Source organism: Lithobates pipiens, unplaced genomic scaffold (assembly GCF_037356315.1).
Source record: "Lithobates pipiens isolate NorthernLeopardFrog02 unplaced genomic scaffold, aLitPip1_a1.2 Scaffold_3, whole genome shotgun sequence".
Taxonomy (NCBI): domain Eukaryota; kingdom Metazoa; phylum Chordata; class Amphibia; order Anura; family Ranidae; genus Lithobates; species Lithobates pipiens.
In genome coordinates, this window is record NW_027507790.1 from 238,537,736 (window position 1) to 238,609,824 (window position 72,089).

The 72,089-nt window shown below is 41.3% G+C and overlaps 1 protein-coding gene and 2 long non-coding RNA genes across 27 annotated transcripts in view; 1 reads left to right on the forward strand and 2 right to left on the reverse strand.

Annotated features, from left to right (window-relative positions):
* Window positions 1-3,406: 3,406 nt before the first annotated feature.
* LOC143941037 (uncharacterized) lies at window positions 3,407-16,736 on the reverse strand. Its single transcript, XR_013263971.1, has 2 exons — window positions 16,513-16,736; window positions 3,407-3,680 (listed from the first exon to the last, which is right to left on the reverse strand). It is a non-coding gene; the product is annotated as an uncharacterized LOC143941037 (long non-coding RNA).
* A 2,663-nt stretch (window positions 16,737-19,399) lies between these two features.
* On the forward strand, window positions 19,400-50,023 carry LOC143941038 (uncharacterized). The gene is made up of 2 exons (XR_013263972.1): window positions 19,400-19,482; window positions 49,781-50,023. It is a non-coding gene; the product is annotated as an uncharacterized LOC143941038 (long non-coding RNA).
* A 14,075-nt stretch (window positions 50,024-64,098) lies between these two features.
* NEDD4L (NEDD4 like E3 ubiquitin protein ligase) overlaps window positions 64,099-72,089 on the reverse strand; it is a 585,723-nt gene continuing 577,732 nt past the window's right edge. For all 25 annotated transcript variants that reach the window (XM_077462942.1, XM_077462949.1, XM_077462944.1 and 22 more), the window contains one exon: window positions 64,099-72,089. This exon is cut by the window's right edge and continues 2,479 nt beyond it. The gene's annotated coding sequence lies outside the window, so the exon portion shown is untranslated.

Genomic DNA, 72,089 nt, shown 5'->3' on the forward strand with positions numbered 1-72,089 from the left:
TGTTGTTCTACATAAAGATGGTCTAGGGTATAAGAAGATTGCCAAGACCTTGAAACTGAGCTGCAGCATGGTGGCCAAGACCATACAACGGTTTAACAGGACAGCATCCACTCAGAACAGGCCTCGCCATGGTCGACCAAAGAAGTTGAGTGCACGTGCTCAGCGTCATACCCAGAGGTTGTTTTTGGGAAATAGACATATGATAGCTGCCAGCATTTCTGCAGAGATTGAAGGGGTGGGGGGGTCAGCCTGTCAGTGCTCAGACCATATACCGCACACTGCATCAAATTGGTCTGCATGGCTGTCGTCCTAGAAGCAAGCCACTTCTAAAGATGATGCACGAGAAAGCCTGCAAACAGTTTGCTGAAGACAAGCAGACTAAGGACATGGATTACTGGAACCATGTCCTGTGGTCTGATGAGACCAAGATAAACGTATTTGGTTAAGATGGTGTCAAGTGTGTGTGGCGGCTACCAGGGGAGGAGTACAAAGACAAGTGTGCCTTACCTACAGTCAAGCGTGGTGGTGGGTGTGTCATGGTCTTGGTCTGGGGCTGCATGAATGCTGCCAGCACTGGGGAGCTACAGTTCACTGAGGGAACCATGAATGCCTACATGTACTGTAACATACTGAAGCCAAGCATGATCCCCTCCGTTCGGAGACTGGGCCGCAGGGCAGTATTCCAATATGATAACGACCCCAAACTCACCTCCAAGACAACCACTGCCTTGCTAAAGAAGCTGAGAGTAAAGTTGATGGACTGGCCAAGCATGTCTCCAGACCTAAACCCTATTGAGCATCTGTGGGGCATCATCAAACAGAAGGTGGAGGAGCGCAAGGTCTCTAACATCCACCAGCTCTGTGATGTCGTCATGGAGGAGTAGAAGAGGACTCCAGTGGCAACCTGTAAAGCTCTGGTGAACGCCATGCCCAAGAGGGTTAAGGCAGTGCTGGAAAATAATGGTGGCCACACAAAATATTGACACTTTTGGCCCAATCTGGACATTTTCACTTAGGGGTGTACTCACTTTTGTTGTCAGCAGTTTAGACATTAATGGCTGTGTGTTGAGTTATTTTGAGGGGACAGTAAATGTACACTGTTATACAAGCTGTACACTCACTACTTTACATTGTAGCAAAGTGTCATTTCTTCAGTGTTGTTATTTGAAAAGATAGAAGAAAATATTTACAAAAATGTGAGGGGTGTACTCATTTTTGTGAGATACTATATATATATATATATATATATATATATATATATACAGTGGGGATCAAAGTTTGGGCACCCCAGGTAAAAATGTGTATTAAAGTGCATAACGAAGCCAAGGAAATATGGAAAAATCTCCAAATGGCATCAAATTACAGATTAGACATTCTTATAATATTTCAAAAAAAGTTAGATTTTATTTCCATCATATACACCTTCAAAATTACAGAAAACCAAAAAATGGCGTCTGAAAAAGTTTGGGCACCCTGCAGAATTTATAACATGCACTGCCCCTTTGCAAAGCTGAGATCTGCCAGTGTCATGGATTGTTCTCAATCATCGTCTGGGAAGACCAGGTGATGTCAATCTCAAAGGTTTTAAATGACCAGACTCATCTGACCTTGCCCCAACAATCAGCACCATGGGTTCTTCTAAGCAGTTGCCTAGAAAACTGAAACTGAAAATAGTTGATGCTCACAAAGCTGGAGAAGGCTATAAGAAGATAGCAAAGCGTTTTCAGATGTCAAAATCCTCTGTTCGGAATGTAATTAAGAAATGACAGTCATCAGGAACAGTGAAAGTTAAAGCAAGATCTGGAAGACCAAGAAAAATATCAGACAGAACAGCTCGCAGGATTGTGAGAAAAGTAATTCAAAACCCACGTTTGACTGCACGATCCCTCCAGAAAGATCTGGCAGACACTGGAGTTGTGGTACACTATTCCACTATAAAGAGATACTTGTACAAATATGGTCTTCATGGAAGAGTCATCAGAAGAAAACCTCTTCTACGTCCTCACCACAAAAATCAGTGTTTGAACTTTGCAAATGAACATATAGATAAGCCTGAGGCATTTTGGAAACAAATTCTGTGGACCGATGAGGTTAAAATATAACTTTTTGACCGGAATGAGCAAAGGTACGTTTGGAGAAGAAAGGGTACAGAATTTAATGAAAAGAACCTCTGTCCAACTGTTAAGCATGGGGGTGGATCAATCATGCTTTGGGGTTGTATTGCAGCCAGTGGCACAGGTAACATTTCACGAGTAGAAGGAAAAATGGATTCAATAAAATTTCAGCAAATGTTGGATGGTAACTTGATGCCATCTGTGAAAAAGCTGAAGTTAAAGAGAGGATGGCTTCTACAAATGGATAATGATCCTAAACACACCTCAAAATCCATGGGGGATTACATCAAGAGGCAAAAACTGAAGGTTTTGCCATGGCCTTCACAATCTCCTGACCTCAACATTATTGAAAATCTATGGATACTTGGATAGACCTTAAAAGAGCAGTGCGTGACAGACAGCCCAGAAATCTCAAAGAACTGGAACACTTTTGTAAGGAAGAATGGGCAAAGATACCTCAAACAAGAATTGAAAGACTCTTGGCTGGCTACAAAAAGCATTTACAAGCTGTGATACTTGCCAAAGGGGGCAGTACAAGATATTAACTCTGCAGGGTGCCCAAACTTTTGCAGATGCCATTTTTTTGTTTTCTGTAATTTTGAAAGTGTAAATGATGGAAATAAAATCTAACTTTTTTTGACATATTATAAGAATGTCTAATCTGTAATTTGATGCCATTTGGAGATTTTTCCATCTTTCCTTGGTTTCGTTATGCACATTAATACACATTTTTACCTGGGGTGCCCAAACTTTCGATCTCCACTGTATATATATATATATATATATATATATATATATATATAGAGAGAGAGAGAGAGAGAGAGAGAGAGAGAGAGAGAGATATTCTGTATTTTTATTTATTCAGCCAACAGGTGGAGCTGTAGACTCATTTCCACATGTTTGCCAATGTGCTGTTAAAGAGGAATTTTACCTTACAGGGTTACAATATTAAGATTGTCTATAAGTTTGATTTTACCAGCTAAGCCAGTATAATAGTAAACCTACGCCAAAGGCATAATCCTGCCTATGATCTATATCAGGGGTTTCAAACTGGTGGCCCTCCAGCTGTTTCCGAAACTACAAGTCCCATCATGCCTCTGCCTGAGGGAGTCATGCTTGTAACTGTTCGCCTTGCAATGCTTCATGGGAGTTGTAGTTTTGCAACAGCTGGAGGGCCACCAGTTTGATATCCCTGATCTATATGAATGACCTACAGACAATCAGACACGTCTACAATTTATAGGTGTACATGTTTTCAGTGCAGGGCTGACACTTTAATATAATTAGCAAACTTGGGAGATAACTTTTTAATTAAATTCATAACAGAGATTAATAGCATTGTACAACACAATATAATAATATATGTTTTTAATTAAAGAGTATATTGGTATCATAAGTTAGGCCTAACAGTAGCTAATTAGTGTGATAATGGCGTTTGATAGCCATGACACAAACACCATTGTCACACTCCACAGCTGCTGCAGCAAGATGTGTCCTTTGGAGGTCTCAGGTGCACAGGCAGCGATATCCACTGATCCATCAAGAAGATTCATCCACGGCTTTAGCCTGCAATAAAAAAAAAAAGAGAAAACATATTAGAGTTATGCTGGGGTACATGTAAAGCCTGTAATTACCCATAGCAAGCAATTATATTACTCTATGCATTTCCATCTATTGGTCTGTCTATCTAGATCAAGGGTCTCCAAACTTTCTAAACAAAGGACCAATTTACCATCCTTCAGACTTTGCTGAAGGCAGACTGCCTCCAATAGGAGTAGAACATTTCTCAGGCTTGCTAGTCAGTGGGAGTAAAAAAATGAAATGCCACCTGTGGCCAACAGGATAAGAAATAGTGCCCCATCATTGGTATTACTGGAAGGAATATTACCCCATCATTGGTATTAATGCCCCATCATTGGTATTACTGGAAGGAATATTACCCCATCATTGGTATTAGTAGGAGGAATAGTGCCCCGTCATTGGTATTACGAAGAGGAATAGAACCCCATCATGGGTATTGGTGGGATGAATAGTGTCCCATCATTGGTATTAGTGGGAGAAATAGTACCCCTCATTGGAATTAGTGGAAGGAATGATGCCCCATCATTGGTATTAGTGGGAGGAAAGGTGCCCCGTCATTGGTATTAGTGGGAGGAATAGTGCCATATCATTGGTATTAGTGGGAGAAATAGTGCCCCAGTATAGGTAGTAGTGGGAGGAACAGTGCCCCATCATTGGCATTGGTATGAGGAATAGTGCTCTGTTGTTGGTATTAGTGAGACTAGAACCCTGCCATTGTTATTAGTGGAAGGAATAGTGCCCCGTTATTGATATTTGTTGGGGGAATAGAACCCTGTCATTGACATCAGTGGAAGGAATAGTGCCCCATCATTGGTATTAGTGGGAGGAATAGAACCCTGTCATTGGCATTAGTGGAAAGAATAGTGCTCCATCATTGGTATTAGTGGGAGGAATATTTCTCTATCATTGGTATTGGTGGGAGGAATAGTGTCCCATCATTGGTATTAGTGGGAGGAATAGTGCCCCATCATTGGTATTAGTGGGAGGAATAGTGCCCCATCATTGGTATTAGTGCAAGCAATATAACCCTGTCATTGGCATTAGTGGGAGGAATAGTGCCCCATCATTAGTATAAGTGGGAGGAATATTGCCCTATCATTGTATTAGCGGGAGGAATAGAGATCCATTGTTGGTATTAGTGGGAACAGAACCCTGCCATTGTTATTAATGAAAGGAATAGTGCCCCATCATTGGTATTAGTGGGGGGAATATTGCTCAATCATTGCTGTCAGTAGAAGGAATAATTCCCTATTGTCGGTGTCCGTGGGAGGAATAGTGCCATATTGTTGGTCTCAGTAGAAGGGATAATGCCCCATCACTGGTGTCACTTGGAGGAATTATGCTCCACGGTTGGCCTCGGTAGAAGGTATGGTGCCTCATCGATGGTGTCAGTGAAAGGAATAGAGCCTCATATTGGTTGGAGGAACAGTGCCCCAAGGGCCAGATAAAGGCAAGCAAATAACCATACCTGGCCTGAGGGCTCCAACATGGAGACCACTGATCTAGTCCATTAGCTATTAATCAATATACACCCCCAATAATTGAAGTTATATATGTAAAGATGATGTGTAATGTCATCACAGTGTGCACAGTGTGCATGCAGTAATGCTAAATATTCCATGTCCTAGGCTTACAGCCCAACTGCACTTGCAAACATTTAAGGTTTGTTTTCTCTATATAGCAGCCAAAACCTGTGTAGAAAAACTGTGTCACATTGTGTGTTAATGCATTATGTCACGTGTTGACCTGCATTGCATTAAGGTAACTTGTTGAAATCAATGGGCTTTCAAGGCACCAAAACTTACCAAAAATCAGACGTGTTACAAAATTTCCAATGCAATGCACCACAATGCACTATGGTGTGTTGTGGTGATCAGCAATCCATGTGTGTTGCATTAGTGTGTTGGGGTGCCATTCAAAACACATGGTGCGTCAAGACCTCTAATGCCCAAGAGTGTAAATGGGCCTTAAGATTCTGCAATGCTTTTGTTTGGAATGTGTTTGATGACTGCAAGTATAATTGTGCTGCAGGGTTTGTAGTTGTGGTCATTAAAAACATGTGATTGAGTTGCGTTTTAAGCACCTCTTAACCATTCGCCCCAAAGACGCAAAGGCAGCAGATGAGGGTGCTCACATGCCATGTCACTTCGCAGAATTCAACCCAGAACAAAAAATGAAGTTTGGATGGCAAAGCTTTCTAAGCCACTGACCTGGAACAAGTATGTACATTAGAAGTTTTTTTGTGCTTATTTCAGGTTAGTGACAAAAAGTACAGAAGCAAGAGACAGCCAGGCAACTAACATTGTTAGAAGAAGAACAGTGATGGAAGATTCCATATTTCTTTCCCTACAGAGCTCCGACTGGGGGATGGAGAAGCAGCACAAGGCACCATCAGATGTTCTGCTGTACAAGGAACATGCTGATATGAGGAGAGAGAGCAGAGTGACAGAGAGATGAGCTCACCACTGTGCCGCTTCTCCCTTCACTGTCCAGTCACAGGCTGGGGAGGGACAAGACCTGTAAATGTTACTGAACTGCATAAAAAAAAAGGAGGTCTCCTCCCTTGTCAGGCAGGGCTGTGTTGTGTGGCAGAGTTGTGTAAATCTCAGTACTGAAAGGATGGAAAAACAAGGACTGGAGTTGAGAAACAGTGGACTAGATCTCAACATTTTGGAGCTCAAACAGGATAAAATACTGATGCAATCCTGAGCTGATACTGATCAAAAACTAACATGAAACGCTGAACAACTGAGTTTTCTCTTCGCAGGGAGACCCGAGCTTCAATTCGCAGCGCACATGTTAGAACCCAGCCCAAAGAGATGGTTTGGCCCCACAGAGCCCCAATTTCAACATCATGGTGTCTGTCTGGGATTACCCGAAGGAGACAGAAGGATTTGAGGCAGCCTACATACACAGAAGATCTGTGGTTAGTTCTCCAAGATGTTTGGAACAACCTACCTGACGAGTTCCTTCAAAAACTGTGAACAAGTGTACCTAGAAGAAATGATACTGTTTTGAAGGCAAAGGGTGGTCACACCAAATATTAATTTGATATGGTTTACTCTTCTGTAATGGCTATTAAAGGTATTCATCCTCACCTGTGAGCTGTTTGCTTGTAATTAGTGTGTGTGTATAAAAGGTCAATGAGTTTCTGGACTCCTGACAGACCCTTGCATATTTCATCCAGTGCTGCACTGATGTTTCACGGGGAATGCAAAATAATAGTCAAAGGATCTGTGAGAAAAGATAGTTGAACTGTATAAAACAGGAAGGGGATATAAAAAGATATCCAAGGAATTGAGAATGCCAATCAGCAGTGTTCAAACTCTAATCAAGAAGTGGAAAATGAGGGGTTCTGTTGAAACCAAACCACGGTCAGGTAGACCAACTAAAATTTCAGCCACAACTGCCAGGAAAATTTTTGAAATGCAAAGAATAACAGAACACTTCTCCTTTTGGCCAATCTCAATATTCATTCGCTATTCTAACACACCTGGGTGGGCTCCGAGCGCAATGCTCTGCGTCCGGACCCACCTTATTTTGAAGTCTATTAGAGCCTCTGGCTCTAGTCAGGTGCTTAAAAAAATGGAAATGGGAGGAGGCGCCTGTGCGCCCTTAATGGACGGGCAGCCCCTTGCAGTGTTAGTGTTCTGCCACACATAGCGGTTTGCTTTTAGGCCAAAAAGTTCAATTTTGGTCTCCTCTGCCCAGAGCACCTTCTTCAGTATATTTGCTGTGTCCCCCACATGACTTCTCACAAACTGCAAACAGGACTTCTTATGGCTTTCTTTCAACAATGTCTTTCTTCTTGCCACTCTTCCATAAAGGCCCCATTTGTGGAGTGCACGACTAATAGTTGTCCTGTGGACAGATTCTCCCACCTGAGCTGTGGATCTCTGCAGCTCCTCCAGATTTACCATGGAGCCCCTTTGCTGCTTCGCTGATTAATGCTCTCCTTGCCTGGCCGGTCAGTTTAGGTGAACACCCATGTCTTGGTAGGTTTGCAGTTGTGCCATTCTCTTTCCATTTTCGGATGATGGACTGAACAGTGCTCTACGAGATGTTCAAAGCTTGGGATTTTTTTCATAATCTAACCATGCTATAAACTTTTCCACCACTTTCTTCGGTGATCTGTCTGGTGTGTTCTTTGGCCTTCATGATTTTGTTTGTTCACTAAAGCTACTTTCACACTGAGGCACTACAGCGCTAAAAACAGCACCTGTAAAGAGCCTAATGGCTTTCACACTGGAGCGGTATGCTTGCAGGATGGTAAAAAAAAGTCCTGCAAGCCGCATTTTTGCAGTGCTATAGGAGTGGTGTATACACCGCTCCTTAAGCGCCCCCGCCCATTGAAAACAATGGGGCAGCGCTGCAAACCCGCCACTGCAGTGGTGCTTTGCGGGCGGTTTTAACCTTTTTCTGCCCGCTAGCGGGGGCTAAAACCGCCCTGCTAGTGACTGAATAGCGCCGCCAATACCGCCAACGCCCGCCCACCCCAGTCTGAAAGTAGTCTAATGCCGCGTACACACGACCGGACTTTTCGAGGGACTAGGTCTGACGGTCTTTCCGACTGACTTTGGCGGATTTCCGACAGACTTTCCAAATGAACGGACTTGGCCACACACAATCACATCAAAGTCCGATGGATTTGAACGTGATGACGTACGACTGGACTAGAATAAGGAAGTTCATAGCCAGTAGCCAATAGCTGCCCTAGCATCGTTTTTTGTCCGTCGGACTAGCACACACACGAACGGATTTCTCAGTCCGGTGGAGTTCCAGTGGAAAAATTTAAAACATGTTCTATTTCTAAAGTCCGCCAGATTTTTGGCAAGTAAAGGTCCGTTGGAGCCCACACAAGATCGAATTGTCCGACGGACTCGTTCTGTCGGACCTTTGCTGTCAAAGTCCGGTCGTGTGTGCGCGGCATTAGGCTTATCATACGTGGTCGAATTTTGAAAGAATTTTCTATTGAAAATCAGAAAATTTGTCTGTTTTGTGATCCGAGGGTGCCATCATTGATTTTGAAACTTGGCCAATCAAGCCTTCAATTTCACCGCCTGTTGCTACAAAAAAGAATTTTTAGTGGCTGGGAATCTTCTTTTCTTTCCATGAATTTTCTTTTCTTGCACATGCGCATTTCTTTTTCATTTACATTTCTCGTACGATTCTCCCATTATTGATTAGAAAATTGTTTGTTTTTCAAAAAATGTCCAACATTTCCGATTACCCACGTGAAAATCGGCTGTTGCTACAGCCCACTAATGGTGCGAAATATGAATGAAAATTCTTAGATAATATTTTCGAAAGAAAATTCTTTTGAAATTCGACCCATGTATGGCCTGCCTAAGGTTTTCTAAAGCCCCATATACACGGTCAGAAATTCCAATGGAAAAAGTCAGATCGGATTATGTTGTCGGAAAATCCGATCATGTGTGGGCTCTATGAGTTTGAGAGCTGGATCTAAAATTTTCCGACAACAAAATCCAATCGGACTTTTTCCGATCCTGTGTAGAGAATTCGCATGCACAAAGTGCCTTGCATGCTCAGAAAAAATTTGGAGATGAAAGCTATTGGCTACTGGCCTCTACGTAGTCCCGTTGTACGCTTTGTATGTCACCTCATTCCGAACTTTGTGCGACTGTGTGTATGCTACACAAGTTTCGGCTAAAATTCGTCAGAAAAAATCTGATGGATTTTGTGGTCGGAATGTCTGACCGTGTATATGGGGCATTAGAAACCTTTAAAGCCCTGTACACACGGTTGTACTTTCTGATGGAAAATGTGCGATCGCATCGTGTTGTCGGAAAATGCGATCGTGAGTGGGCTCCATCTGGCTTTTTCCGTCGGAATTTCTGACACACAAAATCAAATTGCGTAAATTGGATCGCGTGTAGACAATTCCGATGGACAAAGTGCCACGCATACTCAGACTAAATTACGTAACAAAAGCTATTGGCTACTGCCCTCTTTATAGTCCCGTCTTACGTGATTTACGTCACCGTGTTCTGAACGATCGGATTTTCCAACAACATTGGACTGTGTGTATGCAAGAGAAGTTTGGGCCAAAATCCATCTGAAAAAATCCAACGGATTTTGTCGTCGGAATGTCTGACCGTGTGTACAGGGCATAAGGGCTTCACAGAACAGCTGTATTAATACTGAGATTAAATAACACACAGGGGGACTCTATTTACTAATTAGGTGTCTTCTAAAGGTAATTTGTTCCATTCAATTTTAGTTAGGGGTATCAGAGTAAAGGGGGCTGAATATAAATACACAGCAAATTTTTCACATATTTATTTGTGTAAAATATTTCCTTCCAATTCACAATTATGTGCCACTTTGTGTTGGTCTACCACATAAAATACATTTACATTTTTGGTTGTAACATGACAAAATGTGGAAAATTTCAAGGGGTGTGAATACTTTTTCAAGGCACTAATCCCCAAAGGAGCTGCTGGTTAGATTTGGGTTTACTGTTACCTTCTGTTTTCTTCGTTGCACGTCTAGGGGTGTCCTGTGGTAAGTGGCACAGTAACTTGAGAGACAGACAACAGATCAACTTGAATGGATTTTATTTACAAAACTTAGATAATGAACAGTCTCTTAAATTGGCATCAGAGGGTTGGAAAGGAAATTCAGGTACTCTAAAGCCCCATACACACTATCAGATTATCTGCTGAGTTTTTCCTTCAGATTTACCAAAACCATGTAGTAGAAGGGCCTGCCTGATTCCATACACATTGAAACTCCTAAGGTTTGTCCTCATATTATATGGTTTTGGTAAATCTGAAGGAAAAACTCAGCAGTTAATCTGATAGTGTGTATGGGGCTTTAGTGTCAAAGTCAAAATGTTAAAGAACTTGCTTACTTTGATTGCATCCAGAGAATAGCCATTAGCAACTGGATGATCACTCAAGTTGGACAGTCCCTCTCTCACAAGGCCTAGCAGCAACAAGGTGCTTACTCAGGAACAAGTCTCTGCCACAGACGTTGTTGTAGAACGTACAAGATAATGTCTCTGCCACAGACGTTGTTGTAGAACACTTGTAGGATACCTGGCTCTTTCAGCCTGCTTGGCGATATCCACAAGACCGGATTCTCTTGGTTACTTCAGCCCTTCCAGGCTCTTACTAAGAAACCAACCCGTATTTGGTCTTCTTCTGAAGAGTCCTCCCCTGGAATGCTTGAAGTTACTGGATCTCTCCCAAACCGGAGACGGCACCCAACCACCTCAGAATCCTTCTCTAGTTTCCTTGCCTCGGGCTAGCCAGCCCCGAGACACCAAAATCGGGTGGATCCGCACCCCAGGCCATAGCCTTCCAGGAGGACCAGGACCATGAAGTCAGTACATCATTCTGGACCGGAACCCCGAACCACATGACGTCCACATCTTAAATATCCTCTCCCAGAAAGCACAGCGAGAGCGCCACTCCCACTGAGTGGGCTCCGAGAGAGTAAGCACCCAACCAGACCATAGTTCCATGCCTGCCAGAAGAGACAGCGCCCCCTGTGGCCAGGCTGAACATCTCACAGTCCAGTCAGACTGATACTGAAGTCTAAATTTAGACAATTATACCCAAACCAAATTGCAGTTCAGGCATAACTTAAACTTTGAAAAACGCATAGCGCGTGCTCTTCAGGAGCCGCCGCTATATATACATATATATATATATACACTAAACCAAAACTATTTTTTTAATATTAATAGTTATTGTTATTGTTAGTTAAATTGTGGTATAAACAATTACAGATTCTCTCCAACTCACATGATAAAATTGTGGCAAGAAGCTCATGAAAAATAAATGCTATGACAATGGTAATCCCCATGTGATGCATTTCTGAATGGCTTGTCAGATACAGAAACAAGGTTTCAGCTTTGATGAAGACACAACAAGCCTGGTATCCCAGCAGGTACAGGCTGTTACTGACAGAAAGCGCAGATGTCAACAGCAGCTCTGTGATTGGCAGCTCTGCTCTGCCGCAGAGGAGCAAACTGCGAGCGCTATGTAAAGAAAATAAGAGTCTTTCTATCTAACGCCCTACATCAGGCATAAGAGTTTAAAGAATTGCAGACTGGATAAAATATATAGCTGTATTTGCCTAATCCATGGCACATCCATTAGTAATTGTGTGTTTTAAAGTGTATTTAAACGCAAGCATTAAAGCTTAAAGTATTTGCAAAAGTAATTTTAAATCTGCAACATTCATTCAAATAATACCTGATGATCCTGCCATGAAGACCCTTGTGCAGGCATTTCCTGTTATAGGGTGACAACACTCTGCCCCATCTCTCAACTCTGTTCCTCCATTTGTCATCCTGTCATACGCTCTCCCAATGGAGACTACAAATGGTTGATTCCATAAACATTACACAAGCCTGGTCCACTGTTTATAATACAGAGTGCTTTAGGGTTTACGTCTACTTTAATAAATGCAAATCATTTGCCGAATATGCCTCAAATGTTTAAGTCTGATTTAAAGAATAAAACTTAATTATGAAGAAAATGCTCTTAAAGACACGTAAAACTGTTTAGCTTGTGCATGCAATTTATTAATATATATATATATATATATATATATATATATATATAGAGAGAGAGAGAGAGAGAGAGAGATAGAGAGATATATTAGAGCCAATCACCAGGCAAACATTGTTTTAGGTAACTATTTGAGACATTTAGCGTATATTTATATATTTTTAGGACAATAACAAAATTCTGACTTTTTGTGCAATATGGGGACTTGACCACAATATTTTGAAAATATAATATATATTACTTTATTCTTAACTCAGCTTAAAACCACAAATTGGCATATGCTATTCATAAAAACTCCCCATATACAAGATACATCCAGTATATCATAACCGTTCACATATTAAAAAACTACCAAGTCTCCATATCACCCTGAATATTCCGTGAATATTCCTGGCTCCTGACGAGCAGGCGCTATGTTTTTTTCAAAAGTTAATTTGCCTGAAACCACAGTTGGGTTTCAGGACTATTTCTCAAAATTTCTGGTTTCAGTACCAGTCCAGCTGGGTTGCACTGGGTTCTCCTCGACCGCAGGTGTCACTGTCACCGCCGGCAAGAGTAGAAACGCAGTTTAGCTGGGTGTATTAAATGCCACTGTTCTCTCGGGAACCAGCCCAGTGGGAGTGTTCTCCTGCTGTGCATTCTGGGAGGTGGTATTTAAGGTACCGACATCCCGTGGTTCAGGGTTCCATCTTTGATTTTCTGTCTGTTCAGTTCTGGTGGTCCTCCTGACCCAGCCCCATGGCCCTCCTGGCCTGGGGTGAGGAACCATGCATTCCGAGTCTCGGGGCCTATTGATCCGAGGGTGGTCCGGTGCCATCTCATCTGAAGGGAGAGGCCCAGCAACTGAGGAACCGCAGGGGAGGACTCTTCAGGAGAAGGCCGTGCGCCAGGCTGGCTTCTCTGAAGGAGCCTGGAGGTTTAGTTGAAGGTTTAGTTGAAGGACGCAACCTGGATCCACACTCGGATCGGCTGAGAGAACCTGGTATCGTATGTTAGCAATTTAAATGTATCCACGTCCCTCAGTAATGCTCAAGTGTACATCACAAGTCTGTGGCAGAGACTTTGTCAAACACCCTACTGGCTGCTAGGCCTAGTGAGAGGAGGGCTATCCGGGGGTTGTAAAATCCAGTTGTGAAACGCTATTTATTCTCTGGATTTTCTATAAGGACTGCCTTTAATTTCTGCAGTCTAAAGTACCTGAACTTACTCCTAACCCTCTACCCTTTATTGAAAGACTCTGTTTCTGGTCCAAATAAATAACCCAAAAGAAGATTCAGTTTCAGTTTCCACTTTCTTTGGGCCATCTACCATGGGAAACCCTAGACGGAGAAACAAGCAAGGAGGTAACGGTAAGCCCAATAAAACCAGCAGCTCCTTCGGGGGTCAGTGCTACATATAGCAACCCAATTTCTTCCTTTTTTATTTTTGAAGACTTTTGCATGAGTGATTTATTATATTTATCCCTTATATTGTCCTAAACAGGGCTGATTTACTAAAACTGGAGAGTGTAAAATCTGGTGCAGCTCTGTATAGAAACCAATCAACTTCCAGCTTCTTTTTTGTCAAAGGTTAATTGAACAATCTGAAGCTGATTGGCTACCATGCGCAGCTGTACCAGATTTTTCATTCTCCACTTTAATGAATCTGCATTTATCTGAATTTTCAGTGATAGGGAAATCCATAAAATGTAAGTAGTCACCAGAAAAGGAATGGAGGGGAATCATTTGTTCTGGTGACAACTGTCTAAGATGGCATTACCCTCATGGTAGGATTTCCTCTTACTTCCTTTTGTGCCTAAGGCTGGGTTCACACCGCTGCGGGGGGAGAACCGGATGTGATTCGCACAGCAAATCACATCCGATCTCCGTAGCGCTGCGAGTTCAGCCATACAGATAGTATGGCTGAACTCGCAGCGGTCCCGCAGCAAACTCGCACGGGACCCTTTTTTGGGTCCGCAACGGAATCGGATCGCATGGGGGTTCACACCATGCGATCCGATTCCTGTGCGAGTCGGCAGATCGCACTGCGATATGCCGACGGATCTGGGGGTGTCATTAACATAACATTGACACCCCCAGCCGTCCGCATAGGGCAGTGTGAACTGCCGGCGGGAGGTGTGCGATGCGGGAAAACGCCGCGGATTCGCGGCGTTCCCGCATCGCAGCAATGTGAACCTAGCCTTAAGGACAATTCCCAATTGGACTCAAATGGTAAAAAAAAAGACAGGGATTTTGCTTCCTTATCCTAGCCACAATGAAAATAGAATGACGACACATGAAAAACGTTAAGAAAATTGTAGTTTGCTGCTGTTATGGATTATGCTATTGTCCATAAGGGATGGACAGTATAAAGTTACAAATGTTCATTATAAGGCTTGATCAACATACAGGCACAATGCGCCCACCATTGGGCTTTGTTGTCTGCACCGACTTCATTAATCATTATACTGCGACCAGTGATCGGGAACAGTGATCTCTGTTATGTCCCAGGAAGCCCACCCCCCCTACAGTTAGAACACACCCAGGGAACACAGTTAACCTCTTGATCCCCCCTAGTGTTAACCCCTTCCCTGCCAGTGTAATTTTTACATTGCTCAGTGTATTTTTATAGAACTGATCAATGTAATAATGTCACTGGTCCCCAAAAAGTGTAGTTTGGGGACAGATTTGTCTGCCACAATGTCGCAGTCCTGCTAAAAATCACAGATCCAGTAAAAACAATAAAAAAAAGTCTCTAAATCTATCCTATAGTTTGTAGACATGATAACTTTTGAGCAAACCAATTAATATATGCCTATTGCGATTTTTTTTTTTTTTAACCAAAAATATGTAGAAGTGTATATATTGGCCTAAACTGATGAATACATTTGTTTTTGTTTTTTATATGTTTTTTTTTGGATATGTATTATAGCAAAAAGTTAAAAATAATTGAGTTTTTTTCAAAATTGTTGCGCTTTGGTTTTTTTTTATAGCGCAAAAAATTTCAACCGCAGAGGTGATCAAATATCACCAAAAGATATCTCTATTTGTGGGGAAAAAAGGACATCAATTTTGTTTGGGTACAGCTTTTCACGACCGTGCAATTTTCAGTTAAAGTGACGCAGTGCCAAAAAATGGCATGGTCATTAAGGAGGCAAATCCTTCTGCTCCTTAAAACATGCATACCTGGGTTGGCTGAGAATATGCAGTTATAAATAAAGAGGCAGATGGGAGAGTCACTGGTGGAAATCTCTGGTGGCAACTTATTAAGGGTAAAACAATAGTGGTCATTCCTTTGTGGTCTGTTGGTGGGCAGTTCCAGGAATCATTTGAGGGCACGACCTTGTAACTCCAGTTAGCGGCTCGCATCTTGCGATGTGGTTAACCCTTAGAAAAGCCTTGCCAAAGACTGCATATAAGCTGTAATGTACCAAAACCCTTAACAGGACCCCACCTCCAAAGTGCATATAATTATCCCACATGACTGGAACTGAAGTGACTTTTATAGACTGTATATTACGGAACAAGGATCATATATAAGAAACTTATAATGCAGCCTTTTTCAACCCTTTGAGCATGGAGAAACCCTTGAAATACATTTCTGGTCTCAAGGAACCCCTTCTAATAATTATTATCTATAACTCACTGTACATTAGTGTGATGATAAGAGGGAAGAAAGGCTTCTTGCATTTGTGGTCATTGGGAAGACACCCCCTCTTACAGACAGCTAAAATATGGTATGGGTTGAGAAAGGCTGTTATAATGTATTAAATACAAGCCAGACATTTGTGTCCATCAGGCTAAAAGCTTAAAACGGTATTGATCATGTTCTGGTTTCCAAAGTGAACCCCATACTTAATGGCAGTACAAAATACAGATTTAAGATTATTATTAGAAGATCATGTTAAATTCATTTGAAAAATAATACATTTACATGTGCTGTAACTCAAAAGGTAATTCTATGATGTTCACTCCCCATCAAGTTTACAAATAGGTGAATAGGGAAACACACATAGGGGATAGTAAGACTTGGTAGAGAGCACCAATTCTCTATGGAAAGATGGACCAGTTGACCGCAATGTGCCTCCAACCGCACCACACAGTCCACACTTTGGTAAGGATAGAATGCAGTAGAAAAAATGGGTTTAAGATTTGAGAGCTTAGTTAAAGAGTGTAGTGTAGCACAAACATTACACAAGCACAGCAGTAAGCAAAAAGTAAGCAGGGCACAGAAAAGGCATAGCAATTAATAGAATGGAAGCTACCATGGCAAACATAGTCCTAGGTAAGACTTACCAAGAAGGTCTGAAACACAGGCAATATGCAAGGGTCCAAACTGGGATAATGACATCACAGCTTGAAGAAACTGACATTTAGGCATAGGGAATCCAGAGAACAAGAACTCAGTCTGATGGCTGCCAGAGAAAACCACACAAAGGCAGAAGCAACCTAAAATCAGACACTGAGGCAGGTGGTACCTAGACCAGAACCCAGCAAACCCATAGATAGGGAATGTAATTGGGTATGCCCATACTGGCTGCTACCAGTGCACACACATTTATACCCCCAGGAACTGCTGGAATGTGAGACAGGTGGGAATGGGGCGGAGCAGGTCAGAGATACAGATAGGGCTGACAGACAGGAGGCAAACAGTCAGCAGAAGGAAAACCAGGGGAGGCACAGACAAATAAGAAGTGCAGTATATAGGAAACACCTGAAGAGCCATAGACAACATGATTGAATCCAGATGGATCTGTAAGATCCTTAAACATCAATGAATCATTCAATAGCAAGACATTTGATCTTTGGGAATTCTACCTGCCTATGTCTCCTACAAAATTGTCAATTATTTCTTTCTGCAGGATTTTCCTCCAGTTTTTCAAATATGTCTATGCTTGCCTTGTCATGTGAAATGTCCTAATAGCTAAAGGACAGTGCACCAGGTTCCACAGCATTCAGCACATGTGATGTCTTTTCTTGGGAAAGTAGATTCCTAACTTGGAACACCAAACCGTGCAAAAAAGTTGGTGTTCCAAAAATATTAAATAGGTGGACTGTGCAAAAATGACACATTAAGGACAAACTACTATTCCTTACCACAAAATTAGAGGAATCAGATTATGGGACACATAGGGAACATATCCCCACACTGACTCTGTATTTCTGCACAGTTTGCAGCCATTGCATAAATGAAACCCAAGAACGAGTTGAAGGTTTAGCATCAGCTGAGAGAGGATTACATGCAGGCCTACCCCATATTGGGACCAACATGGAAATAAGACCAACCTAACTTTGTAAAGTACGAGTACAGGAATTGTTTGTTTAAACATGATACATAACAGCCAAATCCTCATCGAGATTCTAGGGAAATAAGTTCTCGAATTGCTTGCCACCTATGAATCAATTTCAGTGCTCAAAAAAAGTCACTGTTTTCAAACAACAAGCTTCTACTTTTGCATTCCCCACACAAGTAGTATCTCACCATGGGTCACCTCTGCACATATATTCATTTTGGTGGTTATCATCCCAGGGGTGATATCCTGTCTTTACATTGTTTCAAAAGCACAAAAGGGAGAAATGATGGCACTGATAGCCAGGTGAACTGTTAGGCCTACAATATCAAATCTACTGCTAAATCTTAAAAATGAGAGACCTTTTTACATTTGATATAATGAGCCGGGAAATTCAACAACTTTGTAAAAAGTGTAAAACAAATATTATTAATTAATAATTATTATTAATATTATTATTTTTTGTGTTGTTATCCTCAGTCCGTTACTATTAGTACTGGTCAAGGTAAAAGTAAAAACAGTATTGTAAATTTGTGTATAAAAGACAATTAGCGCCACCTACTTAAAGTGTTATGTGATAGAAATAAACTATAAAGTATACTAATTAGTACTCCACAGCTTCTGTACACTTCCAGTGAATTCACCTCACCATACAACATATAAAATAAAATGAAAAATATAAATGCAGCGCTATTAATCTATCGTGTGAAATATCTAGTGATATTAAATTATAGTCAAATAAATAAATCTATATAATAATGCGTTCAATTAAAGTTCATATGCTGAAACTTTTCTGTGTTGAATTATTGTGACTTCTAAATTCATATATCATCCACCACTGTGCAAATCGTGTTTTCAGCAGATTATGTGCACACCTTCACCAGCCGTTATACCTGCTCACCTCATACATGATTGGAAAGTGGATACAAAGTAGCTGGTCGGATGTAGAAGAGAGCAGAGGCCATAGCTGAAAGGAAGAAAGGAACTGTTTTGAGTCTTTCTAACTCATGTAGGAGGTGAGCAGGTAAACCAAAGACACGATTTGCACGATTGAGAAGTCACAACAATTCAACACAGAAAAGTTTCAGCATATTAACTTTAATTGAACACATTATTATATAGATTTATTTATTTATTTGTTTGAATATAATTTGATATCACTGGATATTTCACATGATAGATTAATAGTGCTGCACTTATATGTTTCATTTTATTTTATAAGTATTGTCAATTATTTTATTTATTTTAGGTTGATGAATTCTTTAAACTTGAACAATCCTATTGCAAGTAATAGGAGACGTCAATAGAATGTCCAATCTCAATACCTTTTTAATTATAATTTTAGTACAGGAGACAATTTCAGGTACCACGAGGGATTAGCAAATTGGAGAGTTTCCATTTTCCAGAAATTTTGGCTAAAATCTGATTACAGCTAAATTTTGCTACATTGATAAAATCCATTGGAGTCAATAAGCAAGGCAACTTTATAGTGACTTTTAAGAGAAGTCCTTTAAGGCTCCTAAAGGTTATCAAAGCTTCTTTCTATTCATAACCTTTTCTTGCGCCAATGAATCACATTAGCCCCATTTTTTTTTTCACAGAGAAATAAATGTAAATAAAACTTTAAATGATCAGGGCCCAAATAATCAAATACACAAAAAAATTGAGTAACAATAATAACATGAATACTAAGTGAAAATAACGTTACCCATTTTAGATATGCCAAATTATCACACGCTCTGAACAACAAATAAAAACTGAAAAAACCCTATCAAATACTTACTGTCATTTCCTTTCCTGATGGGCTCCATGGCAGCATACGTTTGGATAGCCCCGCCCTCGCTCCTACCCCATAGGACAAATGCTCCTATAATTTTTCAGACTGAGCCAGAGGGTGCGTTCTGTAAATAGCCTACTCATGAAACTGGGAGGGAACTCTTGCTACCATGGAGCCCATCAGTAAAGGAAAATTGCGGTAAGTATTTGATAGGAAATGTCCAGTTTTCCTGAAAGGTTCCATGGCAGCATATGTTTGGGAACTAACTAGCCCAAAAAACAAGGGTGGAAAGCCAAAAAAAGTAAGGTTTCCAAAATAGCACTTAGCCAACAGAAACCTTATGGATAGATACTAACAGGATAAGGAAGCTAGCTACACCACAATGAGCCAAAACAACCTTAATGGAAGACATGTCATCCCCCTACAAATATTCCTGGCACCCTTTCACAGGGAGCCCATGAAGACTACACACTGGTTGAGTGTGTTGTCACTGCTTCCATAGGAATCAAGCCCTAGGCTATATAAGCCTATTGACTAGCTACAATTACCCATCCAGCGATGATTCTGGATGATATCTCTGTCCCGTTAAGCCTAAAGAACCTGGTTTACCCAGACGGTACTAACCAGACCCAACCCTGCTTAGCCTCCGAGATCAGACGAGATGGGGCACGTACAGGGTAATGTAATGGGGCACGTAAGGTAATGGCACGTACTGCTCATGAGACCCAGCCGCCTCGTCTTTGTCCTATGAGTGAGGAGGACAAAAAAGGAATGTGGTCTCTGGCTCATTCTTAAAATTTATGGGAATGGGGTCCTATGGGGTAGGAGCGAGGGTGGGGCTGCCCAAATGTACAGTATGCTGTCATGGAGCCTTTCAGGAAAAACTGATTTTTTAAAGCCAATTACACGCAAGGAACTCAGTGAGCTCCTGCTCTATTAACCCTTTACAAACAGTGAAATTGGTAATTATACCATAAAAACAATTTTCACTGAAATCACTTTGCTCATTCTTGGACAACACATTACAAATGTAATGTGTTTAGTTGTAGAAATAGGGTTGATTAACTAAAACTTTTGAGTGCGAAATCTGGTGTAGCCCTGCAAAGAAACCAATCCGCTTTAATTTTTTTTTTTGTCAAAGTTTAATTGAACAAACTGAAGTTATAAGCTGTTTGGCTTCCATTCACAGCTGCACCAGATTCTGTGTTCTTCAGTTTTAGTAAATCAAAGCCCATGGCTAAGGTTTGAGATGCATTCAATAGGCCAAACTTGTGTCCAGTTTTGGAGTCTCTTAAATGGAAGACTTGTGCAACACATGGTTTCCGGGGTCTGTGGAATGGGGGGAAATTCATTACAATATGTTGTTTCAGTAGATCATTCACATGTCTGGTACCTGCAGTAGTTTATTCTGTGATTTGCCAGACATCAAACAATTAGAACACTGAATTATCCACTTTAGCAGTGTTAGAATCTTTAATGCACCATTCTATAGTAACTGTAAAAGCTGCCAGTCCTTTTATGATAGACCTACATACAAAGCATTATGCTATTTCATTTGGAAGGCTAGAATATGAGTTAATCTTGTTAGGTATTTGGATAAATACAGTGCTTAATTTTTACTATGCCCCTTGAGTGAAGAAAGGATAATTAAGCATTGCTGTCTAAATGTCAAATATCCAAACATCATCCCAAGCAGATCACATAGCTTTTTGGTATTTGCACTATTGCAACCAATAGCCGTGAGAAAGGTTGCAGTTTTATCTCACTTTTGTTAAATGTGTTCGCCAAAAACAAAGCTTTAGGCCTCATGCACACGAGACGCAGTTAAACGCGTGTTCAGATGCAGTTGGACACTTTTTTCAACTGCCCCTGAACTCATTCAATGTTATCCTATGTGTCCATGCACACAGTCTCGTTGTTTGCCGTTTTTATGCAGTTGCGTTTAACCTCGTTTTTCCAGAAGCAAAAAAATGGGTTCAGACTCAAAAATTTCCACGTTTCAGATGCAAAATGTGGCAAAACACGGCTAAACGCGGCACCCACGTTTAGCCGCGTTTGCGTTTATATGCGTTTTTAAAGGAACCCAATTTTTTGGACCTGAAAACTCAGAAATATGATCTGAGAATTACATTTTATGACCCGACTTTGGGGGCCCATATCTCCCCAATGTCATGTCATGTACTTTTCTGCATCAGAGATACATGGCCTCAAAGTCAACTGTGACCATCTGCGGAATGTAATTTGGTCATTAGGGTTGGGTGTTATGGTAAGTGGTTATCCGTTAGGGTTAGGGTTATTGTTTAGGATTAAGGGTTGGATTAGGGTTAGGGTTGTTTAGGGTTAGTGTAAGGGATAGGGTTAGCTGTTAGGGGTAGAGTTAGTGTTAGGGGTTAGGGTTAGGGTTAGGGTTAGGGGTTAGTGGTTAGTGTTAGGATAAATGGTTAGGGTTAGGATTCTGGATATTTTAATAAGGCATTAAAAAATATTATACTACCATATACAGCAGCAAAGAATTAAAATATATTAATCAATACATATTTCACGATAAAAATATAAAACATGTATGTGCAGCTGCGTACCTACCCCGACAAGTTTTTTAATTTTAGCCGGATGTCCATTGTCACATTTGATCTGCTCTTAGAAAAAGTACGACCTGGTCTGACACTTTCGTGGACACCAATATGAGAAACAGTGTGTCACCAGAGGAACTGCTGTTGGCAACGATCAGGTATGTGTATATATTTATAAAATATATTTATCTATAGATGTACAGATGAATTTTTTTCTCTGTCCTTTATTTAAAAAAAAATAATGTCTATTTATAGCAAATTATCCAATTTTTTTAAATATCTAAAATTTTCTTGTGGCAATTTTTAACATGTTAAAAATATATAAAAAAATTGGCCAAATAAATTTAAAACAATTATAAAAAATCTAATTAACATAGATTTGCTTTTAAATAAAACAATTTGAAACTAGAAAAAATGAATAAAAACATATATTAAGATTAAAAAATAAATAATTAACTATTTTAATATTGTTTTATATTAGAAATAATGAAAACATGTTAAAAATTGCCACAAGAAAATTTTAGATATTTTAAAAAATTGGATAATTTGCTATAAATAGAGATTTTTTTTTTTAAATAAAGAACAGAGAAAAAAAATCATCTGTACATCTATAGATAAATATATTTTATAAATATATACACATACCTGATTGTTACCAACAGACGTTCCTCTGGTGACACACTGTTTCTCATATTGGTGTCCACGAATGTCAGACCAGGTCGTACTTTTTCTAAGAGTAGATCAAATGTGACAATGGACATCCGGCTAAAATTTAAAAACTTGTCGGGGTAGGTACGCAGCTGCACATACATGTTTGTGAAATATCCAACGGACATTCGCTGTCCCATCAACGGATGGGTCCAATATCGATGAGCTCTGACTCTGGACCTCTCACAAAATTTGCGACGACGTTGCTGTCTCATTAAGAGCAACATCAGGAGCATTTCCTGACATGTATTCAATATGGGATCCATTTCAAAATATATACCACAGAAAGAGAGGCAAATGCAAGTGTACAACTGCTCTCTATGCTGCTGCTGCTCACTCTGATCAAAATAGCAGAAATAGTTAAAAAAACATGCTTTGAGAGCTTGGGGAGGGTCTACATGATGTTATCTTTATAAACGCTTATAAACGCAAACGCGGCTAAACGCGTCTAAACGCAGCATGCAAACGCGGCAAAACGCGCGTTTCAGCTTTTTTTTAACAGAGTTTTCACCTGCGTCTCGTGTGCATGAGGCCTTAGCCTCTCAGAGTTCAGCTACAACTAAAAAAAATATCTAATCTACCAATTTACCTAACAAGTATTTTTTTTTTTTTTTTTGATGAGTAGCAAGGCTGGACTGCTTTTTATGTTGCAGTATAAATAGTTTTTATATATTTTAAAGAATATATATATATTTTTTACCAGATAATATATATATATATATATATATATATATATATATATATATATATATATATATATATATATATATATCTTGGTTATGCTAGTCAAGTAATTTATCAGTTAAAAACTAGACATTTTAAATAACAAAGCTACATTTTGTGATATATAGTCCAATGAAAATATATTGAGCAAAATTATTTCACTTTTATATGTTTGCTTTAAGTATATTTGCATTTCCTTATGACAAAATAGATATACAAAAATATATAGCATTTTATTATTATTATTTACTTAATAATATCTGTATTTATCTTCAACCTACCTACATTTATAAAATATATTATTAGGTTTAAACAAGAGGAAAAATTCTTACCTTAAAAAGTATGTGTTGTGAATATGATTTATATAAAAAATAAATTCTGACAGATCATGACATGGACCCGTTGCTTTTTTTGGTTCAGTTCTTGAAAGTTTAGCTTTACAGGAAATGCTCACTCTGCCTTTATGCAAAGCTGAACTTTTAAGTAAACAAGCCCTGTTCTCTCTGATAAGTCACATTAAAATATTGATTAACAGACTTAGTCTAGCAGTCTGTTGGAGTTACCCACCGCTGGTCAAATAGTGACATTTTATCTAACCCATATATCAGGAGGTCACTTCTGTAGTTTATCCAACTCTATACGTGAATACATTTAAAAAAAAAAATAGTGATGTCTAATGTATTGATTCCCTAGGTTTAGAATTCTAGGCAAAGCATATTTTATGCAGGTATATTTTTTTATTATATATTATTATTATTTCCATCAGTCTGGGTTTGCCTACCTTATGACATTTGCAGATTTGATGCCAGCTTACCAAATTATATTTTTTGGAGATTTATTAAATTTTTAAGAAATATTCTAAAACTACCTGGATTGAATAAAACCATCTGTGAATGTAAGTCATTAACCACTTGCCGCCCGCCCTATAGGCAAATGACGGCTTCAAAGTGGTTTCAAAATCCTGACTGGGCATCATATGACGGGGGCGCGCATCGCGGCGATCGTTGTTGCGGGGTGTCAGTCTGACACCCCGCAACTACGATCTCGGTAAAGAGTCTCCAACAGAGACTCTTTACCACATGATCAGCCGTGTCCAATCACTGTAAATAGGAAGAGCCGTTGATCGGCTTTTCCTCACTCGCATCTGTCAGACGGGAGTAGAGGAGAGCCGATCGGCTGCTCCTCTGACAGGGGGGGTCTATGCTGATAGATTATCAGCGCACCCCCCCCCCCCCCCGAGGATGCCCACACTGGACCACCAGGGACGCCACCTGATCACCAGGGATGCCCAGCACCAGGTATGCCACCGAAGACTACCCGGGGTGGCCAGTAAGTGCCCACAATTGATGCCAATCAGTGCCCACAATGGATGCCAATCAGTGCCCTCAATGGGCATAACTGATTGGCATGCATTTTTGTTTAGCACTGATTGGCATCCGTGAGTACAAAACAATACAATGCCGCCTATCAGTGCCCATCCGTGTTGCCTATCAGTGCCCATCCGTGCCATCTATCAGTGCCCATCTGTGCCACCTATCAGTGCCCATCCGTGCCACCTATCAGTGCCCATCCATGCCATTTAGCAGTGCCCATTCATGCCGCCTATCAGTGCCCATCCATGCCTATCTGTGCTGCCTATCCATGCCCATCTGTGCTGCCTATCCATGCCCATTCATGCCGCCTTTCCATGCCAATTTGTGCCACCTATCAGTGTCCATCCGTTTCGCCCATCAGTGCCACATATCAGTGCCACTTCATTGGTGCCACCTCATCAGTGCCCATCAGTGCTGTCTTATCAGTGCCTGTCAGTGTAGCCCCATCAGTGCCCATCAGTGAAGGAGAAAATGTACTTATTTACAAAGTTTTGAAACTGAAAATTTGGGTACAGTGTAGGATGACCGCGCATTCAAATTGCGACAGCGCTGAAAGCTCAAGATTGGTCTGGGCAGTAAGGTGTTTAAGTGCCCGGTATTGAGGTGGTTAAATTGTGAAAGTAGAAAAGCACAGAGTGTAATGCCCTGTACACACTGTCAGAAATTCTGACGGAAAAGGTCCGCTCGGATTATATTGTCGGAAAATCCGATCATGTGAAAATCCGATCATGTGTGAGCACAATCTGACTTTTTCCATCGGAAATTCAGACGGAAAAAATTTGAGAGCAGGATCTAAAATTTTCCGACAAAAAAATCCCATCGGACTTTTTCCGATTGTTTGTAGAGAATTCCAACGGACAGATGCTCAGATCAAATTACGAGACCAAATCTATTGGCTACTAACCTCTACGTAGTCCCGTCGTACCGAACGAACGTCACCACACTCCAAGCGATCGGATTTTCCAACAACTTTGTCCGAACGTGTGTATGCAACACCAGTTTCGGACAAAATCCGTCGGAAAAAATCCGACGGATTTTGTGTTCGACCATGTGTACAAGGCATAACACTCAAAGCATCCAATAAGAATCCATTTTGTTCAGATTAATACCAGATACATCCATATAGTTTTCAATGTTCTTTGATTGGTTATTATAACATTCAATTCTTTTAGTTAAAGATTTGCTATATTCTAATGCTACATCACTAGCTTAGTCTCTAAATACCAACCTACTCGTCCTCTTCGTTCCTCTCAAGACCTCCTGCTCTCTAGCTCCCTCATCACCTCCTCCCATACTCGCCTCCAGGACTTTTCCAAAGCCTCCCCAATCCTATGGAATGCCCTACCCCAATCTGTCCGCTTATCTCCTACTTTATTAGCTTTTAGACGATCCCTGAAAACCCTTCTTTTCAGAGAAGCCCACCCTACCCACACCTAACAACTGTATTTTCATTTTCTCCATCAGCTCATCCCCCACAGTTATTACCTTTTGTTTCAACTTGACCCTCCCTTCTAGATTGTAAGCTCCAAGGAGCAGGGCCCTCTGTTCCCTCCTGTATTGATTTGTATTGCAAGTGTACTGTCTGCCCTCATATTGTAAAGCGCTGCGCAAACTGTTGGCGCTATATAAATCCTGAATAATAATAATAATAATAATAATAATAATAATAATGAGAATTGAAAAATATTCTCATTAGAATACCTAAGTAGTGCCCTGAAAATGTTGCCCTTTGTCTTCAATTCCTCCTGAACTATAGCAGTACATTTCTTGATGTTACTCAGTACCTAGTAGGAATAAAGTTTGGATTTGCTTTTACCATGGGTTTACAAATCTTGCAAATTAGGAACATTTGTTTAAAAAGTTTTTAGGTTTAATATGAACAATTGAGTACTGGCCGTGATACTTTTTTTTATTTGCACATCTTTAACATCTATATTTTCAGGAAAAGTTTTCGGGGTGTGTCTCCTTCTTCAAGGTCCAAGCGGTACTAATACACAAAGTTTTAGCAGAATGTTAGAGAAGTACTGTATGGACTTTTTAAATTTATTTTAGAATTATTCTTACCTAGGTGGATACATCATCGGTCTGTGCCATCCAATACCTCCAATCGCTCAGTTCTCAGGGCTACCTGAGCAGAGAGCTTGTGACTGTAAATCACTGTCTCTCTACTCTGCCTCTCCAGCGCTCACTGGAGTGCTGGGCTGTGGAGGGGGCGGCAGCTGCTGGCTCAGGCTCTCAGCAGGAAAATGGGTCATAGGAGTTCAGAACAAACTGAACTCCTGTGATCCACAGGAGAAGTGCAGCCAAATGAACTTTGGCTGTACTTCTCCTTTAAGTAGGACAATCTCTGAGAGAAAAGTGCAAAAACAGGAAAAATTAAAACACAAACAAACATACGTGGCAATGGTAATTAAACTAATAAATACGTTTTATAAATTTTAATGAATAGAAATTACAGTAATGTATACAATTTATACAATAATAACATTTTAAAGTATATAGGAATAAATTAACAATTTAAAAAAAAAAGAGAAAAAAGGAGGGAGGGTGATGGGAGGAAAAAAATTTAATTAACTACTTCAATACCGGGCACTTATACACCTGCCCAGACCAATTTTTAGCTTTCAGCGCTGTTGCACTTTGAATGACAATTGCGCGGTCATTCTACACTGTACCCAAACTAAATTTTTATTATTTTGTTCCCACAAATATTATTTTCTGCTAAACAAATAAAAAAAGATTGAACATTTTGAAAAAAAAATGTTTTCTTTTGTTTCAGTTACAAAACGTTGTAAATAAGTAAGTTTTCTCCTTCACTGATGGGGCTGCACTGATACGGCAGCACTGATGGGCACCGATGAGGTGGGACCAATGAAGTGGCACTGATGAGGTGGCATTGATGGGCACTGATATGTGTCACTGATAGGCAGCACAGATGGGTATGGATAGGCGGCACGGATGAGCATGGATAGGCGGCATGGATGGGCAATGATAGGCGGCACGGATGGGCACTGATAGGTGGGATTGTAGTGTAAAGTTTTGTACTGATGGATGCCAATCAGTGCCAAACAATAATGCATGCCAATAAGTGATGCCCATTGTGGGAACTGATTGGCATCCATTGTGGGCACTGACTGGCATCCCTGGTGGTCTAGGGTGGCATACCTGGTGCTGGGCATCTCTGGTGGTCTGGTGGCATCCCTGGTGGTTCAGTGTGGGCATCCTCGGGGGGTCTGCGCTTATAAACGATCAGCACAGACCCCCCCTGTCAGAGGAGCAGCCAATCGGCTCTCCTCACTCGCGTCTGACAGACGCAAGTGAGGAAAAGCACATTAACGGCTCTTCTTATTTACACTGTGATCAGCCGTGATTGGACACGGCTGATCACGTGGTAAAGAGTCTCAGTCGGAGACTCTTTACCGAGATCGTAGTTGCAGTGTGTCAGCCTGACACACCGTACCACCGGGGGGAGCGCAGCGGCTTAATATCCTGAGGACATCATATGACACTCAGTCAGGATATTGAAACCACTTTGCCACCGTCATTCTGCTATATGGAGGGCGGCAAGTGGTTAGATGATTATTTTTAATTAAACTTTTTAAATAGTTCTCAGAGATTGTTCATCTGAACATTCTGCTAAAACTTTTGTATATTAGTACCGCTTGGACCTTGAGGAAGAGGACACACCCCGAAAGCTTGTGCTGAAAATTTGGATGTTAGTGCAAATAAAAAAGTATCACAGACAGTACTCAATTGTTCTTGTTGCAAGTGCACTAATATGGCTACAATCAACTCAAGCAGGTTCAACAGCAGACATAAGGAACAATCTGTTAGACATGTGCGATTAGGTTCGTAACGAATGGGCTTTCATATGAATTTGTTAGTATTCGTACATTCAGATCAATTCGAACATCGGAATAGCTAAAAGAACCAAAATATGAAAATTACGAAATTACGAATAAGTAAAATAACAAACACTCGAAAATACGAACTTATGAACGGACAAACCTACGAAAATACAAAACTCTGAAAAAGTAAAAGAACGAAAATGATATCTATAACGAATGGTTTACATTTCATATTTTCAATCCTTTGTTCATAATTGTATATGTTCGTATTTTCATTCGTGTGTTCATAATTTAGTTTCTTCGTCTGTTCGTAATTTTGTTTCTTCGTGTTCTCGAATCGTTCTTTTGAATGGACAGTGTAAGTGTATCTTAATATGTATGTTCGTAATTTCGTATGTTCGTCATTTCGTATGTTCCTAATTTCGTGTTCTCGATTCGTTCTTTCGAATGGGCAGTGTATTAGTGAGTGATGTATTTTACTTAATATCTTTAGCCAATCAGCTTATCCCTTTTGTGTCTGAGTCGCACTGCATCCTGAACCTTTTTAGATTCATTTTAGGAGGAGACTGAGACCAAGGGAGTGGACTGGAGTAAGTACAGGACTTATTAGAAAAGCAAGCATAGGATTATTATTCTTTATTTCCTGCAAAAGTATGAATCAACGAAAAAGGCAATCTCACAAAAGTAACAATGCCTAAATTACGAGTAGTGTACCGAATAAACGAAAATGATTATCTAACAAAATTACAAAGAAACGGAATTACGAATCATTTTATATCAACGAAAATATAACTGCTACGAAAATACAAACGAATCCGAATATGAAAACTCGCGTATTACGAAATTACGAATCAACGGAAACGTAACGTAAAGAAACTAAACCAAACTAAACAACATTTTTTGTTGTACACAAGTCTACAATCTATAATAAAATGTATAGCCTTTGTGCTTGGTTAGCGGAGTCACTTCTGTACAACTTCCCTGTCAGGTAATAGCCACTCAATTAGCCAATCACTTCCCTGTGAGTTCTGACAGTGAGGGAGTTTCCCCACGTTCAAAATACAATAGCATATCGTGGGAGGATTCTCCGTCCACCTCAAAGGTGTGGATGGGGGAATCTGTTGTTCAGCTTGCTGGCCGAATGAAAAATACAAACCATATATGGTCAGCTTTAGTATTTGGCTATGCATGCAAAGTGCATATGCCATGCCAACCATGAGCAGGGGGGAGAGAATGAGAATGGGCAAAGGGCAGTAAGCGGATCCACCATCCATAGTTATTTGGATCCTGGAGACACATATTATATACAAGCACAACTAGACCTGTGGGGGTCTTTATCTGAGGTGAGTGGCTGGGGCAAACCACAGGCGCACTACGGATGGTGGAAGTTGTTTATGAACTGGATTCATTTTATTCTATTTTTCTTCGCACAAGGACCTCTATTTATGAACTTTTTTTGTTTGAGCACCTTTATTACATATTGCTTTGTCACTTTTAATACTGCGGCACCTTGCGGTGCGTGAAGATCAAGTTATTGGACATTTGATGCACTAAGATATTTGATTTGTCATGTATAATCCCTGACTTTACATATACATTATGCCAAGCCTGCCATTTTGAGACATAATTATCCAGCAAGTCCCTTTCACGGTCTACATACCATACTAGAAAAAAATTCTTGGCAAACGTAGTCAGCCTTGATCTGTTGTTGCAGGGGAACCTCTGGCACCACTGTGGAGGAATTCAGTTGCACAACCTAACTTTGCTGGGATATTGCAGATTCATAACCTGGACATTTGGCTGTGCATATAGTCCACCTTAAAGCCAATCTTTGCTTATGCCAGGAAAAGCACACATTGGGAGTTATTTACGAAAAGCAAATCCAGTTTGCACTGCAAGTGCACTTGGAAGTGCAGTAGTTCTCAATCTAAGGGGTAGATCTGAAACGAGTGGAAGCTCTGCTGATTTTATCATCCAATCATGTGCAAGCTAAAATGCTGTTTTTTATTATCCTTGCATGTCCCCCTCGGATCTACAGCGATTGCACTTCCTGAGTGCACTTTCAGTGCAAAGTGGATTTTCCTTTAGTAAATAACGCCCATTGACTTTAAGCCCTTTACACCACTTCTCTCAGCGGCCCTTTAAGTGAGTTCTAATGCCTAGGATGTGGCAAGGCTTCTCTATCATGGGACCACTGTTGTTGGCTCTCACAATCTTTAAGCGATCAGGAGCCTGTCCCACTAGCTTCAAATCAGAACTCATGACCCAGAGCTATCCATGACAGTTTGGTCAGTCTTTTGGAAGTGAACAGTGACCATGCTCTCAGCACAAAACCTCAGTCTTCCATAGATGTATACAGTATGTGCGGTGGCTGGGCAATAAAACCCACTTCTCTTGCTACAGCATATATGCATTTCATGGTCACCAAGAGGATAAAGTCAATCTAGAGCCATTTTTTTTATTTTAGATAAATGAGAGAAGGGTGGAAACCTCCATCAGGTTTTCATTATTGGCTGTGTCCCTATTGAGAAGATTCATCTTCATTATTATAGTGACTACAGCCACTGAGGATTGAAAGCGAGGAAATATTTTACATTTTGAGTTGTTACTTAAATGAAATTGAGAGAATATCTTCCAAAGGGGACAAAAGTTCCAGTGACAAATGTCCATAAGAGGTTTTCCTCTACTTTGGAGAAATCTCTCGCATTCCATGTTGTCTTGAGACACGAAGTGCAGAAAAATGTCCCACATGGGATACAGACAGCAAAAAAAAACTTGTTAGGTATTTTATCTATCCTTTACTCTAAACCTTATACAACATTTTAAATATACAGTTGTGCTCATAAGTTTACCCTGTCAGAATTTATGATTTTTTGGCCATTTTTCAGAGAATATGAATGATAACACAGGGAGGCACAGTGGTGTAGTGGTTAGCACTCACCTAGCCGTAAGAAGGGTCGCTGGTTCAAATCCCAACCACGACACTACCTGCCTGGAGTTTGTATGTTCTCCCTGTGCCTGCGTGGGTTTCCTCTGGGTACTCTGGTTTCCTCCCACACTCCAAAGACATGCAGGCAGGTTAATTAGCTTCTGTCAAAAATTGGCCCTGGTATATAAATGGGGACCTTGGATTGTGGGCTCCTTGAGGGTAGGGACTGATGTGAGTGTGCAATGTACAGTGATGGGGACAATTGTAGACACACAGGTTGAACTGGATGGACTGGTGCCTTTATTCAACCTTACTATGTAACGCAAAAACTTTTCTTTCACTCATGGTTAGTGTTTGGCTGAAGTAATTTATTATCGGTCAACGATGTTTACTCTTTTTATATCATAATCACAACAGAAACTACCCAAATGACCCTGATCAAAGGTTTACAATACAGTTCTTAATACCGTGTATTGCCCCCTTTAACGTCAATGACAGCTTGAAGTCTTTTGTGGTATTTGTGGGTGAGGCTCTTTATCTTCTCAGATGGTAAAGATGCCCACTCCTCTTGGCAAAAAGCCTGCAGTTCCTGTAAATTCATGGGCTGTCTTGCATGAACTGCATGTTTGAGATCTCCTCAGAGTGGCTCAATGATATTGAGGTCAGGAGACTGAGATGGCCACTCCAGAACCTTTACTTTATTCTGCTGTAGCCAATGACAGATTGACTTGTCCTTGTGATTTGGATGATTGTCATGTTGGAATGTTCAAGTACACCCCATGCGCAGCTTCCTGGCTGATGAATGCAAATATGAATGCAGTATTTTTTGATAACATACTGCATTCATCTTGCCATCAATTTTGACCAAATTTCCTGTGCCTTTGTAGCTCACATATCCTCAAAACATCAGCGATCCACCTCCGTGTTTCACAGTATGAATGGTGTACCTTTCATCAAAGGCCTTATTGACTCCTCTCCAAATGAAGTGTTTATGGTTGTGGCCAAAAAGCTCAATTTTGGTTTCATCACTCCTAATGACTTTGTGCCAGAAGGTTGGAGGCTTGTCTCTGTGCTGTTTGGTATATTGTAAGCGGGATACTTTGTGGCATTTGCATAGTAATGGCTTTCTTCTGGCTACTCGACCATGCAGCCCATCTTTTTTAAAGTGCCTGCTTATTTTGCATCTTGAAACAGTTACACCACATGTTTTCAGAGAGTCCTGTATTTCACCTGAAGTTATTTGTGGGTTTTTGTTTGCAACCCGAACAATTGTCCTGGCAGTTGTGGCTGAAATTTTAGTTGGTCTACCTGACTGTGGTTTGGTTTCAACAGAACCCCTCATTTTCCACTTCTTGATTAGAGTTTGAACACTGCTGATTGGCAGTCTCAATTCCTTGGATATCTTTTTATATTCCTTTCCTGTTTTATACAGTTAAACTACCTTTTTTTTGCAGATCCTTTGACAATTCTTTTGCTTTCCCCATGACTCAGAATCCGAAAATGTCGGTGTAGCACTGGATTAAAGATGCAAGGGTCTGTCAGGAGTCCAGAAACTCATTGACCTTTTATACACATGTAGCACTTAGCCCTGAAGGAGCGGCTGAATTTTATTCGGGCCTGCACTCTGCTAATGAACCCCCCCTGAATTGAATCAGCCCCCTTGACACAGCTGTGGAGCAACACAATACAGTACAATATAATGTAATGCAATATATCTGTATTGTAACCTCAGGATTCACTGGCTCCACCTGCTGGGAGAAAACAACGCTCCACACAACTGGATACTTAACCAGATATATTTTACTGTAAATATATTTCAAGGTGATTACAGTAATTGTACTGTCACCCCAACATAGGACGACAGTACAATGAATTTCAACATAAACAATTACAAACAATAGGTATATATATATATATATATATATATATATATATAGTATATATATTTTTTTATACCTGGGAGCTCCCCCTACTTTTAAAGCTATGCGTGAGATCTCACTTAAAGTACTTAGTCTTTGATCTCCTTGTCATCACTAGCTAAAGTAACTCTTTGTAATCCACAGATTAAAGTAAGTTAAGTTGAGGTAAAGGTGCTCCTAGTGTGCTTCATTAACTATGTTACAACACTTATAAACGTCAGAGTAGATAGGCCTCAAACCTGCTCAGTGTCAGTTACTCGGCTCCTCCTTTGTGGAACTATAAATCCCAGATGAGGCCAGTGTATGAGTCTATCTGCGTGTAAAAGTTAACAAACTGTGGGTTGTGACCCGCTCATCAACTGGATAGGAACTCCATGTAGTAGCTTCGGTCCGGTGACTGTAGATTGCTCTTCCGTCAACTGGCTCCGTCACTCCGCTCCACTATGCTGGGTGAACCTGATGCTCCGATGCTCAAACGAGTGTCTCTGGATTTCCCCAATCTGGTCACTGTGTTTCCTGCACCGTCAGTTTACATAAGCTGTCGAGGTTGCGATCTGTGATGGCTGTAGGCCCCTTCTAATGGGAGGCCTCTGAACAGATCCTTGCAGGCTGGCCACGTGATCCCCAGAGACCTAAAATGGCTGCTCGGGTTCCTTTTATGTCCTACCCAGCATGCACTGCTAGAGAAAGTGTTCATGGGTAGGTCATCAAGCCTCCTGGGTAAAAAGAGTCAACCTTCTGAACAAAACAGTTACTTCCTGTATTATGTTCAACACTTAAGAAAAACCAAAGTTATCACAGGTCACTTCCTGTATTTGACCGCTAGATGGTGCCAAATACTAAGCCATAGAATTGTCCATAGGCTTGCATTGTAGAATATTTACATCACATTAATAGGCGAAAATGTGTCAGCGCTACACAGACACACACTAATTACAAGCAAGCAGATCACAGGTGAGGATGGTTAACTTTAATAGCCATTCAAAACCCCTTTATGTCAACTTGTGTGCATGTTATCAGGCCAAAATCACCAGGGTATGTCAACTTTTGATCAGGGTCATTTGGGTAGGTTCTGTTGTGATTATGATTTAAAACGAGTAAACACAGTTGATTGTTAATAAACGGCTTCAGCCAAACACTAACTATGAGTGAAAGAAAAATGTTTGTGTTATCATTCATATTCTCTGAAAAATGGCCAAGCAGAAATCATAAATTCTACCAGGGTATGTAAACTTATGAGCACAACTGTACATTAATGGTGGGACCAACCAGCAGCACACACTTGTCTACCTTTGCTACCTCAGTATGCCATCCACTGCTGAGAGAAAATACAAATGCCCAGTACCTACAAGCATTGGGAAGCATGTGGTGGACTTCCTATCCTTCTAATTGACAGGGCTGGTTCTGGCTATTGGTTGCACAGGCTGTATACATTCAAAATCAGAACTTGCAGCTTATACAGGCTTCCTCTCCTTGGTGGGTGGCAAGGCAGCCTTTAAATTCAACCATAAAGAAGTCCACAAGTTCACTGAAGGAAATGTCATATTTATTCAATAAGACACATACAGCAATATTTAGGATACCGTGTATGCATAAGAGGCACAGGTCCTCCTATTTTTGCCATCCAGTGTTGTGAATAACTGTTTTTATTATGTAGCACCTTCTAGCCTAGTGTGCTAGTTGCACTATATATAGTTAGTTATAGCGCAGGCAAATTGGTTTGACTAAGAGCCAGGCCTGGGTTGAATCTCGCTCAGGGTTAAGTAGCTCAGGGAGGCTGGATGACTCAGCAGGTAACTATTCTGGTGCCTTCCCCCTCCAGTGGGCTGGGGCTGGGTTGCTGGAAGGATCCTCCACAAGACAAGGAGGAACCCCTTTCTAGACACACGGGAGCAAAGAGGACAGAGGGAGCAGCTCAGCACGTAGGGAGATCTCCTGATAAGTCTGCTGGGAGGGCTGGTTAGTGTTCAGTCTCGGAGGACTGTGGAGAAGTTAGCCAGGAGGTCTAAAGAAAGTGGCTGCTGCAGCCAGGCAGGTTGTCAGTGCTTAAAGTGGTTGAAACCCTTACAACACACTTTGACCTACAGGTAAGCCTAGATTAAGGCTTACCTGTAGGTCAAAGAAATATCTCCTAAACCTATACGGTTTAGGAGATATTTGCCCGAAGACAGCGGCGTGCAGGCGCACTGAGCGCGACATTTCCAACAACGGAGCTGCCGCGCATACGCGGGAGTGACGTCATCACGGCTTCGCCAAATGACAGCGGCGCAGCTGCGAGACCCCACCGAGAAGATGGATGCGCCGGACTACAGGGGACAGCGGTGACTTCGCTGGCTCCTGTGTCAGGTAAGTGACACATAATGGACTACTATGCGATGCATAATAGTCCATTATGCTTTGCCTTTGCAGGGAATGAAAGAGGAAGTAAACTCATCAGGGTTTACTTCCTCTTTAAAGTGATGGTGCTGGACACTTTTTGCTACACACCTTGGGTTCCTGCCTATAACAGGCTTTTGCTCTAAATCTGACTGTGATGTATCAGATTCTCTATCAATGTGCCAGCCAGAGTTCTGCAAGCAAGCAATTGTTGGACGAAGCAGAGGAGTGTAAATAGACTGTACAGTATATTGACTGTATATAGGAAGAGTTGTTCCTGAATTTGTTCTGAAGTCAAGTGGGAATACCAGAATTACTTGTAGCACTAACCCCCGAAGGAACTGCTGATTATTTTTGGGCTTACCGTTACCTTCCATTCTCCTTGTGACATGTCTAGGGGATGTCCCGTGGTAGAGACACAGTAACTTGAGACTGACAATAGATCCACTTGAATGGATTTTATTTGCAAAACTCAGACCATTGAACAGTCTTTCAACTTGGGATCAGAGGGTTGGAAAAGAAGGTTCAGGTACTCTCAATGTCAAAGTCCAAAAATGTTAAAGAACTTGCTTACTTTGACTGCATCCAGAGAATAACCATTCACAGCTGGATGAACACTCAGGCTGGACAGTCCCACGCTCACAAGGCCTAGCAGCCAACAAGGTGCTTACTCAGGAACAAAGTCTTTGTCACAGACGTTGTTGCAGAACACGTAGGGAAACTAAGCTGTAGAACACTTGTAGGATACCTGGACCCCTCAGCCTTCTTGGTGACATCCACAAGACCGGATTCTTTCGGCTACTTCAGCCCTTCCAGGATCTTGTTAAGAAAACCAACCCATATGTGGTGTTCTTCTAAAGAGTCCTCCCCTGGAATGCTTGAAGTACAATGGGTTTCTCCCGAACCGGAGATGGCACCCAACCACCTCGGAATCCTCCCCCAGTTTCCCTGCCCCGGGCTAGCCAGCCCGAGGCATTAAAGTTGGGTAGATCCGCACCCCAGGCCACAGCTCCCCCAGGGGCCAGTCAGGAGGACCAGGACCATGTAATCAGCACATCATACTGGACCGGAACCCCAAACCACGTGACGTCTGCATCTTAAATAACCTCTCCCATAGGGCACAGCGAGAGGGCCACTCCCACTGACCTGGCTCAGAAAGAGAGTAAAGTGCCTGACTAGTCCATAGTTCCATGCCTGCCACAAGAGACAGTGCCCCTGTGGCCAGACTAAACATCTCACAGTCCAGTCAGACTAATACAGAAGTAAAATTTAGACAAATAATACACAAACCTAACTGCAGTTTAGGCTAAGTTTAATTTTGAAAAACACATAGCGCGTGCTCTTCAGGAGCCCGCCGCTACATACTCAATCTCTATCTAAGTTCTAATCACACAATAAAACAAAGCATAGGACTGTTCTTTGACTCTGGAGTCTGAAACAAAGAAGCAGCACTCTATGGGTCCAGCATAACAACTTGCAAACATATAGCCAAGTAAAAAATGTATAGATTTATTTGATGCACTCTTGAGAAGATAAAAACAACTGTCAATGATTAAAAATGTCTTAGGGATTTGCAGAGGCAATCATAAAAACAAATAGTCATTGCTGATATAATGTGAAAAAAATAAACATGGTACCACTATGGGCGGGGAGTCCAAATCACAGCTGTCAGCATGGTACCTGGACACGGGTGTCAAACCTGCAGTGCTGTGGGAGGTGTGTTATAGTATACACCGCTGGGGGATAGAGCCAGAGAAGCCATCCACGCTGGCTGATGCCGGGCGCCCGAGATGCCATGGATGCCACACCGGAAGATGAAGTGACCAGGATGTCGATTGTTGGGGTAGACCGCAAGCTCTAGGTTGCTATGACGACCATGGCTTACATGTTTCATGCACCTGCGCCTTATCAAAGGATATTGCCCATGGTAACCTGCACAGTGGCTGCTCCTAAAAAACGCAAATTAATCGAGCCGCTGAACTGTGCGTTTTTCCAGGACCACTGAAGGTTGAAACCAGGGAGACACACTTGTGTGCTCTACCTATTTGTGACTGTGTGCTTAAGTCAAGTGTCATTGCCCATAGCAACCAGCAGGGGCTGCTAGAAGTCAGTGAAGTAAGTGGCGAACCGCATACCCATTTGCCCCAACTATGGCTGGGACATATACACTTGTTTTCAAAACCTGCTGTTCAGTAAAGATCTGTGCTATCAGCTGTGACCTGTGGCAACCACAGCTGTCGATCGCGCCTTTGGATTAAAAGGATGTGCTATGTGCTGTCACTCATGGCAACCACTGCGGTTGTGCCCATGGATTCCAAAATGGGTCTATCAGTTGCCCAACCAGGGCTGATGTTAAGGGCTGTCCTAACCCTGCTAAAAACAGTGAAATGTGCGTTACATACTTTTCTGTTGCTCATGGCAACCACAGTAAAAGCCTCCTATTATCTGCTTCCAGTTGCTTGGGCACAGTTGGTGCTGTTCCGCATGTCTTGACAAGTCCTGCAAGTGTCAGTATGTACATAACAACCAACAGTGTACTGACTGTACCTGCAAAGTTCAGTCCAGTCAACAAGGAATTACAGCAGAGCGCACTGGAAAAGGCCTGCTCATCAGAGCTAGGGGCGCCAGCCAGTTTGGAAGCTTGGGGCCGGAGCCATGCCCCAGAAGAGACCCACCGTGCCCTGCTTGCAGAGAGAAAGAGAGGAGCAAGACAGCAGCTGGTGCACGTGCAGTGCTGACCTGATTGCCTGACATGCAGGAGGTGACACTGGTGAACACCCGTGTCTGGTTGTAGCATCAAGGGTATTTGCCCTTTGGATGATTGAGGGGACGGAAAGGCTGGGTCTACTGTGTCCTGGCTGCAGGAGACCAACCATTGTGGTCAGTGCCTGGATCTGGTGTTGGCACTGTGATGAGCCACTCACCTGGCTAACTCCGAGTGAGCAGGGGCCACTCAGCTACAGTGTGGATCTGCAGTCAGGTCTATGAACAGAACAGCCACAGAAGTCCCAGAAGGCCAGTGCGGGCCTTGAAGCATCTACTAAAGGCGGGGCTGGTGACTCCCTTGCTAAGACAAGCGACATTGGAGAAGGAAGCTTGAAAGTCTGCCTCGGCCTGCAGCCTGGTCAGGGGGCTGGTAACTGTAAGTACTGACCAGCAGGAACCAGACAATATCCCTGTAATGCCAGCTGTGCCCATGCATTCTGCCGACCCCACCTGGAAGGAGCCAGTGCAGGAAGATGATTTGTCCTCAGGTGAGCCAGAGGGGAATGGCAGTGATATGGTCATTGATTGGGGGACACCCAGAATGCAGGTTGAATTTGGGCCTGTGGATGAGGAGTTTGCAGACTTGTTGTCCCATAGCAGCTCGGAGGAGGAGTGGGAGTGGGGACCCACTCAGGAGAAGGTGGAAGTACTGTCCGAGGTGATGGATGTGCCAGGGTCAGCTGAAGAGACCAAAGAATGCATGCAGATCCCAGTCAATGTGAGGTATAAATTCTTCAATAGACCCTCTACCACCCAGACCAGAGCAGCTGAGTACAGGCAGTGGGTTGTGAAGTCGCCAAAAGCCTGTGTTCTCCATGAAAATGGCAAGCCTGAAGAAATGCCCAGTTTTCAAGGTTCCAGCAGGTGGTGCAGAGGAGAACAGTTCAACCTCCCAATATTATGGACATCATAAAGGACTCCTGGGGAGAGTGAGAGGAAACATGGTGTGGGAATATATGCATGTCCCCAAACCCTGTGGGACCCCATTGTAACCAAGCTTGGACCCGGTTTCAGGACGTTCAGCGGGAATGATGGCTGGAGAGAGCTATTTACAAAGAATGGGTGTTATTAAAGCAGAACAGCCCAACAAGAGCCACTTTGTCGCTGTCAGAGAAGAGACTGACCACAAAGGTAGGGGCTCCTCCTAATAGAGACTTTTGGGGGGAAAATTTTGTTTGATTGTTCCTGCCAGCAGGTTAATAACCCCCTGCTGACAGACTGTACATATAGATAGTAAAGTTAGTGATAGGAATGTATTTTTTTTCTTTGTTCTGTTCTGCAGGTATTGTTGTGGATGGCTGTTCAACCTGCTTCGTGATAGACTCTGCATCTTCTAGTTTGCTGGGAGGGCTTCCCTTTAGGGGGAGGTGCTCCAGCAAAAAAAATAAAAAATGTGTATGTGCCTTATACTGTGGTTTGAGTTAGCTGCACCTGTAGCTAGGCTGTGTAAATACTGTGTCCATGTGATGTACATACTGTATGTGGTTTGGAAAAGAAAATATTTTTATACTTATTAATTTATTTGTACATAGCCCCATCCAAGTTTTCTCCCTTTTACCCTCTTCTGTATTTTTATGGGATGCCCTTGCTCCTGGGTGCAGGAGCCATTTTTGTATTTTTTCTCAGCCATGGGGACAGGCTGTTTTGAAGGGGGGGGGGGGGTGAGTGTAGCACCCTCTAGCTGGTGTCGTAGTTGTATATAGTTAGTTGTAGTGTAAAAAAATTGGTTTGGCTGAGAGCCAGACCTGGGTTGAATCTGGGTCAGGGTTGAGTGACTGAAGAAGGCTGGATGACTCCGCAAGTAGCTCTTCTGGTACCCCCCCATTTCTGAATCCTTGGAGAAGCTTCCAGATGTAGTGGGTGTAAGCCAGGAGGAGCTGCATAGTATATATATGAGGTCCTTGACCAATCCCCAGCAGAAAGGGACTGGAAGAAGGCATGTTTACCTCATAAATAAGCATGAGTCATGCCAATCAGGGCATTCGAGTGGAAGATAGATATAGAGTGCTGAAGAGGCTGTTGGGGGTCCTTGCAGTATGCCCTCTAGTCTGGTGGGGGTGACCTTGGGCCTGACATCACCAAATCGAACTCCATATTTTGCATGTTTCTTGAGCTCGTGGCATGTGAACAGCCTCATCCGGCTGTTATTTAACCGTTCAGTTTAGCTAAAAAAAAAAACTGCAGTGCAACCCCCCAATTTTATATCCATTTTTTTTTAGGCCGGGTTCACACCGCTGCGATGCGGGAACGCCGCAAATCCGCGGCGTTTTCCCGCATCGCACACCTCCCGCCGGCAGTTCACACTGCCCTATGCGGACGGCTGGGAGTGTCAATGTTATGTTAATGACACCCCCAGATCCGTCGGCATATCGCAGTGCGATCTGCCGACTCGCACAGGAATCGGATCGCATGGTGTGAACCCCCATGCGATCCGATTCTGTTGCGGACCCAAAAAAGGGTCCCGTGCGAGTTTGCTGCGGGAGCGCTGCGAATTCAGCCATACTATCTGTATGGCTGAACTCGCATTGCTACGGAGATCGGATGTGATTTGCTGTGCGAATCACATCCGGATCTCCCCCCGCAGCAGTGTGAACCCAGCCTTAAAGAGAACTAAGGCTGTAGGCACATGGGTTTCTAGACACTTACCTACCAGAAAGGGTACTGATGTTTTTCAGGAGGAATTGAAGACAAAAGGCAGATGATTCTCAGTGTGCTGTTTGGACACAATTAACATTTCCAGATTTTCCCTATACAATGGCAAATTTAAAGTATAAATAAAGGTACCCCCCATACTCACTGATTCTGATCCAGTGATGTGCACGAGAGCAGAAACTCTCCCGGGTCTCTGCCTCCTTATTGGCAGAGGGACAGCAGCTGGAGCCATTGGCAATCAAAGCCAGTGAGGAGGGAATGGGGGGAAGGGCTGAGCCAAACGGTTGCTTGGGACATTGACATACAGAGGCGGTTCTGAAGCAAGCACCCAGAAGTGCCCCTATAGCAAGCAGTTTGTTATGAGGGCGGGCAGTCAGCGGGGGGGGGGGGGGATCGGGGGTGGTGGTAGTGCTGGTGGTGACACTAGGAGAGGAGGATCGGGGCTGCTCTGTGCAAAACCATTTAAGTCCAAGCCCACTTTTGCAAAAGGGAAGCAGGGAATATGCTGTAGGACCCAAATGCAGCACTGAGCAAATGCACAGTTTTGTGAACCACTTTTCACTGACTTGGGACTTGGAGATGTAGGAGAGAGAGGCTTTAGTGCTGACACTGGTTACCATAGTGATATTTATCATCCTCACATTTTCGCAGTCCTCAGTGGAGGTGGAAATATGTAGATAGAGTATCTGTAACCACCTTAATGCAGGCTGATCACCATAACAGGCCTTGACAATCATTTTTCAGATGCCTGCCTCCTAAATATCTCAAATTGGATAATATTAAAGGGTGCACTGTTCTTTTCACTGACCACAGGCCACTACTTTGAAGAGGCAAAAAACACCACATTAAAACTTACATCAACTGGCACAATCCCACATCTCTTTCAAACATCCAGTGCTTTGATGAGGCAATTTAGGGGACGGTCAAGCTTGGAAGCCCTTGTTTGTTTGTTTTTGGCACAAAACTATCTCATATTTTACTCAAAAATCTCTGTGTGACATTAACCACTTGCCGACCGCCGCACGACGATGTACGTCCTATTTTTGAAGAGGGATATCTCGGTAACGGCAGCAGCTGCTGCCACAACCGAGATATCCATCTCTTCAGGCGGCGGTCGGCTGTACGATAACGGTGGTCTCCGCGGTGGATTTGCCGCGAGATCACCGCTATCGGCGGCGGGAGAGGTGCCACCCCCCCTCCCACCGCCCTCCCGCACCTTCCGCCGCTTACCGGAGCCGTCGGTAGCGGCGGAGGCGATCGGGTCCTTTCATCTGCTGGGCATAGAGACAAGTGAGGCTAAGATGGCCCCCACTCGTCTCTATACCATAGGAGGGCGGAAGCGACGTCAAAACGTCACTTCCGCCCATACCTCTTAAAGGTATATTTTTTTTAAATGTCAGATTTTCTTTTTTTTTTTTTTTTGCATTTTAGCCCAAATATGAGATCTGAGGACTTTTTGACCCCAGATCTCATATTTAAGAGGACCTGTCATGCTTTTTTCTATTACAAGGGATGTTTACATTCCTTGTAATAGGAATAACAGTGATCCATTTTTTTTTTTAAAACAGTGTAAAAATAAATAAAATCAATTAAAATAAATAAGAAAAAAAAAAAATTTTTTTAAAAACACCCCGTCACGACGAGCTTGCGCACAGAAGCGAGCGCATACGTGAATGGCGTCCGCATATGAAAACGGTAGTCAAACCACACATGTGAGGTATCACCGCAATCGGTAGAGCGAGTGCAATAATTCTAGCCCTAGAGCTCCTCTGTAACGCAAAAAATGCAACCTGTAGAATTTTTTAAATGTCGCTTATGGAGATTTTTGAGGCTAAAAGTTTGACGCCATTCTACGAGCGGGCGCAATTTTGAAGCGTGACATGTTGGGTATCAATTTAATCAGCGTACCATTATCTTTGACAATATAAAAAAAAATTGGGCTAATTTTACTGTTGTCTTATTTTTTTATTCAAAAAAGTGAATTTTTTCCAAAAAAAGTGCGCTTGTAAGACCGCTGCGCAAATACGGTGTGAAAAAAAGTATTTCAATGACCGCCATTTTATTCTCTAGGGTGTTAGAAAAAAAACAATATAAAATGTTTGGGGGTTCTAAGTAATTTTCTAGCAAAAAAACTGTTTTAAACATGTAAACACCAAGTCTGAAAAAGAGGCCTGGTCCTTAACCGCTTCCCGCCCGCCCTATAGCCGAATGACGGCCTTAGGGCGGGCGGCTTCCTACGCCTGGCCGTCCCTGGACGGCCTGGTGTTTACTTCCGCGATGCGCGCCGCCGCGGGCGCGCATCGCGGAAGTTCTGTGTTTGCCGTGTCCCCCGGGGACAGGCAAACACAGATCGCTGTAAATGGCCAATCACAGCGGCCGTTTACAGCGTGATCGGCGTGTCCAATGGGAGATGATCTCATATGTAAACATATGAGATCATCTCTCAGCGCCGCTCTCCCTCCTCACACAGACAGCGTGTGAGAGGGGAGAGAAGAACGGCTGCAGCAGCCGTTAGTGTACAAAAGAAAAAAAAAAAAAATAAGTGTAAAAAAAAGTTAAAAAAAAGTGCCATCCTCCCCCAGATCCATCCTCCCCCAGAGCCATCCTCCCCCAGTGCCATGCCCCCCCCCCAGTGCCATGCCCCCCCCCAGTGCCATGCCCCCCCCCCAGTGCCATCCTGCCCCAGTGCCATCCGCCTTAGTGCCATCCTGCCCCAGTGCCATCCGCCCCAGTGCAATCCACCCCACCCCAGTGCCACCTGCCCGCAGTGCTATCTGTCCCCAGTGCCACCTGTTGTCAGTGCCATTTGTCCCCAGTGCCACGTATAAGTGGCATCTGTCAGTGCCACGTGTTATTAGTGCCACATAGTGCCATCTGTCATCAGTGCCACGTATTAGTGCCATCTGTCATCAGTGCCACATATTAGTGCCACGTGTCATCAGTGCCACATATTAGTGTCATCTGTCATCAGTGCCACATATTAGTGCCATCTGTCATCAGTGCCACGTATAAGTGTCATCATTGCCATGTATCAGTGCCATCTGTCATCAGTGTCACGTGTCATTGTCCTGGTATTTCAAAAGTGTAATAAGTAGTCAACAAGTTAGATGTGTAATTTATGCTTCTAGAACACGTGATGGCGCTACCTGCATGTTGGGCCTCTCTATGTGGCCAGGCTGTCAAAAAGTCCCACACATGTGGTATTGTAATACTCAGGAGGAGTAGCAGAATTTTTGGGGGGGTGTCATTTGTGGTATACACATGCCACGTGAGAGAAATAACCTATTACAATGACAATTTTGTGGAGAAAAATAAAAAAAATGAAAAATCTTCATTTTGCAAAGAATTGTGGGAAAAAAATGACAACATCAAAAAGCTCACCATGCCTCTTACTAAATACCTTGGAATGTCTACTTTCCAAAAAGGGTTCATTTGGGGGGTATTTGTACTTTCCTGACTTGTTCGGGTCACAAGAAGCGAGATAGGCCACCAGTACATCAGATGTGATCAATTTTGTGCGATTCGCACCACAGCTTGTAGACTCTATAACTTTCACAAAGACCAAATAATATCCACTAATTTGGGTTATTTTTACCAAAGACATGTAGCAGTATAAATTGTGGCCAAAATGTATGAAGAAAAATTAATAATTTGCATAATTCTGTCACAGAAACAAAGAAATATGCGTTTTTTTTCAAAATTTTCGGTCTTTTTTCATTTATAGCGCAAAAAATAAAAACCCCAGAGGTGATCAAATACCACCAAAAGAAAGCTCTATTTGTGGGAAAAAAAGGACACAAAATTCATTTGGGTACAGTGTTGCATGACTGAGTAATTGTCATTCAAAGTGTGAGAGCACCGAAAGCTGAAAATTGGTCTGGGCAGGAAGGGTGTTTAAGTGCCCAGTAAGCAAGTGGTTAAGTGGTTAAAGAGGGAAGCAACTACTGCACAGCTCAGGCATTGTCAGCGGAGTCAAAAATACTGCCTTGTTGGTCCCAACACTTGGATGTCTTTTTACTATCATGTCTGTCTTTGATCCTTCTTAGGTTTCATATTCCATATATACTTGAGGTCCACGTCTGTTAAATTCAGCCTTCCCTAGTCTCAGAACTGTACATTGCTATGGACTTGAATTGACTCCCTCCTGCAGGAAATAAAATTATGTCTATGGAGTGCTGTCAACCGTATAGCTGGGGAAAAAAATCATGAAACAGCTTAGCAAACTTTGCTGAACTGCTATTGTTTATCAGGGGTCTCCAATCTTTCTAAAGAAAGGGACAATTTACTGTCCTTCAGACTTTGTGGGACAGACTGTGGCCAGTGGGAGTAAACAATGCCCAATCTCTGGTATTAGGAGGTATTTGGAGTGGGAGGAATAGTGCCCATTGTAGGTGTCAGTGGCAGGAATTATGATCCATTGTTGGTGTCAGTGACAGGAATAATGCCTTAAGGGCTGGATAAAGGCAAGCAAAGGACCCCACCCAGCCCCACAGTTTGGACACTACTGGTTCATAGTAATAAGCCAATGTTAGAACAGTCTGTAGCATATGTGTTGTGCTTTCTAATATCCCTTCATCTGACAGTGGTGTTCCTATATAGAAATGGGCCTGAGCCAGAAGATAATACAAACATGCTTTAAAGTTTGATCAGTTCCTGTTTATGGCTTGCTTAACTGGGTGGGAACTATAGGACATTAGTGAAGAAATGCCCTATTCAGCCAATGAATTTATGACAGCAGTGATTGGACAGCATGCTCTTAGGTCTGCTGTGCCCCATACAAATGGCTGTCACAACACTACATCAGTGACACTCTGTCGTCACCCTTGATGCAATTTTGCACATCTGCACATGCTCCATGAACTCGTGAGAACTGTGGTATCCATCTTGTGTAAGGCACGCTGAGTATATATTCTGCTATAGAGACCAGACAGGACGAGTGGCTATCGCTCCAGACCCAGAGCAAGACCAGAGATACTATCCCTGATTTTGACTGGCTCCCAGTTTATTGCCTGGATGAGTGAACAGGTCATCTTCTGTAATCATGGACACAAGTCTATATTGCCAAAGGCTGGGTGAGCGGACCTGCCAGTCCACAATCTACTTTACTTGTGCCATTTTTACATTCATAGTGAACTCTTGATGGCCATGCATTTTTCAGGAGCATTGATTTTAATAATGCTTAAAGAGAAACAATAAAAACAAAATATTCCTTTAAATGACATGCCTGGAGGGTCCCCATCATCTGCCTGTAAAGTGTTTTTTTACAATGCTACAGCAAAATGACATTTTTAAGGGAAATAATGTCATTTAAAATTGCTTGTGGCTGTAATGTATTGCCGGATCCCGGCAATTTAGATAAAAAAAATTGAGGGAAAAAATTGGCGTCGGTTTCCCCCCACTCCATAGTAGATCCTTCGGTTCCCCCCAAAGCACCTTGTCACCATGTTGATGGGGCAAGGGCCTCGTCCCCACAACTGTGGCCATTGGTTTTGCGGGTCTGCGGGCAGGGGGCTTATTTTTTTCGTATCCATTGGCACCGTGATTGAAGATGGATGAACATCAAGGGTAACCTTTTTTTAAAAATTAATAAAGCAATTGTCAAAAAGTGTGTATTGTGGTTTTTACTTTTTGACACTTTTTTGGCGAATGGGTAGGGGTGCAATGTACCCCATACCCATTTACATAGGGGGCAGGATTTGGGGGCCCCCTTTTAAAGGGGGCTTCCAGATTTAGATGAGCCCCTTGCCCGCATACCCCCACAACCACGGGGCAAGGGTTGGTTCAGGAAAGGGGGGGGGCGCTCGCTTGTTCCCACATTCTGGCCTGACAGGCCAGAATGTGGGATGTGGGTGCCAATGGATACGAAAAAAATAAGCCCCCTGCCCGCAGACCCGCAAAACCAATGGCCACAGTTGTGGGGACGAGGCCCTTGCCCCATCAACATGGAGACAAGGTGCTTTGGGGGGAACCGAAGGATCTACTATGGAGTGGGGGGAAACCGACGCCAATTTTTTCCCTCAATTTTTTTATCTAAATTGCCGGGATCCGGCAATACATTACAGCCACAAAGATTTGTCAAACGATCTGTGGGAAAAGGTAGTTGAACTGTATAAAACAAGAAAGGGATATAAAAAGTTATCCATGGAATTGAGAATGCCAATCAGCAGTGTTCAAACTTTAATCAAGAAGTGGAAAATGAGGGGTTCTGTTGAAACCAAACCACGGTGAGGTAGACCAACTAAAATTTCGGCCACAACTGCCAGGAAAATTGTTCGGGATGCAAAGAAAAACCCACAAATAACTTCAAGCGAAACACAAGACTCTCTGAAAACATGTGGTGCGGCTGCTTCAAGATGCACAATAAATAGGCGCTTGAAGAAAGATGGGAAGCATGGTCGAGTCGCCAGAAGCAAGCCATTGCTACATAAATACCATAAAGTATCCTGCTTATAATATGCCAAACAGCACAGAGACAAGCCTCAAACATTCTGGGACAAAGTAATTTGGAGTGATAATAGCAAAACTGAGCTTTTCGGTCACAACCATAAATGCTACATTTAGAGTGGAGTCAACAAGGCCTATGATGAAAGCTACACCATTCCTACTGTGAAACACAGAGGTGGATTGCTAATGTTCTGGGGATATGTGAGCTACAAAAGCAGAGGAAATTTGGTCAAAATTGATGGCAAGGTGAATGCAGTGTGTTATCAAAAAATACTGGAGGAACATTTGCATTCATCAGCCAGGAAGCCGCGCATGGGGTGTACTTGGACATTCCAACATGACAATTATCAAAAACACAAGGCCAAGTCGACCCGTCATCGGCTACAGCAGAATAAAGTGAAGGTTCTGGAGTGGCCATCTCAGTCTCCTGACCTCAATATCATTGAGCCACTCTGGGGAGATCTCAAACATGCAGTTCATACAAGACAGCCCAAGAATTTACAGGAACTGGAGGCTTTTTGCCAAGAGGAATGGGCAGCTTTACCATCTGAGAAGATAAAGAGCCTCATCCACAAATATCACAAAAGACTTCAAGCTGTCATTGATGTTAAAGGGGGCAATACCCAAACTTTTGATCAGAGTCATTTGGGTAGTTTCTGTTGCCATTATGATATAAACAAAGGAAACACAGTCGGTTGATAATAAATGGCTTTGGCCAAATACTAACCATGAGTAAAAGAAAAGTTTTTGTGTTATTAATATTCTCTGAAAAATGGCCAAGAAAACAAACTTATGAGCACAACTGTGTATATATATATATATATATATATATATATATATATATATATATACACTAACCTGCCTCTAGCTAACTTCTCTTATTCATAAATACTATATACGGCCGCCGTATAAGCAGCCTTATATAGTGTGGGGCATGGCCAATCATGGCTCTCACAGCTGTGATTGGCCAAAGCATGCAGGTCAGGTGCATGCTTTGGCCAATCATCAGACTTCAGGGGCGTTCTGTGGCACTCAAATTTGCCATGAACTCCCGATAATGTTTGGGATTTGCCGAATGGGCGAACACCTGATGTTCGACTCGAACATTGGGCTCATCCCTACTGAAGACACATAGAACAGCATACTGTGATTAAGTTCTTTCTGAATCTGTGACCCAAGGATCCTTTTTTTCACTGATATACTCTTGGAGTCACACATCCACACATTTGCTTATATGACTTTTAAACCTGGGCAGTAATTTCAACAATTGATCAGACATCCTGTGGATCTTTATTTCACTATACAAAGCCTGTGCTACTCTATGGGCTACGATTGTGATATATGTTTGTGAGCGGTTCTAAATGTTGCAGCTGCATTTTGATTGGACAACGTTGTCTTTTTTAACTCTTTTGCCTGAGGTGCTGGCGGTGGGAATTTTTTCCCCAGTTTTTTGTATTACTATTTGTAATTTTGTATTAAAGTTCCCTTATCTTAAGCTTCATGGTCCTTGGTAAGCTCTTTTAGGTGATGTACTTCCCCACCTTGTTCTTTTGTGCCACTTACAATCACGACTGCCAAAATAACCAATTTTGAATGACAGTTAACTACAAGCCCATGGGCACAATTTTTCTTTTCTGGAGGACAGGTTCTCTTTAAATAAATTTCATAAAAAAATGCGTTGGCCTTAGAAAACTTAGGACAATGTCATGACACCACTGTATGCAATCCTGCTGATTCCTTATTTTAGCAGATAAAAAGTCTTTATTTGTTTTATGATTGGACCTCCACCTCAAATGAAGGTCAATGCTGCATCCGCAATGCTTTGAGTGAAAAAAGTGGCCAGGAGTTCATCAGATTATAACCTAACGTTCTTTGGATGCCCTTCCATAAACAAACTATTTAAACAGGCAGCAAAGCACAGATAACAGGACATCAGAGATAGCTGTGCAGTGCACCTTACCCCGGCCACTCACAGATAGCGGCTTGAGCAAAAATTTCCAGCAAAGTCTAAAAAACAAAATACCTATTTCCTATCTGTAACATTTAAGTAATATAATTCGCTTTAACTGTAGTATGTTTTCAATGATGAGTACCTATATTGAAATATTATCAAAAAAGTTGATATTAAGATATATTTTTATGTAACTCTCATATTTGAACGGTTTGCTGTTCTGTAATTTTTAAACAGCGTATCCAAAATACTGGAAGAAAATTCAACTTTTCAACAACAGAGAAGTTCCCAGTTTATTGGAAGATGCCAAATCAACAGTATTAGAGCGTCAGCCTTAACATGTCAATCAATGTGCAATATTTGGTTCTAATGGATTTTATAACTATAAAAATATTGATATATAGCAAAATGCATAAAAAAATTAATATGAATACTTTATGACAATTTGAACCAATTAAAAGCTATTTTTGATTCAATTTACTCTATTGCTCCCTTGTGCTTCATGGAAAGTCCCATCATTTGCTCTCTCTATTTAATATATTGAACGTGGATGGAGGAGGGCCCCGTTATTCTTCATTTAAAGTCCCAATAAATCCTTTTTTTTTTCCTTTGTCATGTCAAAAAGAAAGTCGCAAGGCTTATTCCAATAGTCTTCAAGGACAGCTACTATATCTTGTTCAAAAAAGCTTAAGCTGAAGCGTGACAACTTTCAGTTGCAGTTGGGCTGTGCCGGTACTTCAAGGGTTACTTGCTTAGGTCTAGGAAGCATAGAAGAGAATATTTAGGTACTTGATCCTCTGCGGGGCAAGACTGACCCTTGCAGCATCTTCTCCCTCATGCGTCAGCGGTCCTAACATCAAGAGTCCATAATCCTGTTTAGGTATGATGATGCAAAGGGGCAGTTTATTGCTGGGTATAGGGGAGCGCCATCTGCCAGGAGAGTGGAGGATCAGGTAAATAAAAGTGCTTTAGGCTCTCTTAGAATGAATGAGTAGTTAACCCTAATGGCATGGGAGCAGTCCCTCCACAAAGGACAAAAGAAATAAAACCGCGCTGAGACCCAAAAAATTTTTTTCTTACTTATCAAATAAGAAAACATTTTTTTTAAATGAATAAATATAAAATCAATCAAAAAACAAATACAAATAAAGAATAATTGAAAGAATTGACAAATGAATGTTCAGATAATACGAATGTTCAGATAATATAAGGCTGCTGCTCCACTGTGGGATACACACACATGAAAATAGACAAAAAAATAGAAAAAAAGAGCTGCGCCAAACAAAAAACGACACCAATAAAAAACAAATCAGTAAACCAATACTATAAGTAAAAGTCCATGAAGAGTTTGTGTTATTGAAGAAAAAAGCCGATCGCACCACAGTGATTCCACACTTCCTTATCACTACTGTGCCCAGCCACCGACAAATAAATGCGCTTACCAGACGGTAAAGCATAAGGAGCATTTATGATCTCAAGCTACTGACGGCTCCTCGCCTCCACTGAACACTTTGCCAATCAGGAACAACCGGTCCATGTATTAGGATTCTTATGACGCTCCGCATTTTTATTAGTACCCAATATACACGTTCAGAATATAGAAAGAAAGAAGCTTCCCATAGTGTAAAAAACGTCAGTACTCGTTTAATTATAATAGTCATACACTTACATAAAACCAAGAATGATCGCACATAAAAAACAAACCGGCTGGCAAAACGAGAGCCCGTCCTCCTCTCGTAGCACGCTGTGACGTCACCACGTGTTTTCCCCCACGAAAATGCGGAGCGTCATAAGAATCCTTAATACATGGATCGGTTGTTCCTGATTGGCAAAGTGTTCGGTGGAGGCGAGGAGCCATCAGTAGCTTGAGATCATAAACCCTCCACAAAGGAGAATGTTCAGAAATTCCTAGAGTTGTGCTTTAGGGCAGCTATAAACCAGTTGTCATTATACTTTGATGTACGCATTTACGTGGTAATATAATTATAGTGTTAATCCCCAAAAGGTTTGTCCCAAGTTCTCTATCTCTTATGCCTCGTACACACAATAGGATTTTCCAACAACAAATGTTGGATGTGAGCTTGTTGGACCACCTCCCCCTAGCTAAGCACAGCTGGGATCTTGATGGGACAGGAAAAACCTTCAGTAGGAAGGCCTGGCAGCCCTTTTGGCTGGGAACCTCTTCTACTGGAAAAGAACCTTTGGTATTTTAGTATAGTGAGTGAAGCCATCTAAGTCTTTTTTTTTCTTTTTTACCTTCTCTGGTTTTATATATAAATACAGCTGAAGAATACACCAGTCATACCATTAAGACCACTGACAGGTAAAGTAGCAAGTGAACATGTTATCCATGAAGTTGAAGCGGTAAGAACAGAAAATAATGGGCATCACAGTTTGTTGTGTATGGGGCTGTGAAGCCCATGGTGACCCGAGTCTACAGCCAAAATCTTTTACAATGGTCACATGAACATCAGAACTGGGCTACGGAACATGGAAGAATGTGGTCTGGTCTGATGAATCACATTTTTTTTTTACATCATGTGGATGGCCGTGTGTGTGTGCGTCACTTACCAGGGGAAGAGATGGCACCAGGACGCAATATAAGAAGGCAAGTCAGCAAAGGCAATGTGATGCTTGGAAACTTTGGTTCCTGCCATTCATGTGGATGTTACATTGGTGTCCATGCCTCAATAGGTCAGGGCTGTTTTAGCAAAAGGGGGTCATACTCACTATTAGGTGGGTGGTCATAATGTTATGGCTGATCAGTGTATATACAGTATATCACAAAAGTGAATACAACCCTCAGATTTTTGTAAATATTTTATTATACCTTTTCATGTGACAACACTGAAGAAATGACACTTTGCTACAATGTAAAGTAGTGAGTGTAGTGTACAGCTTGTAAACAGTGTAAATTTGTTGTCCCCTCAAAATAACTCACACAGCCATTGATGTCTAATCTCTAATGCGCTGGCAACAAAAGTGAGTACACCCCTAAGTGAAAATGCCCAAATTGGGCCCAAAGTGTTAATATTTTGTGTGGCCACCATTATTTTCCAGCACTGCCTTAACCCTCTTGGACACGGAGTTCATCAGAGCTTCGCAGGTTCCCAATGGAGTCTTCTTCCACTCCTCCATGATTTAAACTGAAATTTATTTATTTTTCTCCTAAAGGGATACTTTAACATAGGGTGACACTATGAAAGTACTAGTAGTAGAGTGCCATCGTCCCGGAAATAATTTGATTAAAGATTGGAATATTACATGAAGTGGACTGTATAGGCACACAAGTAAAAAATCTAAAAGATTAGTAATATTTACCATATTTTATTAAAACATTAGTATAAAAAAAAGACTGAGACAGTTATTACAACAATATGTATCATGCAAATAGAATTAATTATTAATATACCCTACACATATAGAGAATGACATCACATAATAGCTAATGTAACCACTCATGACAATGAACCAAATAGGTTCTTGGATCGTTGCCTGATGTAAATATCCAATAAGTTGTGTGTCTAAATCTAGATCCGGGTATATCAATATTTTCAGAAGCTCGACATGTTGCACGTGGATTACGCTTCCTCAGGAGAAGCAATTTTCATAACAATAGGAGGCTAATAGTGCACAATAAGTGCCACGCAGCCTGAGCAATTGCACAGGATTTTCCGCATGAAAGTAGGTAACAATATAATCTCAAAAACAAAAAATCTGGACTTCAAAAAAACTTCAGTGATAAAGATGTCCGCCAGAATAAGTAGTTTGTTCTGTCAATATGTTAAAAGCAGGCTAGGAAAAGTACAAAACCATTCCAAAGATGAAATGCCTTATAAATAAGTGTCAGCGTCATGGCACGGTGTTAAGCCATAATAGTCCAGGTGGAAATGGCAGTTCAAGTTCAAGCTAGCCAACTCCATCAATGTTATCTCTCTCTGGTCAGTCCCCACTCTACTTTGCAAAATACTTACTTGCTCATAGTATACTTTACTGGAGATATAGTAAACCAGCACAGTTAGAGGGAGGCTACAAACCCTGGTCTGGTGATTAAATTAACACATATCTTCAAATTATCCCTCTGAACACTGCTATAGACCCCTCCATATCTCTAGAAAACATTTGCATAAGCCACGAACTGTTGGTTTGTACATATTGCAATACATGTTCAAACTTGACAACTGCTTGAGTAGGCAAGCTATTGACAAAAAAAAGGGCATGGCAAGTCGGACACTATAACAGTAACAGGGTTCCAAAAAAACCTTCAATGTGGCTTTAAAAGTGACCCTTGTTTGGCGGCAGCGCCGCACGAGTGCGCACTTGTCAGTTAAAGCGACGCAGTGCCGAATCGCAAAAAATGGCCTGGTCATTCAGCAGCCAAATCTTCAGGGGCTGAAGCGGTTAAATGAAAGGCTTTGAGGGATGCCTTAAAGAAGTATAATTTTCATACACTGCCAGCAACAGCGTATTCTGGCAGCATATGTGTACTTGTTTTTTTTTTTTCTTTTACAACTAGCCCGGCTTACATAAACCCCAATTTGATTTAAATTTTAACTAAATCTTATTTTTAAGTAGTTTTATTAGCAACGCAAGCTACCAGTTGATAGACATTTATTGCAACAAAAAATAGGTAGAAGGATTTTAAATACCCCTGCAGTAATCACACAAGTACAACCACAAAATGACAGGATTATTTTATCCTTTTATTAGGTCCCCGATATGACTTTTTTTTTTTTAATTGCAATCAATAACCTTCTTTTAGGTGTAGCGCTGATATTCTTGTCTTCTGATGTGTATTAGCATTATAATGAAAGTCTATGGATGGATCTATAGCTTAGTGCTTGGCGCCATCTAGCGGCCAAATACTGAAAGTGAACTTAAATGATATTTGGCTTTCAAGCATTGAACTATTTACAGGAAGTGACTGGTATTTACATTCGAGAGTTGACCCCTTTACCCAGGATGCTGGACACCCTCTGTTGCATTGCATGCTGGGTAGGAGATAAAAGGACCCTGAGCAGCCATTTTAGGTCTCTTGGAAATGCATGGCCTGCCTGTGAGGACTTACACAGAGGCCTCCTGGAGGAATCGATCTATTGCCTGTGCAGAGCGCAACCCTGCTCGGTTGTGTGAGTGACCTGAAGTGCCAGCAGCTCAGAGATCGGATTGGGAAGATCCAGACACACTTGTTTGAGTATTGGAAGCCAGGTCCACCTGTCGGGATGGGGCGGAGTGATGGAGCCGGCTGACGCAGAAGCGAGCTGCAACTACCAGACCAAAGTTACCATACCAAGGTTCCGATCCAGTTGGTGACCAGGTTGCTATCCACTGTTTTCTAAACCATTGCACCTAGTCAGACTTATATACAGGCCTCATTGGGATACTTAGTCCCACCGAGGAGCAGTATAGCAACTGACGTTAGGCAGGCATAAGGCCTACTTACTATCACACTTCAAACACTGTATTATATTTGTGGAAGCAACACTAGGGTCATCCTTAATTCAACTTTAACCTTGGATTACAAATTTATATGGAGTTATCGTTGCTAGTGAAGATCAGAAGATAAAGAGCACTTTAAGTGAGATCTCACGCATAGCTACAAAAGTAGGGGGAGCTCCCATATATATATCTATATATTGTTTTGTAACTGTTTTACCAAAGTTCATTGTCCTGTCAATCTATGTTGGATGACAGTACAATTGCTGTAATTACCTATTTACAAATATATATAGAAAAATATACTTTGGTTAAGTACCTCGTTGTGTGGAGTATTGTTTTCTCCCAGCAGGTGAAGCCAGTGGATCCTGGAGGACAATACAGGTATATTGTGATATATTATATTGTACTCATTGTATTGCACCACAGCTGTGTCAAGGGGACTGAGGCAAGTTAGTGGGGTTTTGTTAATAGGGTGCAGGCCCAAATCAAATCAGCCACTCCTTCGAGAGTCAGTGCTACATAGATATTTTTTAATGTTAATATTTATGTGTTTTTTCAATTTGGCCCAGTCTTTTATGTTTAATCCCGTTTCAGGAAGCGAGATAGTGAGATCTATATTATTTCCCCTTCTGGTCTCCATTAATATGACCGCCGCTGTTTAGATGTCTTGGCTGTGCTGTTTGTATCCAGCTATGACATCACTTCCACTTCCGGGGGGTGAAACTGAGGTTTGGGAGACAATGGATAGGAGGACGTTTTTAGTCCACCTCCTCCCTATATATAGAGGAAGTGACAAGTAGCAGACCACGCCCCTGACGACATTCATCATTGAACATAACGCATAGGGCAGAGCCTGGGATCTGACATCACGACCCTATACACACTGACTTTGGGCCATCTTGTTGGTTTTTACTTCATGACATGCTAATTTTTAACACATGGAATATGAATATTTTGGAATTCTTATTGGAAAAAATTAATTATCTTGATATACTACACCATGAGGCGTAGTTTTCTCTCATTTAATGTATGAGCCTGCAGATCTATCATATGTGAGGGTTGCACAAGTCCCAGGTGCTTGTTACCTTTGGTGGAGAGGTGACCATCTTGTGGTTATACCATGCTTGTTTGACCACCTACTTGCGGCTAGAGGCACAATGTGTTGATGCTCGGTGGAGGAAATCTTTATTCACTTTAGTTGTCCAATTACACCCTGGCTGATTCCAGAAAAGAAAGATGGACTTTTTGTGCCAGCGTTAGTGGACTTTTTTGATTATAATTTGTTTTTATAACCATTTTCATCTGTGTTATTATTACCAACACTTCTATGCTAGCTGTTCCATAGGATCCAAGTGCAGTGAATATTCCTATTTCTCTAATCACACAAGTAAAAATATGTACAAAATCTTTACTGGCATCAGTATGCAAGCCATGACAATTTGGTACACGTTTTAAAATATTTTATGGTTTAAAATAAAGATTTTGAACATATTTTCGAGAGACCCTGCAAGACCCCAAAATGTTGGTTTCCTATGCCTTACATGAAACTGTCCTCACAATAAACATGTTTATTTGGAGTGCTAGTGGCTTCACCTCTACCCAGAGACACAATTCAGAACAAGGCATGGTAAGTCAGTAGTAGGGAAAAGTTCAACTGCAGGGAGCCCAGAGGCAATACTGTTGACGGGTCTAGACCGTAGGAGGTGGGGCTAGGCTATTGACCTGGAAAACTGGATCTTATTTTGGCACAGCAAGGCACCCCAGGATTCACAGGACCCAGGGTCCTCTATAGCACATCTGACCATAAGTGCAGGCAGTTGGAGTTGGACATGTTTATGATGGTCACAATGGGAAAACGACATTACAGGTTTAGGCTGGTGGATTCTGAAGAGTGGGTGCAGCACAGATGTCAAAGACAGAGGTCATTAGCAGATTGAAGGTTGTGGCAGGGAAAGGAAGAGAACAATGCATGATGCTTGAGTATTAAAAAATACTTTCTAATGAGGAATCAGAATTGTGAATTTAATAATAAAAATAAAAGAATGATACTAGTGTTTTTTTTTTTAAATACTATTACTAATAATAAGTTTTACCAAATACTGGCCATTTTTATGATTCAAATAGCAGCTTTCATTGTCGGGTTATTGATCTGTGTCGTGGCTACTGATTAACTTTAGTACACAGTTTAAAGTTCTATCTTTTGTTTAGAAATAGATTTCCCTTTCAGGGTATGTTCTACTTCTAATCTACCAGTGATAGCAGGCTGGCCAGAGTACTGCCAATTCTAATCTGACCTGGGGACAGAGAGAGACATCATATGATATTAGTTGCAGACAACTATATCCAAACCCATACCTGTGTATGTACAGTATGTTACAAAACAATAGCTAAAAAGTCAATGATAAAAGCTCAGTTTAAGACAAGTGTACTACTATGTGTAAACTAGCCCCAATTAACTAATTCAAACTGTTATTGGGAATGCACACACATACACTTTCTGGGATCAGTGAATGTGTATATTAGAAGCGTCACCAGAGAGGTATGTTTCTACAGTTATCCTTCTTGCAGTGGAATTGGCAATCTACTAAAATACCCAAGTACTGTGTATAAAATAAACGTCTGCACAAAAATATTTTCTAAATATCATATATACAGTGGCTTGAAAAAGTATTCATACCCCTTGAATTGTTCCACATTTTGTCATGTTACAACCAAAAACTTAAATGTATTTTATTGTGATTTTTTTCTGGTAGATCAACACAAAGTGGCACATAATTGTGAAGTAGAAGAAAAATGATAAATGGTTTTCAACATTTTTTACAAATAAATATGTGAAAAGCGTGGCTCGCATTTGTATTCAGCCCCCCTAAGTCAATACTTTGTAGAACCATTATTCTCTGCAATTACAGCTGCAAGTCTTTTTGGGGATGTCTCTACCAGCTTTGCACATCTAGAGAGTGACATGTTTGCCCATTCGTCTTTGCAAAATAGCTCAAGCTCTGAGTGTCAGATTGGATGGCGCACATCTGTGAACAGCAATTTTCAAGTCTTGTCATAGATTCTCAGTTGGATTTAGTATACTAAAAATGGGGTTATTGGCGCTACCTGGTATATGAACCTGTATCTTATTACTATACCCTAAGTATTTCCAATAAAAGGCAGTGGAGCTAAGAACTTACCTAACTACCGCTTACTGCACTATATAAGCACGTATATGGTACATCATTTTTTCTTAGAATAAGCACTTATTGCACTTTATTGTGGAGTAGTAACTATATATAATTGGGTATTATACATTTTTGGAGAAAATATATGCAAACGGTATCACACTGTACAGTATTGGAGATACAGAGCTGGTGTTGTATGGGCCAGTATGTGTATATAAAGGTATCACACTATACAATATTGAATAGATAGAGGTAGTTGTGTATGGCATAGGATGTGCAGTTCCCTGCTAGGCTGGATAATTTGGTACCCACAGAAGGTTCAATTGTAATCCTTTGTGAATTTAATTTTTGTTATACTTCTGGAAATATATAGTTTGGCCTTTAGAGGTATACATATATTATAAAATATGGTCCTTTATACTGTCAGTCAAACATCCTCTATATATATATATATATATATATATATATATATATATATATATATATATATATATATATATATATATATATATATAAAAAATCTTAGCTCCACTGCCTTTTATTGGAAATACTTAGGGTATAGTAATAAGATACAAGCTCATAAACCAGGTAGCACCAATAACCCCATTTTTAGTATACAAAATATTCTCTTGTAAAGACTCCTGGTAGGGAACTTTTATTTTTAGGGGAGACTGCAACTGACTCTGTGCGACCTAAGCGCGGCTTTTGATAAAAAAAAAAAAAAAAAAGTCAATTGGATTTAGGTCTGGACTTTGACTAGGCCATTCTAACACATGTACAGTGGATATAAAAAGTCTACACACCCCTGTTAAAAATGTCAGATTTCTGTGAAGTTCAAAAAATTAGATGAGGATAAATTAAATCATTTCAGAACTTTTCCCACATTTGATGTGACCTATAAATGGTACAACTCAGTTGAACAACAAACTGAAATCTTTAAGTTGTAGGGAAGTAAAAATAAAATAATATGGTTGCATAAGTGTCACACCCTTAAACTAATACTTTGTTGAAGCACCTTTTGATTTTATTACAGCACTCGATCTTTTTGGGTATGAGTCTATCAGCATGGCACATCTTGACTTGGCAATATTTGCCCACATTTCTTTGCAAAAAGACTCCAAATCTGCCAGATTGTGAGGAAACCTCCTGCGCCCAGCCCTCTTCAGATCACCCCACAGATTTCCAATCGGATACAGATCTGGGCTCTGGCTGGGCCATTTCAAAACTTTAATTTTCTGGTTAACCATTGCTTTGCTGATTTGCTGACTGTACAACTTATTAAAAAAGTAAGAGAGGGCAACATAAAACTAGTGCGATATTTGACACGGTTGGTGATAAATTAACACATCAATGTCTGGTTGGATGGATGTAGTAGCATTTCTCTTGGTGCTCATCAGATATTGTGCTTCATCCTTTAAAAAATAGTTGCTCACAAATAAAGGTGCTGCCAAAAACTGATGACATGAAAGGTGTGATTGTGCAGAGTGGGATAGTTTTCTTTGGGAAGATAAAATGTATAAAAGTCCAGTAAAGAGACACTGTTAACTTTTTCTTCAGTCACGTGTTCGAGAAGTGTAAACGCATTTTTGCAAAAAAATGAAAAAACAAAAATGAACATTTTTAATTAAGTTCATGATTTTGTGTTGGACCACATTTGTAGCCATCATGGGCTGCAGAGTGGAGAATCATGATTTAGGCCTCAGGCACACAGGACATTTTTATTTTTAACTCTTCTAGAAGCCTTCCTCCTGCCAGCAGTGTTTTTGCAGAAAAAACTTCTAACGCTTTTACAAGCACTTAGGCACGTTTACAAGTGTCAAACACTTGGGCATTAATACATTTAATTGGCCAGAATACATTTATTCTGGCGATTGAATTTAATTATCAATGAAGCACTAAAACATGCCAAGTGTTAACATACGTTTACACGCATTTAGACATGTTTACAGGCCTCTTTTTCTACCCAAACTTTGCTGCTCCTGGACACACTGGCAGAGAACATAGAAACCAATCAGCTTCCAGTTTTTTTTATCAAAGCTTAATTGAACAAGCTGAATTTCAAAGCTGACTGTCTACCATGCACAACTACACCGGATTTTGCACTCAATTTTAGAAAAACAACCGCATAGGCCAGCCTTTCTCAACCTTTTCAACACAGAGGAAACCTTGAAATTGTTCTCTAGTCTTGGGGAACCCCTGCTAAAAAATAGACATCTACAACTCATTAGTGTGATGGTCAGTGGGAAGAATGGTCCTTACACTTGTGGTCATTGGGAAGAATTACCTCCTTAAAAGATAGCTAAAAAGATCAATGGTGTCAGTGGAAACTTATCCGAGAGGTAGAAATGGCCCAATGCTGAAGCAACCTCTGGAGGAACCCTGGTTGAGAATCACAGCCATAGGCTAACATGCAGGGGAGTTTAGAGGTAGGAGAAAAAAACAAAACAAAAAAAACATCCGATGTCCCTCGGAGCAGCTGTAAAAATGCCCAGAGTGCATGAGGCCTAGAAATGTAACTCCACTTTTGTTGAGAAAAAAAAAAACATTCCCCTCTGGATTTAACAAACCTTTTTTTACAGATTCCTACCTTTTGTTATTCTGAAGAATTCCGTTTGTTCCTCTGTGCCCCTGTGCTTAGTGAGTTTAATGGGAGTGGTTTCAGAATTATCAACCAGCTGCTGCAGAATCAGGGCTGCATCCCTTTAGATGTTATTTCCTATTGAGAGTACCTCACAAAAAATGAAATTTTTGCTGCAGGGGATGCCAAAAACTTGCTTCTAGTGCAGATTTCTGGGAAAATCAGTGAGCCAATCACACAAGTAGAAAATTATGTTTCTGGGGGCCATTCTGTGTACATAACACCTCCAGGTAGCCATATTGCATTGCACTTTACAGAAAATTACAGAGCTGCAGATTGAAAAGGAAAGGTCATTTTTAATAACATTCAATTACAATACATGTGTTGCAATTGTAAATGCTATACATATATTTTTTTATTTGCCATTTTCTTTTCATTAAAGTGGAGTTACCCTTTATTTTGCCAAATAGCAACTGGAGTTGGCAGCAGTTAGTACCCCTGACAGTTTTTTTTGTCCCAATGGGGAGATTTCCCTTCAGTTCCTTTTCTGGTATCAGCATTGTCACCGTGGCTGGAAATGAGGTGAAGTCTCCATTGGGGACACAGACAGCAATAAAAGGCCATAAGAGGTCCTAGCATTCCCTCAGTACTAAGGAATGATTTTATAACAGATGCCAATTCTCTTAGCATAGTGATGTTAATTTCATAGATGAAGGGGGGACATATTATAAGGATGTTAAATCTTCAACGTTTTTGGCGTGGGGACACATTCTTGCTGGGCTTCTAATGTGTCTCCTATTAGAAGGAACTGGCTGCCTCCAGGCAAACTACACAAAGGCAATGTGGCTTCGAAATAGATTTTCAAAATTGTGTAATAAAAGCTCTGGTTTTAGCGCAAATTGTTAGACAGTGCTATTTTGTTTTATTGAAGACTAGGTGTTAAGTGTGCTGGAAAACCATTTGTTTGTGTTGTGCAAAACCCTTCTATGTGCACCTTATTTAAAAAGCCAGTTATAAAGTGGGGTGATTATCATTTCTCTATAGCCCACTATAGACTGCTGCACCCAGGTAGGCATCCAAGGATGGCTGTGCTGTACTGTACTGTGGAGGGGGCCAGGAGGTGCCGGTACTGGTCGTATGGAGCACACCAAGAGAAAGAAAAGAAAATGGAGCCCAGTAACTCAGCCAGACAAATATGAGGCAACAGACTTTCAAAATAACTAGGAAAAATGGTGCTACTTTTAAATAGCTAAGGGCTCCCATTCATGGCTGTGACGCACTCCATTTTGACTTTGCCCTCCATTATAGGCATATTCCAGACCATAGCCGTGGACCTGTGTACCACCCTCTGGCTAACTCAACACAATGTACCACATGCCAATGTGAGCCCCTAAAAGGATCCAGCACCTAAAGCAACATTACAGACCACCCCTATGTCTTCATCAAGCAGGGTCTGGATACAGTCCCCCAAGGCTTAGCGAAGGATCAACCGATTCAGAGGCTACAGTGCAGCCAAGTATCTTGATAAGAGAATCATCTCTGAGAAAAAAAACTCTATAGGAAGGGGTAAGAATTTCTTAGCAGATAGTCCATCACCTTAGAACAAATAGCTGGAAGTGGGAGTGGTTATATAGGGCAGCGGTAACCCAGAGGTCTGTGGACCATGAGAAAATTTAGGAGGTCCCCAGGAGTTCTGCCGCAAATAAACATTGTGGCGGATGTATGCAGCCCAATGTTGTTTCCAGTGTTGTTCTCAATGCACGCTGAAAGTCAATAGTGTCAGTGCGCATTGATACCGGATGTCTCCTCTGTAGTTCTGGCTCCCGTGAACTCAGAGGGAGGTATGGGAGTAGTGCAAAGAGCAGGAAGTGAAGGAGGAGACTTCCAATGGCAGCGCTGGTCACAGACTGTGGGAGGGAGCACAGAGCTTGAGCATATGACTGGATAGAGAGGTGAGATCCAGTGATGAGTCTGGGTAAGGCAGCAGTGTCATGCAAAGTGCAAGGGGGGGGGTGGTGAGAGAGCTGGAGCATTGTGTGTATAAGGCAGCAGTGTTATCCAGGGGGAGAGGGGCAGAGAGCCAGAGCACTGTGTGTATAAGGCAGTGTGGTCCAGGGGTAGGGGGGCAGAGAGCCAGAGCATTGTGTGTATATGGCAGCAGTGGCAGCGTTGATTGCAGACTGTGGGAGGGAGAACAGAGCTTGAGCACATTACTGGATAGAGAAGTGAGATCCAATGATGAGTCTGTGTAAGGCAGCAGTGTGATGCAGTGTGTGGGGGTCAGAGAGCCAGAGCTTTGTGTGTATAAGGCAGCAGTGTGATCCGGGGGAGGGGGGCAGAGAACCAGAGCATTGTGTGTATAAGGCAGAAGTGTGGTCCAGGGGTAGGGGGTCAGAGAACCAGAGCATTGTGTGTATAAAGCAGCAGTGTGATCAAGGGGTAGGGGGGCAGAGAACCAAAGCATTGTGTGTATAAGGCAGCAGTGTGGTCCAGGGGGAGAGGGGCAGAGAGCCGGAGCATTGTTTATATAAGGCAGCAGTGTGATCCAGGGAGAGAGGGGCAGAGAGAGTCAGAGCACTGTGTGTATAAGGCAGCAGTGTGGTCCAGGGGTAGGGGAGCAGAGAACCGGAGCATTGTGAGTATAAGGTATCAGTGTGGTCCAAAGGGAGGGGGCAGAGTGCCAGAGCATTGTGTATAAGGCATGTAAAATTAATGTTAGTGGTCCGCGGGATTCAAAATTGTGTGTTTAGTGGTCCGTGATGTTCAAAAGGTTGGCAACCACAGATTATAGGGGATGCCTTCAGCAGCTTCGTTTTTTTGGGCAGTGTTCAATCACCTGAAGATAGCTGCATATTGCCCATGATCTATGACTAAAGACCCTTTGACCTGTACGAATAAAAAAAATCATTTTTACATCTATGTTTCTGTTGAAGAGTTACACTCCACAGTTTCAGAAGACTATTGGAACCACTGATGAAGAGGGTGTCCCAGACAGTAACGGGAAATCTCTGCAGCAGAAAAAAATTTCCCCAATCTATCTGAATTTTTTTTTTTAAATGGCTAAAGATGGGCTTTAATTATTTTTTAAATTAACACATACCTGAATTAGTGGGGGCTTTTTATGCCCGCAATTTAGCTGTAAATGTTAACATTTTAGGTACTAATGCAGTTTCTGTTTAAAGAAAGGATTTCCTCAATGGTAATACCAGACTGCAATTTCTTCACCGTCACGCTGCATGTTACCATGGATACACATACCTCCAGGAGAGATGGATTCAGGGATAAATCATTTTTTATCATTATTATTTAATGTACTCTGTATACTCAGCCCCATACACTCGTGTCTGAGACTTAAGAACATAACCGTGGGACGTGTTTCAGAATTATTTTATTAAATATTCAGCAATAGGCATATCATTACAACACCTTCATTGTTTTGTCACATAAGTCTCTTTCCATGCGGAAAGCATCTAAAGTCCTCATTCTCGGTTATTTATATCCATTTATAAAGCTATTATGACTGTTAAACAAGCATTGTACATAAGCAATACATTTTATATGCTATACAATCGTAAGGTACTGAGCGTCTCTCAGACACACAATTCAGCTTTGCTATAAGATTGTTTTTCGTTGTAATAAATAGTTATGAAACAGTATAGAATTGGAGAAACGTTGCGGTTCCATTAAAGGCATCGTCTTGTATTTGGAATGTCTGAAAACCAATACATTTGGAAGGAATACGCTAAGGATTTAAGCTTCAGGAGGCTGAAAATTACATTTGGCAATATACATTCCATCTTAAAGGGCCATAAAACAGATCACAAGCTGGTTTACATTAAAGAGGCTTTAATAGCATTCATTGATAAATATCTAATAGTTTCAGAAGACTATTGGAACTGAAAAAAATATAAGTTGAAGGTACTGTAATGGGGGATGATATTTCCCAACACAGCTGACGGATGCTCCTGTCCAACATAGAACAAACTACCAAATGTCCTTCTGCCCAAAAATGGCAGCTAATACTGAGCAATTGGCTTTCTAGTCACATAAATGTTGGTAATGCCAATTTTTTGTTTTACTTTTTCTACATGCTTTGTTTTACATGTTACCCTTTCATATAATATAGTGTCTCATTTTAAGTTTTATGCACCTTTAATGGATTTGTGAAAACAGCAAAAAGAAGAGATCTACTGGGGATCTACACGATATGGTCAGAAGTATGTGGACACCCCCCCCAAAATATGGAGTTCAGCTGTTTCCAGTAAAGGGTACTGCTAATACTACAGAATGAAAATACAGTTTTAACAATTGTGCACTTCCAACCTTGTGACAAGTTTGGGGAGGCCCTTCCAACATGTTCCAACATGACTGGGCCCTTTTGCACAAAGCATTAACAAAATAATTTGACGATTATGGTGTGGGGGAATTCAAGTGGTCTGCAAAGAGGCCTGACATTAACCCTATTGCATACTTTTGGCATAATTTGGAATGCAGATTGCGAGCCAGGTCTTTTTATCCACCCCGACCTCACAAATGCTATTTTGGCTTAATGGGCACAAATTCTCCAAAAAATCTTGTGGAAAGCCTTCCTAGAAAAATGGATGCTGTTAAAGCAGCAAATGGGGGGCTAACTCTATTTTCACGCCCATGGTTTCAGAATGGAATGTCCAGCAAACTCATATAACTGTGCTGGGCAGGTGTCCACAGGCTATATAGTGTATTACCAATTATCATAATATTGAATAATTTAAAAACCATACCTCCTAGCTTGGTAAAAGTGCAAACCTACAAACTGTGTGGGTGCTTATAAGCCCTCCTGGTGCATCATGATATTCTTCCATATTCTGGGAGACACCCCCATTAAATAGGCCCCACCCTTTCTAACTTCTCACCATAGGGATTCAGGAATAGTAGTAGGACAGGTAGTCACTTATATAGAAAGCTGTAGGTTTTATGACCTACCATAAAAAATGCCCCACCCTACCTGATGGGTACTATATTAATACATTTTGTCATTTTTACAAGATTCTTAATATAAAAAGAATACAAAAATACAGAGAAAATGAGGACAGAGAGAAAAACAATTGTTAAATACTACAGTCTGTGATATTTAAAAAGTATATATAAATTGTACAGATTTATTGTCCTGTAAAGCTGTATAGGTAACACAAGATGTATCCAGTGTTTGTATGAAATATTTTACAGTTTAAACCCTTTTGATTTTTAGTACATACTTTGTACATTTTGTGGCACCCCAAAAAACCTAAAAGGGGAAAAAGTCATCAATATATCTACATTATTGATAATGAAAGCTAAAAGACATATCTAAAAACAACAGGGCTTTGGTGCAAAAAAACTGGGGGTTGCTTATTGTATACAAAAATATCAGACCATTATAATATTAATACAATTGGTAAAAATTACCATCAACAAACTGTTTCAGCCTACTAGAGGTCCAAACAGCAGAGGAAATGTGGTGCGAAGGAAAGATAAATGTTGAGTTATTAAAGTGGAAGTAAACCTTCCTATCATTTTCAGCCAAGGAAGCTGCCATCTTGGCCTCTGTTTAATCTTCAAAGCTATGATGTTGCACATGTGATCAGTTATGACACTAGTCAGTGGATGTCTTCACAGTTTGGTTAAGATAAGTTACATTCTCGGCATGTGCTGGATATGTAACTGTTTTTTGAATCTGTTAAATCTATAAGTTTACTTTCGCTTTAAGCGTAACTTGTACTGAGTGAAATATGTAGGCTGTCATAGCTGACCTGGAGATGTTAATTGACTGGCCGTTTATATTGATCGTCTGGCTTCATTTTTTTTTTAAAGCTACTGATCTGCAAAAGGTATTCCTTTTCAACATTCTCATTGGACAGAAGTAAATTATTAGGTCAACTTCTGCTGAGCGGGAAACAGCCATACATGGATCGGCCACTAACTGTTGTCATCTGCACAACATAGAGACTAATTATTCTTTAGTCTAAGATAAGAACTATGAGGACTCCCTAAGATAAAATAGGAAGTAAATACACAACACAAGCAGGGTCCTCATAACCCTCTTGTATTTTATTTTATTGTATTGTAACTGTACTGTCTCCCTTTAATAATATAAAGTGCTGCGTAATCTGTAGGCGCTATATAAATCCTGTATAATAATTTCTGACTTGAGAAACAGGTTCCAACTTATCGAACAGATGGAACAAAATGCTTTCAACGGTATATTTGACAGTCCGAAAGGCAGAAAATAAGAATTTAATTGTTTTAGGTCAGGGACTCAAAATATTGAAGCCACTGGTAACTGAATTCTTCAGAATAAGCATAGATGTGCATAGGGGGTGTGACAAGTGTGCCTGGGCACACCCTAAATACTCTAAGGATTTACTAAGGATGAGCTCAGGCGTGTTCGCAACCCGCACGTATAGAGCCCACCAGGAAGTCTGCAATGCACAGCGCTAACCACAGGCAATGAGTCAGCAATGAATCAGCACCACACAGAGTGTATAGGGTGTGCCCAGACATCCGTGCGCACATCTGTGCTCCTCCCTCCTGCTGGGTGCCCCCAGAGGAAGCAGTTTGTTCCGGGGGGCACCCAATCGGGGGCGATTCCGCCCCATTGCTCTGTGTGTCCCTTTCACACACGGAGTCATGGCTCAGCCCTGCCCCTTCTGTCTCCTGATTAGCTTACTGGCTGTGATTGACAACATTTGCTCCAGCTGCTGCCAAAAGCCAATAAGGAGTGCGAGTCCCTGGAGAAGCAAGGCTCTTGTGGACATTGCTGGATCAAGATGGAGCTCAGGTAAGTATTGGGGGGGGGGGGGTGCTGCTGAACACATACGTTTTTTACCTTCATGCATGGAATGCATGAAGGTAAAATACCTTGTGCCTTTACAACCACTTTCAGTTTGTGAATGAACAGGAAACCGCACAGCATAGAGCACTTCCCATTAATTTACGGCTGCAGAGAAAGGCATGTGTGTTTGAGCTTTGGGGTGCACATCCTAATGCAATAGGCTGCGCACACCTATGAGACTAAGGTTACCTCTGTATATTCAGTGTACTTTGAGTGCAGAACTAGCTGGCATTCGTTAAGGAGTTATCTTGTGATCAATTACACCTTCTACAACCCCTACAAAACACTAATCAGGTTACTGGACATGGCACAACCTCCTACTAAAATAATACAATATATATATTTTTTAAAAGTCTCTGGTGCAGATTGGATGTTCTTACATGTTGACAACAGCTCTGGGTGACTTTAATCTAAAGGAGGGCATTATGTCACCCGTGGACAAGGACCATGGCTTGTGAAGGATGATGCCACGTGGAAGTTCCTCATTAATCATTAACTCTAATCAAAACTGATAAGCAGATGGAAACTTGCCACAGCTTGTTAAAAACGCCACAGACCAAATAACTTACAAAGCATCAACCAGGATAAGCTGCCACTAAGAGAGACAAGTAAATCTTTCCTAAAGGAAAAAACAGAGGCCGCCATTCTCAGAAGTCTATATCACCATCACTGTCCCCAGTTAGTTACCCTCCTGGAAGCAGTGGCGGCTGGTGCAAATGCGTGTGGGAGATGAACGGCGGATGGGAAGGTGGCAAGACTAACTTTAACATAGGAGGCAGAGGTAATGATGACCCAGGCCGTTCTCCAGGCTGAACAGGAAGTGTGTCCTGAGACAAGATTGGCCAGTGTGTTCTAAGACAAGATTAGGAATCCTAAGACTCCCTGACCAATCTTCCCGATTGGCTGGGAGGAGAATCAGGAAGACAATATCGAATATTGCGGGCTCTGCGCCCAAAGTCCACCTTTTTTTAAGCCAATTAGAGGCTCAGGCTCTAATTGTGTGCTTTAAAAAAAAAAAAAAAACCCCATTGCAATCCATACGTCCCACGCTCTGCATGTAGAGTAGGGGCTGGGTGCATGGATTAGGGGGTGGCGCCCCTGCACCCTGTGTGGATGGGACACCACTGGCAGGAAGGACAATATGACAGTCAGACAACCACCATTTGAACAATGTAAAGTCACCAATAGCAGCCTCCATGCCTCTCTCAAGAAAGGCTTCCTTTAAGTCCTTCCCTGTTTTAATATACTGTGGAAAATCACATTATTCCTCGCAGCTCAGGTAGGCAGAGGCAGTGGAAAGCCTAAACAAGCTTTTTTGTTTTATAAAATCATTTAAAAAAAAAGGTCAATAGAAAGGCAGAACATGCATGATACATGTCAGGATGTACAGAAGCACCATTAACTTTTAGATAAGATATGATGTGAAGAACAGTTTTGTTGGGCTTCTCTTCACAGCAATGGCATACAGACAACCATAAAAGTGAATTAGAATGGTGAGGTACAGGGAGTGTACAAGGTCAATAAACTATTATGGCAACTCAGGATGCAAAACAGGGTACACGATCAAGATAAAGTGACATTTAATACATATACTACAAAAAGAGGTTCTGACCCTTCCCTAGTATCCAATACTAGAAAGAAAAGTTTGCCCAAAGTATTTTTTTTTAAATCTTGTGTAATAAGAACAATAATCTCTATGTGTGAACAAATCATGATCCACAGTTGTTAATTATGAAAAAAAAAATTTTCTTCCTCTAGTTTTGCTTCCTTCCTCTCATCTAGTTAAGCTGGTAATCTCCAAAAGGAGGGAACTATGATGGATTTGAGTCGGTTTTAGGTTTATAAGGTTCAAATTGTTGTTTTACCTTCCATTATCAACTACATGTTAAAAAAATTTTGTTTTATAATAAATACTTTTTCCATGATAAAGAGTTCCCTGAGCACTGTTATCCAAACAGACGGCATTGATGAGAAGCTTGCTTTGCAGCTCCCTCTGTCCAATTAAAAACCTCCACTAAGCTGTTTGAGCCATTGTTGCTATGACATATTAGAGTATAAAGGTCTTCATTTAATTTTATAAAAACCTGGTGGCAGCATATAAGGCTACTATGTATTAAATAGGTTCTCTATTACTTTTAAGAATAGGATTTTTTTTTACTGCCCTTAATTTATTAAAAGCTGGAGCAAGATTTCTTCTCATTGGTAGGACACATTTTTAGTTCTGGGATTATATCCAAAATGTTTCTGTTAAAAATGGGCAGCATAAAATAAATGTGAAAAACTCAGGGGAAACAGAAAAACCTAGGATTTGAATTAATAAATTAGCTGCTACTGCTGATGAACATGCAAAGATAATCACATATCTGGAAGAAATGAGCCAGAAAAGTTAATCAATGGTCTGATAGTTTTCTGCAGTGCTGTGATCAAAACCCTCTTAAAATGATTGAGTTTGGGTATTTCCAGTTAAGCGTACTGTTAATGCTACAGTACATAAAGACATTTTAGGCAATTGCACCTTCCCAGCAATGCGGAAACAGTTTGGTGTGGAGGAACTTGAGTATCTTGCAGAGAAGCCTGACCTCAACCGTACTGAACACCATTAGGATAACTTGGAAAACTCATCACAAACCAGATCCTGCTATCTAACATCAGTACTCAACCTCACAAACGTTTTTTTTTTTGGCTACATGGGCACAAATTCCCACAGACGCGCTTTAAAATTCCAGACGGCTGGAGGCCATTATAGTCACAAAAGGCAGGACTATTCTATATTAATGCCCATGGTTTTGGAATAGAATGTCCATCAAGCTCATATAGGTGTGATGGCCAAATATCCACAAACTTAGCCACACTAGAATATATATTATTGTACAAAAATTACTTCATTGGGTGTTTTTTTTTTTTAAACATTTTTTTTCTGCCATTGGTAGTAGCTTTGTTAAAAAACCTGCTTATCTTTTCTTCAGTTCACTGGTCTATGGATGCAGCATTCCTATACGGGCCTAGAATACAAGGAGAACCCAGTTACACTTTCCTGAAAAAGGAAAGCCAACCATTTTTTTTCTCTGGTTTTGGATAGACTGGAGAGGGGGTTTCAACCTCAATAAGGTTTTAATTTAGGGCTCCATTAGAGATGTTTTTAAGTTTTCACTACTTCCTTTTTGGTGACCTAACCAGGAGTTAAGGACACCTATACCGTGCCAACAGACAGCAAAATAAAAAAAAAACTCTCAGATATCCCAGTAAAATGCATGTATGGTTGTCTGTGTACTCATTGGTGAGATTCTTCTCACTACCTTACCCAACAGCACAGAAGGAAGTTGAGATAATGGGCGTTTTTGACTAATAAAAAAGTTAAAATTAATGAAAAACAAGGATACTGTTTTGAAATAAAGTGGTCAGAGAAACTGATTAGTTATTTAATACATAGGTCTGCAGGATGCGGTTATTGATTTGTGAGATGGTGGACTGGGTGGGGAGCTTTAAAAACTTCAAGTTGGAACTGAAGTCAAGATATCATCACAGCTTTTAGCCTGAAATAAAGGACTTCCGTGGCGCACAGGTGAAGGTATGAAGATTAGAAAAGGTACTTCCCTGCTACTGGCCAGTTTTGATTAAACAAACTCTTTATGTCCAGTATTCCACTCTAAATAGTTAAATGCCTATGCTGTAGGGTAACTGTTTGAATTGCCAACCTATTTCTAAAGGCTTTGGGCTGTGTGGATGACTTTGCTTTTTACATCAGTTCAAGATGCTTTTGAGATCATCCTGAATCCACTGAGAGGTTCATTTGACCTCATTCTAGCTTCTATTGCACTCCCATAGACTTGTATGTGGCGAAAACAGGGTCTGACGCAAACAAAAGCCTATAGACACAGACCCCAAATCTGCTTGGCTTCTCTTGCGATTTACACTCTTCTGCCACACCACACTGTCAGAAAGATAACATGGTTATATGCTGGTTTAGCACTACAGGTTCCCTTATCATCTGCATGTTCATAAGTAGTATGAATGGGTATTGTGATGGTGCCCATCCATTGTCTACTGAAGAGGCCAGATATGGAGAGGTGACACAGGAAGATGGAAGATGTAGTATGGTAAAGAATTGTGAATTAGATGACTACCTGAATAACAAACCCATTGACAGGCAAGATATTTCACATGTATGCATTTTCACTGTGTATTACAGGTCTTCTACTCAAAGGTTTTACATTGGCATCTCCATTAAGTTTAAGGAGAATTTTTGCAGAAAATTAGGAATTTGCCATCTGTCTACCCTCTCCTACTACAGCTCCCAGGAATTCAAGTAAGTGAACCTATAACTGTAACTAACCAAAGCTACCTGCTGCTGGAACTAGCAAAGTTAACATATTTTCTACACAATATTACAAATCAGCTGCATGTTAAGCAACACATGAACATATCAGCAGGGGATCAATTACTTTGTTGGTACGCTAGATAAACTCTTGCTTTATTATGTAGCAATTACTACAATGCAGATTTATTTTATTT